Here is a 72,089-nt window from a genome sequence, read left to right as displayed (position 1 = left end):
ATTAGTATCTCTGGTTGCAGGGAGGACTTTCGCGGCTCCGTCCAGTCTTACAAGTACCAGCACAAGGTAAGTCTGACTGAACCTTTTCTCTCTCATATAGTTAACGTTTGATTAATTAGAAACAGAGATCATCGGCATCCCACTCATTTTTGACATTGATCTATATTTTGGCATACCCGCAAGTTTCGTTTTCTACGCCTGTTTTCTGTTCTTACCATTCTGTCCATGAGAAAGTTTCAAAACTTTAGATAAGCTGGGGCACAAGGTCAATTGGTATTAAAGTAAGCAGAAGAACTTCATTAATGTAGAAGAAATGTAAGGATGCTTGAGCAAGATGAAATTGTGCTCCTACTCAGGGGGAGTCTGAAGAGAAAAGGAAAGGACAAATGCCAGAGGAAGCGGAATCCAGTGATCCCAGTGCATCAAATAAAAGCTCTGAGGAAGCAGAATCCAGCGATCGCAGTGCATCTGAACTGTTCAGCATGTTGAAGCAGATCCAAGACACTCAGGCTGTCATGCAGGAAAATCTGGCTGCCATAAAAGATGACATGAAAGCACTAAAGTCAAACCTGGAGAGCCGAATGCTGCATGTGAACAAAGAGGGTGAGATGAACATGGCTGTATTTGAGGATATCTGTAGGCAGTACGAAACTCTCATCAAGTTGAAGCAGAACCAGGACACTCAGGCTGCCAGAAAGGTTGACATGAAATCACTACAGTCATACCTGGAGAGCCAAATGCCGCATCTGAAAAAACAAGGTGAGCTGCACAGGGTTCTCTCCAAGCAGTACGAAAATGTCATCAAGTGGGACAATTATTACTTATCAGGTTGTTGGAGTTCCTTTTGATCCATTTGAGTCCACTCTACCTTCTGAGCCAAACCAACCTTCTGACTCAAACCAACCCTCTTCCTCGAAATGATTTCTAAGTTCATTTTCTTTGCCGGCTTTGGAATGGATCAGTATTTTGTTTGATTTGTAATGGATTCCAGTTATGGATTGCAATTCTTTGAATTGTTTTTTTTTTTGTGACGTTGACAAGAAGGGGGAGAATATGCAGATATTGTTACGTGAAGAAATGCAGATAACGAGTTATTAGGCAAAAAGATGTGATGCAAACACTGCAAATGGAGAGAAGGACACTGGAAATGTCAAATGTTACGTACGGCACTTGCTTTAGTGCCAAAAGTTTTCACCGGATTGCTTAAGTGTCAGTGCCAAATCAGAGGAAACACGATCCGCCTCCAGCTAGAAATTTCGATCAAAATAAGTATGTGGCATTTATAATTAAAAGTTTAAAATGATGGTGCATTATTTTCATTAAAAAAAATATCAGTCCAAGTGGGCAGATTAAACGTTTTCACACAATCCTATGTGGCTCGATGAACTAAAATGACATCGCACTACCTCCAGGGAAAACGACTCCCCGTCATTCACTCACAGTCGCCACGGTCGCTCGGAATTGACTGGGCATTGCCGGCGAGCCACTTCGGTTAAAGAAATTAATAAACTATGGCCATGTCGAATTTCCGGCGACACTAACCGGAGTTGGCACTTAAAAAGATGTCTTTCAAAAATTGGTACTAATGTGAGCACATTACACAACTTTTGACACTTCTAGAGTGCTTGTGCCCTGCAAATGTGGATATTCTGTTACACAGATCATGAATCTTGATACAGGATAATATGTTGCAGAGTACTGGATATAAGCATGAGATGCAAATGCACAAGGTGAGATATTTCTAACTCTTTAATCTTGCAGGTTATACTGAGTATAGTGAGAATGTGACGACACTCTTAACTATCATTTCCTATGATTTTATACTAGTACTTCATTCTTCTAAAGATATATTTCTATTTTTTTTAATATAGAAATTGTCATGCGCTTAACTGATTATATTCAAGTTCTGACTTTACAAACTTGCTTGCTTATACTCTGTCGTAAGCATTAAAAGTTGCAAGCAATCCTTCACAAATCTTTTCAAATCATTTTTTATCTTATCTGCATAGAAATTTTTGTCACAGTTAAAAATGAGGAGATTGTTAAGAAACCTCATAATATATATTTCGAAGTTGATGAAAATATTCATGGTTTTTATCCTGATAAATGCAAAAAAAAAAAAAAAATGTTTAGGTCGGGTAGTAAGGGTCGGAAGAGAAGGGCATCCACTCGTCTTAGGTAATATTCATGTTGATCAAAAGATCTACTGAACAAGTCTAGAGGAATGGGTTGGTCGTATTGACTTGGAAGTATCAAGGTCTTATGTCCCCATCACTGTCGTTGTCAAAGTAACATGGGGAAAACAATTGATTACAAGTTATAGCCAGTAAGTCAGAAACAACGCACTACGTTAATATCTGCAAAGGAACTACGGGAATATCAGTAGAGTCTATAGAGATGCTTAACGGATACCAGCAGAGGCTATTATACTGCGAAGAAATCCCATATGAGGAGGAGATATTAGCGGTGAATGCAAATTTGTTTTACGGATCATGGTTGAGAGCGGAAATGAATAACCATAGCCCTTTTTGGAAGTCTTTCTACGAGGCTGAACCAGAAGGAGTAAGCATGGAGGAGGAATATGTCCCTGAAAGTACACAGAATTTGGGAAGTCACCATCCCAAGAGAGGAGAAGACAGAGAAGGCGGGGACAAAAGAAAGATGAGTGAACTAGAACCAGCTACCTCAACTGAAGAGATTCCTCTCATGAGAGATGGATCAACCGAGAAGAGTCCCCTGTTGTTAGAACTCCCTTCATTCCAGCCTGGCTGTGAGTACCTGCAGCAGAGCCAGAAAAAATTAACCCTCAGAGAAACAAAAAAAGGAAGGAAAACTTTAACCAGAGTTGATAGGAAAGGGACGCTTGTTCTACTAGATGAAGAAAATCTGATGGAAACACCTGTGACCCGAGCTGAGGAGCAATCAATTTGGGCATTGGTGGCTTGCCAAAATAAGCCACCAGGTGACAAATGAATATTCTAGCTTGGAACTGTCAAGGGTTGGGCACACCATCGACAGTTCAAGCACTAAGAGCCATAATGGCTCAAGAAAGGCCCAGCCTTATCTTTTTATGTGAAACAAAAAATCAAGAAAAACAAAGGAGAACATTAAGGAGACTTTTGATTAAACGACCCCACTTAAAGACTCCAATTTGAAATTTTCCTAAACGAACCACATTTGTATAGTTTGTAACATGTTAATTACGTTGAACATTGTCAACTTTATCATGGTAAATTAGCAATCACAATGTAAAATTTGAGCAAAGTTAACAACTTACTAAATTAATGATATCGGTAAATTCCTTATGGGGATGATATTTTACCAGCCACACTTGTAAACTTTCCAAGAAGGCGGTGACTTATAAATCTGTAGGGTCATTCGTAAATTCCTTATAGTGTCCATTGTTTACTAATAATGCTCGTAAACTGTGAAAGAAGTTGTATCTTATTCATTTCTCGAATATTGGCAAAATCATTTAAGGGTTGGGATTTTACTAATTACACTTGTAAACTGACAAAGATCGTGGTAAATTACTAATTCAAGGGAATTTTAGCAAATTCCTACTAAGGTAGGTATATAACTAAAATTTTCAAAGAAGGTGGTAATCCACCAATTTATAGAGATGTTGTTAGTTCCTTAGAGTGCTAGGGTTTTACTTTATGCACTTATATAATCTCAAAGGAGTTGGTAACTTACTAATTTATTAAGATGTTGGCAAATTCTTTATATGGTTGATATTTTACTACCTAAACTAGTAACAAATCAAACAAGTCGTCAAGTTATGCATATATTGTAATGTTAATAAATCTAGTATAGAGTTTGCAATTTACTTAAGACACTTGTAAAATTTAAGAAGAGCTGGTAATTTACTAATTTGTGGGAAAGTGAGTAAATTCCTAATAGTGTTGGTACGTTACTAATAGGTTATTTGACAATCAAAATAACAGTCATACTTTTTATTTTTTTAATCATCGGAGACTTCATAAGTCTAGCAATGAGGCAAAATCTCGATTGGATCCTACACTCGCGCTGAATAACTTCAAATCCGAATTAGGCCTTTTCCTAACTTTCGTACGTCGACCAATAGCATTTGGTTTTATGGTCTTCGTCCTAAAAAAAATTACTATCTTTCCGTTTCAAATATTTAAAGGGTTTTCCTATAGCTATTCCAATTATTTTTTCATGACGTGTTTGATTGTCACGTTTACAAGGCAATATGAATTGACTATTCTTCTTAGCCATTACATGAACAGACAAAAGCAGAAAAGTAAGGACATGCTATCCTTTTCCATGACAGCTGAACCGTGTCCTAAGCTAACCCCCCGAAAGTGTATGTGATTATCATCTTCTAAAGAGAGAATCCTATCGAGATTCATCCAACGCAAGACAGCTCTGCCTGGTCGGCATGGTCGTCCATTATGATTTTTTAAATAGCCATTGTTTATGAAATAGAGTTGACATAGCACAATCGAAAGAGGTTGTCATTTGATCATGGTTTGAGCTGTCTTTACATTATTACTTCACGAAGTAATTTGGAAACTGCCATTTTTTTTCTTCTGTTTTTCTTCTTCTTCAGAGCAACATAGAATGGAGGAATATCTTCCATGGGAAATTACCAAAAAAATCCTAAAACTACTATACTTGTACCAATCAGTCATAGAACTTTCAATTTGATCAATTTAACCTTTAAATTTGGCCAACTTAGTACTAAACCTATTACACATGTGCCAATTCACTCATAAGATTTCAATTGTGACAATTAAGTCCTAAATATTTTGCCAATTTGCTAATTTAGTCGTTCTCACCAATTTTTGTCCGCAATTGCTCATGTAGCAGTCTGGTCAGCGTCGGTTGTCGTAAGTGGCACGACTAGTGCTGGCATGGGTAGTTTTATTATTTCTTTAACTTTGTAAAAAACTGACTTTTCTATTTTTTATATTTTTTTCTATTTTCTTCCTTCTTTTCTATTTTCTTTCTTTGTTTTCTAACCTTGGGCCGGCGAGGGACGCCTTATCCATATCCAAAGCTTGATTCCCATTGGACTTCCATATGTCTATGCTACATAATAAATGTAAAATAACACGATTTCTGCCTCAACCATTTGTTTATGCATTTTGATTGGTTTTCCCGTAACTGCTCCTTTATTTCCTTTTTGTTTTGTTGTTGCTAAAATGTTTCATTATTTCCTCCTGACGTCTTGACGTGGCCATTTCACATTGACATATCAAAGATATGAGCCATTCAGATTGAAGATCCTAATTATTAAACCGCATCACCAACGTCGGACGTAGCACTCCGGACATCCTGATTGTTGTGTGGAAAGCCCAATCGATTCTGTCCGGTGTTCAGGCGACATGAGGTACTCGTGCGGGCGCTCGGATGGTGCAAGGGTCATTTAAACGTCTAACTGGAAAACACTGATGATGAACACGTAAAATAAAAGAAGAGAGGAAGCAACTACCATTGTTTTCTTACCTATCTGTTCATTTTTCGGTCAAGAAAATCAACCTGAGGTTCAGAATTAGATAATTGAAATCAGACTATACCCAAACTTCGATTGCCAATGGAGTTCCATAGTTTTATACCACGGACCATATGTATTGGCCCTCTCCACTCTTAAATTTTGCCATTAACCTTTTGCTTGTCCTAATCATATTCACTTCACAACAGAACTACCTCTTCTTTTTATTATCTTGTAATTATATGTATATTGGGGTATTTCTGTAATTGTGTTTTTTTATACCCTTATTGTAATTAGTCACTCATATAAATACATGTTATACAACCCTAGTTTGGGTTGAGCCACCATAAACACTCTGGCGTTATTTCTCTCTGACTCTAAACATCTTCATGGTATCGGAGCGGGAAAACGCATCACGTTCTTCAACATCTTTGCCCCAAATCAACACTTCTTTTGCTCCAATTTCTGCCTCAACAATGTTAAATACATCTGGAAATTTTTCTTCTTCTCTGCCATCTTTTTTGCCATCATCTTCTCTTTTCGTTAATCCCAATTTCTCTTCACCTCTCAATAATATGCCACCCACTTTCACCTTTTCTTCTCCTTTCTCTACTGCTCTGATCTCTCCCGCAACTCAAGTTACGGCCGTGCAATCAGCCTCACCATCTCTTGTTCTTCCCAACATCACTAATCTCGTCTCCATCAAGCTTGATGCAGACAATTATCTTTTGTGGAAATCTCGGTTTGAACAGATTTTGATTTGCAACGATCTGCTGGGATATGTGGATGGATCCTTTTCGTGTCCGCAGAGGCTTATCAATGATCAGAATGGTACTGTGGTGTCCAATCCCTCTTATTCGATTTGGTTCAAGACGGATCAATGTGTTCGCAGTTTGATTAACTCAACCCTCACAGTTGAGATTTTCCGTGAAGTTCATGATCTTCGAACATCTCGAGAGATTTGGCTCCCTCTAGGGCGACGTTTTACTGATCGATGCGCCGCCAAAGAAATTGGATTAAAGCTTGATTTTCAGAACGCCGTTAAGAAAATTGATCGATCAATATCCGATTATCTTCAGCATCTCAAGTCAATTGCGGATTCTCTCACCGCAATCAATTGCTCCGTCTCCGATAAGGACTTGGTGATTCAAGCCCTCAATGGTCTCCCATCAGAGTATGATCCTTTTGTCACAATGATCACCAATGGCCCCGCTATTCTTTCGTTCGGCGATCTGCGGTCATGCCTTCTCATACAAGAAGAACGATTTCTCCGAAAATCGAATGCTTCATCCTCATCCGATATTCATCATGCTTTGATCGGTCATGCCCCTTCATCAAATCCACCGTTTCGAGGGAATCGTGGTGGACGTAATTTTAGGGGCCGAAGATCCGGTCGAGGACAAGGTGGACGGTTCTCGCGTGATCAACCGGTTTGGAAAGCGTCCAATGATCGATTTGATTTACAGTCATTCTCTGTCCCTTATGTTGATCGGTCCTCCTCTTCCTCTAGTCGGCCTCATGGCAGTTCAAAGCCCTATGTTCCCCCATTCACCTAGGGAGGCATTCTTGGATCTAGGCCTAATCTTTCTTGTCGGATCTGTAATGGAGCAGGGCACACTACTCTACAATGTCGGCAAAGATTTAATCACGCCTTCACTACAACCGATCTATCGGATTCTTTCTCAGCTCTCTCGGTTGGTGAGACCTCCGATCAAATGTGGTATATTGACAATGGAGCGTCGGCACACATGACTAGTGACATTGGTAAAATTCTAAATCCTATACCCTTTTATGATTCGACAAAAGTTTCAGTTGGTGATGGTCGTTTATTGCCTATTACGCAAGTCGGTAAAGCCTTTTTACATACCGATTCTCGATCTTTGCTGTTATCACCTGTCTATCATGTCCCTAATCTTGCTCGTGATCTTATCTCGATCACTCAACTTTGTCGTAAAAATTCTTGTACTATTGATTTTAATGGTTCATCCTTTTCTTTGAAGGACCAACGAACCGGGAAAGTTCTCCTCCAAGCTGATTCTTCTCATGGTCTTTATCCGATTTCCAATTCCTTGGTGTCATCTCACTTGCATCCTATAGTGGCTTCTTCCGCTTCACTCGATCCGCTGGCATGCTCGTCTTGGTCATCCAAATAAACAAGTTTTGAGTCGTATTTGCAATTCTAGTTCTAGGTCGGTATCATGTGAGTCATGTCTTATAGGCAAATCTCATCGATTGCCTTTTGAGTCTGTTAATCATCGTGCTTCTTTTCCTTTAGTTGTCATTCATTCTGATGTATGGACGAGTCCCATTTTATCCAATTTTGGTTTTAAATATTTTGTGTTATTCGTTGATGATTACTCTCGGTTCACTTGGATTTTTCCGATGAAAAATAAATCTGAAGTGCCTACTCACTTTCATCGCTTCTGTTCCTTTGTCGAAAATCTGTGCAATAGCAAGATTAAATTCCTACAAACCGATGGGGGAGGTGAATATACCAGTAATTCATTCAAAAAATATTTACGTGAAAATGGTATTATTCAGCGCTTTTCTTGTCCGGACACCCCATCTCAAAATGGTTTGTCGAAACGCAAAATCAGACATTTAGTCGAAATGTCTCGAACCTTATTAATCCATGCTCATATGCCTCCTTCATATTGGGTCGATGCTCTTCTCACTGCAGTTTACACTATTAATCGGCTTCCTACTCCCATCTTATCCGATATTTCCCCCTTTCATTGTTTATTTGGGTTCCAGTTTGATTATTCATTCTTTCGAATTTTTGGTAGTGCTTGTTATCCTTTTCTTCCGTCCCGTGTCTCCCATTAACTTGCACCTCATTCTATGCCATGTGTATTTCTTGGTTATGCGTTGAATCACAAAGGCTATCATTGCCTTGATCGGTCAAGTGGTCGTGTCTTTATCAGTCGTCATGTTCGGTTTGATGAGGAGAATTTTCCCTTTTCACAAAGTTCTTCAACTCTTAGTTCCGTAAATAATTCTTCCAATTCAATTCCTTCACTTATTTTTTCCTCCAATCAATCTATTCTTCCTTCTACCTCCTTTGAGCATCAAGCTGTTCCTCCGACTCTCTCAACTTCTCTAGCCCAACCTCTAAATACATCTCTCTCCTCCTCTCAACCTACCCAATCTAGTTCAAATTGTTTTTCACCTCCACCAACCCTCCTTTCTAACCCACTCTCTGTGTCCTAGCCTATCTCTACTTCTGACGAGATTCCTCCTATATCAGATTCACAAATCCTTTCTACATCTCTAGCTAGCTCCTCTACTTCAGTATCTTCTCTTCCCACTTATCCTATGCAAACTCGTGCTAAATCTGGAATATCTAAACCCAGAAAATTTTTTAATCTCTCTAATTCTTTTCATGAAGAGACACCGACTTGCTATTCTAAGGCCATTCTTGACTCACGTTGGAAAGCAGCCATGGCAGATGAATTTAATGCCTTGGTCACTAATCACACGTGGGATCTTTTACCACCCGACCCTTCTAAGAACTTAGTCGGTTGTAAATGGGTTTTTAAGATTAAGGAAAAATCCGATGGAACTATCGAACGCTTCAAAGCTCGTCTAGTTGCACAAGGATTTAAGCAACGAGCGTGATTGGATTATGATAAGACTTTTAGCCCCGTCATTAAACCAGCTACAATTCGGGTTGTTCTCTCTATTGCTATTTCATCGGGATGGGCTATACGTCAACTTGATGTTAAGAATGCCTTCTTGCACGGCATTCTTTGCGAGGAAGTTTACATGCGCCAACCTCCTGGTTTTTCTAATACTGAATATCCGAATCATGTGTGCCGTCTCCGGAAAGCCATTTATGGTTTGAAGCAAGCTCCACGTGCATGGTTTCTTCGCTTCAGCAGTTTTTTATTATCATTGGGTTTCATGGCGAGCAAGGCCGATCCCTCGTTATTTGTCTATACTTCTTCTCGGGGTCATCTATAACTTCTGCTGTATGTTGATGATATCATTGTTACTGGTGATACTGCTCATTTATTACAGTCTTTGATTACTCGACTCTCACAAGAATTTGCTATGAAGGATCTTGGACCACTTCACTATTTTCTTGGCATTGAGGCTCATCACCGATCTAACGGTATGCTTCTATCTCAAGCTAAGTATGTTGATAGCCTTTTGCGCAAGTTTGACCTTGTTAAGGTAAAGCCCGTATCTACTCCCTTGGCATCGAAAACTCTGTTGTCTATTGATGATGGTGAGCTTCTCGCTTCTCCAACGTTATATCGACGGATGGTTGGTGCTTTACAGTATGTGTCCATGACTAGACCCGATATTAGTTTTGCTGTGAACTTGGTTAGCCAATTCATGCATCAACCCGGATTACCTCATCTGCAAGCCGTCAAGCGTATATACCGGTATTTAGCTGGCACATCTACACATGGATTACTCATTGAGCGGTGTTCTCCCACTTCATTAACAGCTTATGCGGATGCAGACTGGGCTGGGTGTTACGATACTCGACGTTCCACATCAGGTTTTTGTGTATTTCTAGGCACTAATCTTGTTTCATGGAGTGCCAAGAAGCAACCCACTGTGGCTCGTTCTAGCACGGAGGCTGAGTATCGTGCTATCGCTCATTGTGTTGCGGAGACTATTTGGATTCGGCATTTACTTCGTGAGCTAGAAGTACCACTTTCTACTCCTCTCACTGTTTTTTGTGACAACATCTCTGCCACATATCTTGCCCTCAATCCCGTATTTCACGCTCGCACCAAACACATTGAGTTGGATTTTCACTTTGTTCGAGAACGGGTTGCTTCCGGTGATCTACGTGTTCACTACGTGCCTACTACGGATCAGCTAGCCGACATATTTACAAAAGGGTTACCTAGTTTGCGTCATGCGCTATTGAGATCCAATCTCTCGGTTGTTACACCTACTTCGGATTGAGGGGGAGTATTATCGTGTAATTATATGTATATTGGGGTATTTCTGTAATTGTGTTTTTTTATACCCTTATTGTAATTAGTCACTCATATAAATACATGTTATACAACCCTAGTTTGGGTTGAGCCACCATAAACACTCTGGCGCTATTTCTCTCTGACTCTAAACATCTTCACTTTTCTCGCCATTTGAATTTCATTTCGGAACAATGGAATCAACCGATCTATAGGAAACGTATCAAGATAACATAAAGCAATTCTAGTGCAAATCATAAATAACGTGAGAACTACGATTACGTTGACTGTTCATTTGAAGGAGCCTTAATATTAAACGAAAAGCAAAAACAACCTCCATATTGTTTTGCTCCTCACAGACCAGCATTTAGTTTTATGGTCTTGGTCATAAAATATTGTGATTTCCGTTTCCGCCATTCGTTTTTATGCATTTGATTGGTTTTCCAGTAACTACTCCTTTTTTCCTTCATTTTTTTTTCTGCCGGAACACTCCATTATTTCCTCACGATGTCTTGACTTGGCCACATTCGACCACTTTCAACCATTTCATATTCACATATTAAAGGAATGACCCAGTCAGATTGAAGATCCTAATTACCAAACCGCACCACCAAAGCCCGACCCTTTTTTGTGAGCTATTAATTTTATGTTTATATGAAAGATCCTAGCTAATTAACTACTCCTGGTCAGACATTGCTAGTCGTCTCTCCTCTTTCTACCATCCCATTCGAGTTGATATCAATATTCATTTCATTTCATCATTGCATATAAGAAAGTTAAAGAGGGAAGGTTTTGACGACAACTGTAGGGGTCTCTGTTCGTGCTATGTTTAGAGCAAGGATATTGGTGTCAAACCACGGTTCAATCGAGGAATCCCCGACTCGTTGAAATGAAATCAAAGACTTAGCCAACTGATTTTAGTTAAAACCTGTCAAAGAATATCAAATCTTGAATTTGATATTCAGCAAATCTCTAGTAACCATTCCCGATATTCAACAATCGCTCATGATATTCAGCGGATCTCTTGCAACCACTCTTTGATTTTTTTTATATCCTTAACTTCTTATAAATAGAAGCTGTAAAAAGAGAGACAAACAATGTACAAAAACATTCATCTAAACACAATATAGTTTTAAGTTTTTACGTGGTATCAGAGCTTTTCTAGCGAAAGCTTTTTTTTATTCTCAAATGACATCCTCACCTTCTTCAACATCTGCTTCGATCTCGAGTACCAACCCTGGCTTAACAACCCAGGTATTTGGATCCATAGCCACTGGAATTCCTGCAAATTCCATCTCCTGTCCAGCAAATGGAGTCAAGCTCACAGGAGACAATTTTGTTATTCAGCAGATCTGGAATTTGATATTCAGCAGACCTCTAGCAACCATTCTTGATATTCAGCAATCGCTCTTGATATTCAGCGGATCTCTTGCAATCACTCCTTGATTTTTTCTGATTTGTTTATATCCTTAACTTCTTATAAATAGGAGCTGTAAAAAGAGAGATAAACAATGTACAAAAACATTCATCTAAATACAATACAGTTTTAAGTTTTTACAAAACCATAATTTGCCATTCGAGGATAGAAACGGTCCACTCAAGACGGTTCACCTCGCGTCTATTTATTTAAGATAAATTGAACAAGCCAACCACGCTGTAAAACACATATGTTTTTGGTCCGATCTATTAATTCAATAGAAACGTACTTCTCAAACGATGACCCCGCCAGTTTCACCTTTTACATAAATGTTAATAATCTCTTTCATTGTATAAAGCATTTGTAAGTTTCTAATCAACAAGCAAGCCATTCTATGATATTTGCAATTTTTTTATGGAAGGAAAATCATATTTTGCTCAGAAAGATACTTGAGAAGTACATAGACTTCCATCGCAAAGCAAATTGAAGCAACGTTATGGAACAAAGCCAAATCCAGAAAATAAGGAGGATCAACAGAGCATCAGTTCGGTTAAACAGACACTTGTTTAATTCTTTTTCCTAGCAATTGATTTTATGGTCTTCGTCGCAAAAAATTATGGACTTCCTGATTGGACCAACATTTTTTTGATTGGTTTCCCTACAGCTGCTCCATGATTTCGTCGTGACGTTCGAAGTTGAAAACATTGGGTCAGTCTTAGTCAATGGCAAAGGCCCAACCAAGGATCACGCCTCTTCTTCTGCTCAGCTGAGCAAACTCCTCATACTTTGGTTTTGGACACGAACCAAAGCAGACATAAACACGTAAAAAGATGAGCATTTCTGGCCTTTTGCTCATGGCGTGTTGAAATTACTATTTGGGCACCGTTTATTTTGAGAAAAAATAAATAATTTGATTAACATCTTCTAAAAAATGGCAGCTTATATTGCTTGAAATAATTAGTCAATGAAAAATAATTTCATTATCGAGAATAATCTATGTGTAATCATCTTCATGCACGATTTTTTTGTTTCATCCATTTTTGTTGGAGATATCAATCAAAATCACAAGGGCTGATACTTGAAGATGCTAGAATCAAGTGATTGACAAGTTTTGTAATATGATTATCCTTTTATTATTACTTTCCATTGTTGTATTGTTTCCTTATGTAAGACTTTGTAATATCTTTATATAGTGAAAGTCATCTCAATAATTGTATGTTGAGATCAAGAATCAAACACCTTCGTTCTTTATCGGCGTGTCTTGTCGAGTTGTGTCCCATGTCGTGTCGGTGCTATATAAAGAAGTGATGCGAACACCGCAAATGGGGAGAAGGTCACTAGAAATGCTAATAGTTGTGCACGGCCCTCACTTTTGACACTCTTAGTGTCCTTCCACCTTGCAAATATGGATATTCTGTTACACAGATCTTGAATATCTTGACACAGGATAATATGTTGCAGTGTACTGGATATACTCGTGAGATGCAAATGCACAAATGGTGAAATACTAGTTGATTTAACTGCATCATTTTATTCATGTTCTTCCTTTTTCTGAAACTTGTTCGCAGGATTGATTGTCATTTTATTTTTCAGGAATCATGCTTTGATTGGATTTGTGCTTGTTTTGGAGGCTTTGAAGTTTTTAAGAAAACTGGCGATAAAGATATCGTCGGATTATGCAGATAGCACGCTGGGACAAAACTAGCATATTATTTTAATCAATGCACTAAAGAGTCTAAGATAAGGTATTTTATTTTTATATTGTAAAGCTGTAAAATGCAATGGGGCTATAAATTGATTTGAAGTAGTATATTGAGGCAAAGCTTGACTTTTTTTTTTGGTCAAACAAAAAGGGTTGACTTGAAATTGATGCTTTGATACTGAATTGTGAGTATGACAAAGTTCGTTTTTCTCATGCCCGTGCTCGAGCGCAACTCAATATAGTTTATGTTATCGAGATTAAACTCGATCCAACTCTATTATTATAAACTAAACCATAATGTGAAGCTTGAGCTCCATCTCAAGTTCTCGTAAAAATAAAAAAAAAAGTAAGTGTTATTCGTTTACTTTTCTAACATCCCTTAAACTATTAACAAGGTTTGCAAAAGTACTACAAAAAAGATAATGTACTTGTGTTCGAAAAAAAAGGGAAAATGAAGAGACAGAAATCAAGGGAGCCGGGCGTGTTAAACATTTGTCATGTCATCTCATCTCTCGCTCACACCCTTGATTAGATTTGATCATTGACAATCATCAGATCGCTAAATAATCCACAAAAAAAATTACCAAAAAAGTCAGAAACTTATTATAATTGTACAAATTAAGTCTTAAATATTTTGCATTTATGCTAAATCAACCAATTTGATCAATTTTGAAGTGAAATCTCCGACATTATGCAAGCGACACTAACGTGGCATGGCTGATACCGAGGTAGACAATTTTTAATAATATGTTAATATATTTTCAATTTTTCATTCTTTTATTTTTTTTTTCTCTTTTTTTATTTCCGTTCTTTCTTCCTCTTCCTCCAGCTGATCGACCTTGCCGGCCTCTGGCAATGGTCGCCCCCGCCAATGACTGGCGAGATCGAGCTTCCTAGCTATGGCGAGGCCGACCGAGTCTCTCCAGTAGCTATCAAGGGCGAGTTTCGCTAGAGGTCGGCAAGGTCGACCTTGTTAACCGATTGGAGAAAGAGGAAGAAGGAAGGTAAAGAAAAAAATTTGAAAGAGAAAGAAAAGAAAAAAAACAAAACGTAAGTAAATAATTCTAAAATGTATTAAAATATTATTAAAAGGAAGGATGTAACTATTTCGTCACACATCCTATTTTTATCGCTATTGATGTGAGTAGCTCCATGTTTAACCGGCACGAACTATTCAAACCAACGGTGATGGACGTGAAAAATCTGGGGGAAAAATTATTGCATCAAAGAAATATATTTTCTTGTAATAAAATCCAGTCAAAGTCTGGGGGCAAAAATTATTACATCAAAGAAATATTTTTTCTTGTAATAAAATCCAGTCAAAATCTAACTAGCTTGCATCCTTATTTTCTTCTTTAAATTGACTTGAGGTGCCGAAATATTTCTTGTAATAAAATCCAGTCAAAGTCTAACTAGCTTGCATCCTTATTTTCTTCTTTAAATTGACATGAGCCTTGAGGTGCCACCCGTAGAATCTCCAACTTTAAAATGTATAAAATGCTAATATTCATTAATCTCTATCACTAAACAATAGATGCGGGCTAGAATGTGATATCATGAGAATTACCAAAAAGTTCTTAAACCTATTGTAATTACGCTGGTTCAATCCTAAATTTTTTTTCTTGTTTTTTGGCAATTAAATTATAGACCTTTTGATAATTCTCGTGGTGGACTTGAGAAGAGACTTTTAATGATTTTTTTTTTTGTGGGCTTTGTCATTCTTTCTGTTTCCTCCGTAATTGTGGTATTACATCGTTCTTTCTAAGTAGTGAAAATAGAAAAGCAATAACATATGAAATTAAAAAAATGGAGATAAGGACAATACAAGTGCCATAATCTTCGTACTATGCTTACTTAAGTGCCATATTGTTCTTTCAACCAAGAAAGTGTCATAACTTCTAAAGGAAACGTTTTACTTGAGTGCCATAACTTTCAATGCATCACTTAAGTGTCAATTTTTTTCCAAAAAAATTGTTCATTCAAGTGCTAGAAATCCAACGTGGTGAATGCTTTTTAAAAGTTGTGGTGCTTAAGTGACCGATTGAAAAAATTATATAACGCTTAAGTGATCGGGAAAAAGTTGTGGCACTCAAGTGAGTGTCGTACCAAAATTATGGTATTTGTGGTGTACCCTTCTCAGAAAAATGTATGAATTATGAAAGCATGATTCCATGGCTCCCGCGCATGTCATGCCACAATCACCATTCTTGTATAAGCATTAATTTATCCTTGTCGTGACCTAAAAATAAATTTTTTAGGTTAATGGATTGTCAGGCTAATTCAATGACTAACCTAATACGGACTCTCCCATGCCCTATCAATTCGCAACTTTGGTTAATTAGAATGATTTAGAATTCAGAGTTGCCACTAACCATTTTGGGTAGATTGATTAGAAACCTAAATAAAAATAGCGGGAGGACTATTCTTATTTCTACAAACCAGAGATTGTGGATTCAGGGACTTGATTACATTAACTAATTAAAGCTAATGCCCTTTCGGTACCTTAATTCCATGAGATATCCTAGGTCGGCAACCCAAGCTTGATTGAATTCACTTTAAGTTCAAATGAGGTGTTTTTGTGTTTTCGGTTTTTAGAATGAATGCATGATATGAATGAAGGGATGCATGAGTGAACAAAAAACAAATGCAATAACATGAATAGATGACTAAATAAAGGGATGCAATGCAAGACACACAAAACTAAAGCCATGTTTCCCCATATGCGAAATTAACTAACCAATTTACACACGCGAGATGACAAAGCATAAACTCAAATTATGATATAAAATGCAAAGCAAATTGTGACAACATGATATGATTATCAATCAAAACTAGGTTAGACATGCAATAGCTATGCAAGAATTCATGTTTAATTAAAGGGACATGCGACTTTAATTTAGCAGCTCAAACATTGAATTAACTGGCCCTAAAAAAACACGTGAACCTAAACATGAATTCTAAATGATATAGCATAATCATATAATTACATGGAAAATTATGATATGCAATATGTAAACATGCAACATGACAATTTATGACAATGCAATTTTTTGAAAAAATATGGCAAAAAGATTAGTGGAACTCGAAAATTTGATATTCAAGTGAGGTACGCAATATATGTTATGAGATAAACAAAGAAACATGAGATATGCAATGTGATATTTTTCTAAAATGGAAAGTGAGATAAGTGATACTCGAAAGAATATGTAGTGAAAAGATATGCAAAAAGTGACATATATGCATGAGATAAATGCAAGATGTGAGCAGAATTTTTTTTTGTTGTTGGTATTTTTAGAATTAGAAATACGCATGAGACCAAAGATATGCTTGAAGTACGAAGATATTTTAAAAAAATATGGAATGCAAGATATGATACTCAAGTGAATATGCAAGATATGCCTAAAATTCGAAATATGCACAAGAATGACGTGAGATATTCAAGATATGCTAAATATGCAATGAGATAATGCGAGATATGCATGACAAAATTTTCTGATTTCTGTCCCTTTTCTTTTGAATTTTCGGCTAGATTAAAAATATTCTGATTTGATTCTCTTTACCTAAATTTTCAAGATAAACTTAATGAGATAAAGCTTTTAGGAAACCTTATCTTCCTAAAGATTTAATCAGACATGGTTTATAAGAAATCATATCTCACTAAATTTTTTAGAATTTTATTTAAGTTCATCAAGAAATTTAAATTAGACCAGATATCAATCAAGGACACAGAATATCAACCCAATCAAAAAAATCCAAAATAGTGATCCAAATCAAATCAAACCCTATCCTCTTATAATTTTTTGAAAAAAGGATATTCATAAATCTAAACTCGGCTTTTTGAAGATAGCGAATTAGATCTAAACGGCGATAGATCAGGTCGGCTAAATTTCCATCTTTACTAAGTTGGAGGGTCGTATCCGAACGGCGAAGAATAAGTTTATCCAACTTAACGTAGATGTTGCCTATTAGGAAATAAATTTCCTAATTTAGATTTAGATTTTTTTTAATTCTGAAAATATGTCCAATGAATCCAATTAAACCCGATTTTCGAAATTTATGATAAAAATTAGGGTTTTGATATGCAAAACTTGCTCCTTGAATTTTCCTGTAAAAATTTTCAGTGTTCATGTCGAAGAACGGAAAGCAAACAGTAACTAATTCATGTAAAACAGCGACAACAACAATCCAAAGACTTATCTTTAAGCTCACACAAAAATCTACATGGTTAGTGATCATAAAGCATGCAAAAAGGGCATCGATATGGAGAAAACAGCGCACAAACAAAATAAAAAAAGCATGTGACCAATGGCAAAACAGCTTGTTTTTCAACTTAAAACGTCATGAAATCAAACCTACAAAAGTATAGAAAGATTACCTTGAACTAAGCCCAAAAATCTGCACTTAATCAGCCCCGAATAGTTAAAAATTGCACCTAAACAGCAGCAAATGGTCACTTTTATGAGCCCGAAAATGTGCACCAAAGGAGCTGGGAATTCGCCCCAAAAACAGCACTGTTTTGATCCAATTTGCACCAAAAAGGGACCCCGTACAGCAAGGGATTCGTTCGGCAGTGATGTGCAGCAAAATGGCGCTAACCAGAGGCATGCTGGACTGTTGCCGTAGAAGACCTTCACGGAGCCAAAATAGCAATAGCTTCGTAGGGCTCGACCGAGCTCCTGGGTGATTTGATGGAGAGTAAATCCCCTTTGTGCTCCCCCTCTCTATCACGTGTGTTCTCTCTCAATATTTTGAATTTTCTGAATGTGTGGAACCTCCCTCTGTGACATGAATTGTCACGACCCGAAACCTACGAGCTGTCGACCTCCCACATGGCCACGACTGTGTACAGTTCTCCAAGATCCAAAAAGCCAACAAAATTAAAGAAACATGTGCGGAAGCAGAAGCAATTCCTCGTATAGAAACCAACAACAATACGATAACTTGGGATGGTAAAAATAAATTTATGTACATATATACATAGTTGTTACAACTAATTCAAACCTAGGGCTTCAGAGGCCACTGTACAAGTTTGTGGCCACCTATAACAAAAAGATTACGTGGTCGAAGCCCACTATACTTCCAAAACAAAACGCTCTACAAAAGTTAAGAGGCCAATTACCCTAGGCCTCGTCCTCGCTATCAGGTACTATCTCATCTATGGCTGCCAACTCGTCCTCGTCCAACTCTGGTGGCTGTTCCACATCGGATGGCTCCACAACTTCCCCATCTTCTCCTGGTACCGTAACCTCGGGGTTGGGCGCCAAAACTTCAAGTCCAGCATCGGGATTCACCATCACGCCATCCGGAGGTGCAGCATTCGCAGGATCCCATTCCCCGATACCATCATAGGGAATATCGAAACCACTCAGCGGTCCCACTATCAAATCCCTGTGACGATATGTCCATACCACGTATGTTTGGGGCTTCCAGTAAAACTCTCCCGTGTCCATCCAAACCATAGTAGTATGCCTATAATAGACTTGATCCTCCCCGACCGGATACTCTGTCACCAATGTATCCATATCCCGAGGAATGCCGAACCTCGAGGGCGGAACACTCATGGTTGAGGAGGAGGGTCTAAAAAAAAAAATGAGCCCACGACGGGGTGAGAATAAATCTCGTTAAGAAAGTCCCTAATTCCAGGTTGGGGCACTAGTGCCTCTAGACACGTCCTAGATGAACAATTTCCAACAAATCCTTCTTTAGTCAAAAATTCCACAAATAAATTCCAAGATATTTCAGTCTTTCTCCAAAAATTGCCACACCTTCACAAATATTCCATGTTACTCCCATATCGGCGTTCCACGCCTCAAACTGTTAATAATATATTCCACGTTGCTCCAGAGCTCACGTTTAATGCCTCAAGCTATATTATAAATATTCCACGTGGATCCAAAGCCCGCGTTTAACGCTTCAGGCTATCATATAAAATTCCACATTGGTCCAAAGCCCGCGTTTAACGCATCGAGCTATAATATAATTGGACAGACCCGCATAATAATGCCTCAGGCCATTATATAGTCCGGACCCGCATAATAATACCTCGGGTCACTATCCCGCTTTTAACGCCTCAAGATAATATAATAAGCACAACCCGCGTTTAACGCCTCGGGGTAAAATAATAATAACAAAGCCCGCGTCATAACGTCTCGGGTAAATTATGGTCTTATAGAATACGAACCTCGCATCATAACGCTTTAGGGTAAAATTCCACATTTTCTCTCAAATAGTCCTCATAAAGACCATATAACAACAATAATTCCTCGATCCCTCGTCCGACACCACATGATCACTTGAATCCTTCCGATCGATCGGTCTTCGCCACTTGATCTTGCTAAATTTCCTGATTAGCAGATCGAGACCACCCGATCTCACCAATTTTTCTCCAATTAAAGATCGGGACCACACGATCTTTCTAATTTTTTTCAACTGTCCAATCGAAACCACTCGATTTAATTGTACTATATAAATACTCGATCGGGATCACGTGATTCACTCACATTGAATAAATAATAAATCGGGACCACCCGATTAGATCACACTCAAGCCGTCGGCTAATCGGAGCGCATGATTAATTTTTGTCACCAAAAAAATTAATCTACGCCACATGATCTTAGTAATGCTAACATAGCCATTAGTAATTACCGTCCGATTGAAATTTCACTAACGTATATTTAATACGTACCATAGAAATAAACTATAGTCCCGTGGCAATTAATCTAGGCCGTACGATTAAAATATCTCACGTGCAATTAATCTCCACTACTCAATTAATCTATACTAAGCAGGAATTAACCTCGTCCATTCGATCAATCTTCCTAAGCAAGATTCAATATCAGCCATTGGATTAAAGCATGAAAGGCAAGATCAAATCCTAACCATCCATTTTCAATCATGCATATTCACTATTCATGCAAGAACACAATTTTTTTTCTCTCTCCTCCTCTTCATTTTCGGCCATAGCAAGAACTAGCACAAATCCAACCAATTTTTCACCAAATCTTCTCAACCTAATGTCCATTAGCAATCTAGATACCTAATCTAAGGTTGGGAACCAACTTACCACAAATTTAGCAAATTTTCCGGCAAGAAGTCGGGAGAAGATTTTCATTCCAACCGGCGGCTTCAGCAATTCCTCTCAATCGGCTTCAACCCAAGTTACTTCGGCTGTCCCGGGTGGTTCACGGTGGAGATTGAGCTCTGGCGGTTCAAGGCGACACCGGTGGAAGCTTGGGAATTTTCGGCAATGTAGGTGGGGTAGAGGGAATTTCTGCCAAGAGGGAGAGTGAGCAAGAGAGAAAATTGTCTTGGATTTTTGGAGAAGAATACCAAAATTTATTAGTATAAGGTTAGAATAATAATTGGGCTAGATATTTTGGGGTCTTCAAAGTCAATAAGAGCAAAATGGTAATTCCACCACCCAAGACTAGTCAACATTTTCGGCCAAGAGGAGGTATTGATCGAAATGCCCTTCGGCCAAAGTGAAAAATTGAATATTCTCCAAGGGTAAATGGGTCTTTTCCCATTTACAGTCCAAATTTTATTTTTCCTGAACCTTTGGGCGAACTGCGAAGAAATTGTATCTTGGATGAGCAAACATCCAAAATTTAATTATTGAAACCCCCGAAGGTCCGACATCAAATTCCGAAACTCGATTCACGATTAATCTCGATCAATTGAAATTTCAGCGTATCTCAAACTAATGGGTGACTTTTAGGAGCTACGCGTACCGACCCGTGATTAATATCAAGTTTAAGAATTACTCGAGCCATGGCGACTTTGGTTGTCATTCAATTGCGAGGGTCAATCACTAGTCTCGTTGGACACGAATGTTAGAAAATAATTTAGGGACATTCGAAACCCATACGAGGTCAAACGGAATCACCCGTAATCCAAACGTAGGGTATTATCCAAATTATTCCTTAATCATTCTAGGATCGGCCTATATTGGTCCAAAATATTCCCTTGACAATTTTTATGGCCAAAGAGTCGGTCCAGGATTAAGTTCTTCGGTCCACGTACTTGATTTTCCTAGCTAGTCATTCCCATTTGGTTAATCTGCTCAAAATAGACCATTTCTGAGTGAGATTAAACTGAAATACATCGATGAGACTTTTCATTTTTCAAGCTTCAAAAGCGAGTCGGAATACAAGATGTCCCAATTCTTCCCCCCTTACAAAAATTTCGTTCTTGAAATTTACAACAAACTTATCTATTCAAACAAATGGGGGTGTTGTTGCCTCATCGTTTCTTCATTTTCCCAGGTTGCCCATTCCATTCCATAGTGCTCCCATATCACCTTCACTAGTGGAATCGTCTTATTCCTTATAACTTGTTCCTTTTTGTCTTCTATTCGCACCGGCCTCTCCGCATAGGATACCCTTTCAAGAACTTCCACAACTTCATGATCTAGCACATGAGTTGGGTCCGGCTTGTACTTCCTCAACATGGACACGTGAAAAACGTTATGGACTTAGGACAAGTTCGGCAGCAAGGTAAGTCAATAAGCTAATGTCCCAATCCATTCCAGGATTTCAAATGGACCTACGTACCTCGGACTTAATTTTCCTTTCTTCCCAAATCGAAATAAGCCTCGCACCGGCGACACCTTAAGGAAGACACGATCTCCCACTTGAAACTCCAAAGGTCTCCGTCGTTTATCCGCATAACTCTTTTGACGACTTTGGGCAGTCTTTAGCCTTTCTCCGATTACTTTCATGCCTCAATAGATTGCTGAACTAGCTCTAGACCCGTTATACTTCTCTCGCCAACTTCATCCCAACATACTGGAGTTACGTAAGCTCCGCCATACAATGCTTTAAATGGTGCCATCCCGATACTCTGCTGGAAGCTATTGTTATAGGCAAACTCCACTAGATGTAGTTGTTCTTCCCAACCCCCTTTAAAATCTATCACGCATGCTCGCAACATATTCTCAAGTGTTTGAATTGTTCTCTCTCACTGTTCGTCTGTTTGGGGATGATATGCGGTACTATATTGCACTTGGGTCCCCATAGCATTCCGAAGGTTTTTTTAGAAGGTTGCGGTAAACTTAGGGTTTCTATCCGACGTAATTGTTACTAGCACTCCATGCGGTCGAACTATCTAGCGCATGTACAACTCAACATACTTTTCCATTGCAAAGTCCTTTCGCACTTGCCGAAAATGCGCAGATTTCGTCAATCTATCGACGACTACCCAAATCGAATCATGCCCTCTCTGGCTCCTCGGTAACCCCATGACAAAGTCCATGGTAACGTGTTCTCATTTCCACTCGGGAATCTCTAGCGGTCGACGTAAACCTCCAGGCTTGCAATGATGTGCCTTTACTTGTTGGCACGTCAAACACTTAGCCACGTGCTTAGCCACGTCGACTTTCATTCCATTCCACCAATAGTGCTGATGCGAATTCTGATACAATTTGGTGCTACCTGGGTGTACATCAGAATCGCTACGATGAGCTTCTGACAAAATTTTTTCCTTAAGCTCCTCATCATTGGGGACACACAGACGTCCACGAAATTTTAGGATTCCGTCCTCGGCCACTTGGAATTCAAGTTTCCTCCTGGTTGTGTCCATCTCTAAAATATTTTGGATGTCGGGATCCTCGGTCTGTAATGCCTTAATCCTCGCCCGAATCTCCGGCTCAATCCTCAAAGTTGCTAACAAACTTGAGAGGTGACAAACCTCCAACTTTAACTTTGAATCTCTCAACTCTTCAAGCAAAGTCCACTCTTTCACCATTAAATGTGCGATGCTTGACTTCCGACTAAGAGCATCCGTTACTTTATTCGCTTTCCCAAGGTGATATAAAATATCACAGTCGTAGTCCTTCAATAATTCCATTCAACGATGCTGCCTCATATTTAGCTCTTTACGGGAGAATAAATACTTCATACTTTGGTGATCCGTATAAATCTGGAACCTTTCTCCCCACAGATAATGCCTCCAAATCTTCAGCGCAAAAACGATTGCCGCAAGTTCCAAATCATGCGTTGGGTAGTTCTGTTCATGATGCCTTAACGGTCGCAATGCATATGCGACCACTCTGCCATGTTGCATTAATATGCATCCGAGTCCCTTTAGCAAAGCATCGCTATAAATCTCAAATCCTCCTAGACTCGATGGTATCGTCAGAACCGGTGCTATCATCAACCTATGCTTTAGTTGTTGGAAACTCCTCTCCCACTTATCTGTCCATTCAAAGCGAGTTTCCTTCTTCGTTAGCTGCATCAACGGAATAGCTATCGAAGAGAACTTTTCTATGAATCGGCGATAATATCCCGCCAAGCCTAGAAAATTTCGAACCTCCGTAACATACGTTGGGCTTGGCCAATTCACAACGGTTTCAATTTTTGCCGGATCTACTGAAATTCCATTCCCGGAGACGATGTGTCCAAGAAGTGCTACCTAATTAAGCCAAAACTCACACTTGTTGAATTTGGCATAAAGAGCGTGTTCTCTTAAAGTCCGTAGAATGATGCTCAGATGGTGTTCATGTTCTTCTAGACTCTTTGAATACACCAAGATGTCATCGATGAATACGATGACAAACCGATCCAAGAATTCTCTGAACACCCGATACATCATATCCATGAAAGTAGCTAGGGCATTGGTAAATCCAAAAGGCATGACCATAAACTCATAATGCCTATATCCGGTACGGAAAACAGTTTTCGGTATGTCATCTTTCTTAATTCTCTACTAGTGGTAGCCCGTCCTCAAATCGATCTTAGAAAACACCGTAGCCCCTTGCAGTTGATCGAACAAGTCATCTATCTTTGGCAACAGATACTTATTCTTGACGGTCACTTGATTCAACCGCCAATAGTCAATGCATAATCGCAATGACCCGTCTTTTTTCCTCACAAACAATACTGGCGCTCCCCAAGGCGATGCACTCGGGCGGATAAATCATTTATCCAGCAGCTCTTGTATTTAGACCTTCAATTCCTTCAATTCCGAGAGGGACATTTTGTAGGGCGCCTTGAAGATCGGTTCCGTTCCAAGGACCAATTCAATCACAAACTCCACTTCCCGTTCGGGTAGCAATCCCAGCAATTCTTGAGGAAAGACATCGGGATAATCGCACATCACGGCTATATCCTCTAGCCTCGGTCCTTCAATCGACAAATCCACCACAACAGCCAAATATCCTTGGCATCCTTCGTTTAACAACTTAGTCACTTCCAAGTGCGAGATTAGGGAATAGAGATTCCTCCTCGACTTCCCACAAACTCAAATCTAAGATGACCAATCGGATTAAATTGGATCACCCTGCTACCGCAATAAAAAACAACTCTTTGTTTTTCCAGCCAATCCATTCCAATTAACACATCATAGTCATGCATAGTCAAAACTGCTAGGTCTATCAATTCTTCTCTACCGCCAATGACTATCTTACATCCAGTACACCCTAGTGTAACCAATACTTTATCCTTTAAGGGTATAGTTACGTGCAACATTACTTCTAGCAGCTTTAACTCAATCCCATCTAACTCCACAAATTGAGCAGATACAAAAGAATGCGACACTCCGGAATCAAATAAAGCATATGCAGCATAATCACATAAGGAGACCATACCCGTGATCACGCCTAGCACATTTTCTGCCTCATTGCGCGCCACCGCATACACTCTTTCTTGGGCCGGCAATCTGCTCTGATTATTCTACAAAGCCGCTTCGATCGGAGGTCTTGCTTGGGGTCTCCGGGGTTGAAATCGAGGTCCTGGGGCTTGCTCCGGGCAATTCCGTATCTAATGGTTAAATTTTCCACATCCGAAGCACGCCCCCGTCTTACTCGGGCAAGGCCCATTCCTCGTTCCTCCTTCTACGAGTCGGCAATTCCGGTTGGAATGGTACACCGATTTCCCGTTATTTCTCCCGATCGGATGGATGAAGCGCCTATTTCCCATCATTGGCCTCTTGCTAAACCGGCGGTTGTCCCCGACTAGCATGAACCGTGATCTAGATGCGGCAGCCCTCTCTTTCATGTCCCGCTCCACCATCTAACCCCGCTCATAGAGCTCATCATAATCTCTCGGGTTCGGTAGGATCAGGCGGCTACGAAGTTCGGCCTTAATCCATCTCGAGAATCTTCTTGCTCTGTCTAGAGGATTCTCTACCATCCTCGGTGCATACTTCGACATTCTCGAGAATTCTGCCTTATACTGATCAATTGTTATCCGGTTCCGATGGAGCTACTAAAATTCTAACATCTTTTGTTCCGGAGTAGTTTCTGAAAAATATTTCCCATTGAACACTTCTGTAAAAATAGTCCAATTCAAGGCCGTCTTGTCCGGGAAAACTCTTCCCTTGGTGGCCTTCCACCAATCACCGGCCGTGTCCCGCAACCGATACACCGCCAGAGTCACTTTCTCCTCCTTTGTGCACACCAATACTTCAAATGCTTTTTCCGGATCTTCTATCCAACGAGGTGCGGCTTCCGGGTCACCTTTCCCCGTAAACTTTGTCGGTTTCAACTTCAAGAACTACTCTACTAGCTGATGCATCTATCTATTTCCATTATCATTTCCTCGATTAACATTTCCCCCATGGGTGGCAGCAGCAGAAGTAGCAATAGCAACCTCGGCAGCTTAGGCGATAGTAATAGCATGTTCTCGAGTCTACCTACCCATGAGATTTCCAATCTCCTCTAGAGCCCTAAGGACTCCATCCACTCTCGGATCGTCTCTAACTGTGGTTCTTGAACTAGAGGCTCCCCTAGACCCTCCTCTAGAGCCTCCTCTAGAACTTCCTCTAGAACTTCTACCTTGATTGTCCATTTCCATCAACTTTAACAACACCTGAACCAAAATAATTCCACCAAAGGAATTAGAGACCTAAGCCACCTACTCGAGTCTAGCAGTCTCACATTGCTTAACACGGCAATTAGCTCAAAGCTAATAATCGTTTTTGGTAGAACGATTCAACAAACAGCACCAAAAACTTAGCACGAAAACAGTCAATCATACAAATCACGGGCGTTCGTTCAAATGCTCTGCATAACGCGTTTGACTCGCATAAACACCTAAGGTCTACGTAACAAACCATCTCAAAGTCATCGCTCCTTATCACTCCATATCTCTTCCAAACTTGGATCGAGCTGACCTTGCTCGGATACCACTCCAAACGGGGATGTCACGACTCGAACCCTACGAGCCGTCGACATCCCACCTAGCCACGACCGTGTACAAGCTTGGGATGGTAAAAACAAACTTATATACATATATACATAGTTGTTACAACTAATTCAAACCTAGGGCTTCAGAAGCCACTGTACAAGCTTGTGACCACCTATAACAAAAAGATTATGTGGTCGAAGCCCACTACACTTCCAAAACAGAACGCTCTACAAAAGTCAAGAGGCCAACTACCCTAAGCCACGTCCTCGCTATCGGGTACTATCTCATCTATGGCTGCCAACTCGTCCTCGTCCAACTTTGGTGGTTGCTCCGCATCGGATGGCTCCACAACTTCCCCATTTTCTCCTGGAACCGTAACCTCGGGGTCGGGCACCAAAACTTCAGGTCCAGCATCGGGATTCACCACCACACCATCCGGAGGTGCAGCATTTGCGGGATCCCATTCCTCGACACCATCGTAGGGAATATCGAAATTACTCAGCGGTCCCATTGTCAAATCCCCGTGATGATACGTCCATGCCACGTATGTTTGGGGCATCCAGTAGAGTTCTCCCGTGTCCATCCAAGCCATAGTAGCATGCCTATAATACACTTGATCCTCCCCGACCGAATACTCTGTCACCAACGTATCCATATCTCGGGGAATGCCAAACCTCGGGGGTGGAACACTTATGGTTGAGGCGGAGAGTCTGAAAAAAAAAAAATCGAACCCACGACGGGGTGAGAATAAATCTCAGTAAGAAAGTCCCTAATCCTAAGTTAGGGCACTAGTGCCTCTAGACACATCCTAAGTGAGCAATTTCCAACAAATCCTTCTTCAGTAAAAAATTCCACAAATAAATTTTAAAATATTTTACTCTTTCTCCAAAAATTGCCACACCTTCACAAATATTCCACGTTACGCCCATATCGGCATTCCACGCCTCGGACTATAAATAATATATTCCACCTTGCTTCAAAGCCCGCGTTTAACGCCTCAAGCTGTATTATAAATATTCCATGTGGATCCAAAGCCCGCGTTTAGCGCATCAGGCTATCATATAAAATTTCACATTGGTCCAACGCCCGCGTTTAACACATCAAGCTATAATATAATTGGACCAACCCGCGTAATAATGTCTCGGGTCATTAGATAGTCCGGACTCGCATAATAATGCCTCAAGTCACTATCTCGCGTTTAACGCCTCGGGATAATATAATAAGCACAACCCCACGTTTAATGCCTCGGGGTAAAATAATAATAACAGAGCCCGCGTCATAACGCCTCCGGCAAATTATGGTCTTATAGAATACGAACCCCGCGTCATAATGCTTCGGGGTAAAATTTCACATTTTCTCGCAAATAGTCCTCATAAAGACCATATAACAACAATAATTCCTCGATCGCTCGTCCGATACCACACGATCACTTGAATCCTTCCGATCGATCGGTCTTCGCCACGTGATCTTGCTAAATTTCCTGATTAGCAGATCGAAACCACCCGGTCTCACCAATTTTTCTCCAATTAAAGATCGGGACCACACGATCTTTCCAATTTTTCTCAACTGCCCAATCGAGACTACGTGATTCACTCACATTGAATAAATAATAAATCGGGACCACCCGATTAGATCACGCTCAAACCGTCGGCCAATCGCTGCGCATGATTAATTTTTGTCACCACAAAAATTAATCTACGTCACACAATCTTAGCAATGCTAACATAGCAATTAGTAATTACCGTTCGATTGAAATTTCACTAACATATATTTAATATGTACCATAGAAATAAACTATAGTACCGTGGTAGTTAATCTAGGCTGTACGATTAAAATATCTTTACGTGCAATTAATCTCCACTACTCGATTAATCTATACTAAGCAGGAATTAACCTCGTCCATTCAATCAATCTTCCTAAGCAAGATTCAATATCAGCCGTTGGATTAAAGCATGAAAGGCAAGATCAAATCCTAGCCATCCATTATCAATCATGCATATTCACTATTCATGCAAGAACACAATTTTTTTTCTCTCCTCCTCTTCATTTTCGGCCATAGCAAGAACTAGCACAAATCCAACCAATTTTTCACCAAATCTTCTCAACCTAATGTCCATTAGCAATCTAGATACCTAATCTAAGGTTGGGAACCAACTTACCACAAATTTAGTAAATTTTCCGGCAAGAAGTCGGGAGAAGATTTTGATTCCAACCGGCGGCTTCGACGATTCCTCTCAATCGGCTTCAACCCAAGTTACTTTGGCGGTCCCGGGTGGTTCACGGTGGAGATTAAGCTCCGGCGGTTCAAGATGACACCGGTGGAAGCTTGGGAGTTTTCGGCAATGCAAGTGGGGGAGAGGGAATTTCGGCCAAGAGGGAGAGTGAGCAAGAGAGAGAAAGTTGTCTTGGATTTTTGGAGAAAAAGACCAAAATTTATTAGTATGAGGTTAGAATAATAATTGGGCTAGATATTTTGGGGTCTTCAAAGTCAAGAAGGGCAAAATGGTAATTCCACCACCCAAGACTAGTCAACATTTTCGGCCAAGAGGGGGTATTGACTGAAATGCCCTTCGGTCAAAGTGAAAAATTGAATATTCTCCAAGGGTAAATGGGTCTTTTTCCATGTCCAATCCAAATTTTATTTTTCCTAAACCCTTTGGGCGAATGCGAAGAAATTATACACTGGATGAGGAAACGTCCAAAATTTAATTATTGAAACCCCCGAAGGTTCGGCGTCAAATTACGAAGCTCGATTCGCGATCAATCTCGATCAATTAAAATTTCAGCGTATCTCAATCTAATGAGCGGGTTTTAAGAGTTATGCGTATCGACCCGTGATTAATGTCACGTTTAAGAATTACTCAAGCCATGGCGACTTTGGTTGTCATTCAATTGTGAGGGTCAATCACTAGTCCCGATGGACACGATCGTTAAAAAATAATTTAAGGACATTCGGAACCCATACAAGGTCAAACAAAATCACCCGTGATCCAAGCATAGGGTATTATCTAAATCGTTCCTTAATCATTCTAGAATCGGCCTATATTGGTCTAAAATATTTCCTTGACAATTTTCATGGTCAAAGAGTTAGTCCAGGATCAAGTTTTTGGGTCCACGTACTTGATTTTCCTAGCTAGCCATTCCCATTTGGTTAGTCTACTCAAAATGAACTTTTTCTGAGTGAGATTAAACTGAAATACATCAATGAAACTTTTCATTTATTCAAGCTTCGAAAGCGAGTCGGAATACAAGATGTCACATGAATGTATGTCCCTTTTATAAGCAAAGACCACTAGGGTTTTCTCAAGATCTCCATGTTTTTTTTCAAAAGAATATATTATTATCTTAATATAATTAAAGCTTTAAGGGTTATTAAATAATGCAGATTTTCCAAGCCTAGCATCACATGTATATATGCAAGATTTGATCCATGTTACATTCGTGGCCTTGATCAAATTTCCAACCAACATGGGCTCGGTCTCGCTCAATTTGACGAGGCTCGGGACTCTTATTTTTGCCTATGAATTTTGGACCCCATGTCCTCTTCGCATGCTTGCTAAATTTCTGATGAGTTTTGCTCAGACCCTACGTCAATTTCGGATTCGCTTCCACGTGTCCAATGCAAAATGTAATGCATGAATACTAAAATTGAATGAAAATGATGAGCTATTATTGTTGGTATGAATTAAAATTTAACTCCAGATTTTTATGCAAAATAAATGATTAAGGAGAAATTAAAATTTAGATGTCAACAATTGCCCCTCTTTAATAAAAATTTATCGAGGCCATGAGAGCAAATCGATCCTGGTTCGATAAATTATCACATGAGGTTAATCATGAGTTGAATAAAAATCCAGACCACAAGAGCAAATCGAGATTATGGATTGGAAAACTATTCAAATTATAAGAGCAAATCGAGAATATGATCCGAATAAAAGAAATCAAGAACACGAGAGCAAATCCATCAATGAACTTGATAAAGATTTATTGAAACCATGAGAACAAATCCATCAATGGTTTGATAAATACCTCATGAGAGCAGGTCGATCATGAGTAGGATAGGTATCTTGACTACAAGAGCAAATCGAGATAATGAACTGGATAAAGGTAGCACGAGAGCAGGTCGATCGTGGACCAAAAGCATAAGTATAAGAGGTGTATTACCCGAACCGAATCGGTATTGAAGAAATGTGTCACCCGAGATGAATAAAGTCAATACACAAGAGGTTAAAATGACAACTAAAGTCAATTTTGAAAATGGTTCGGAAAACTTACCTAGATTTTCCGAGCAATGAATAGGAAGGGGCTAGGTTGACTGCGTCATACCTACTTAATGACTTGTGGCGCAATTATGAACAAATGCAACATCATATGTTAACAAAATTTGTGAGCTTCTTGCTTGCATTATAAAGCTTCACTGGGGAGTTCTATCAATGAGGAAATATGTCCGACCCTTTTTGATAATTCCGAACAAATTGAATGAGGAGCCTTCAATCAAAAAGGACTTTCACTCATTCTCATGAAAAGCCTTTTGAAACCCGACCATTGATGCTGGCACAAGAATCACTCAAAAATTTGCCATCATCACACTTGACAAGGGTCCAGGTATTCTCGTAATTAGTATGACTAAACCAATCCGTGAGGTCTTTTCTAGGGACCGTAATCCGGGCTCGGTCAAAGGTTCATTCAAGGGGACTCATGTGAGTCATTTGGCCATGAAATGAAATGAGATCATTGTTAGTTGCATCGGGTTTACAAGTCGGGAACCTTGCAAAATAAGATAAAAATGATCTTGCTCACACTTCTTCGAGTGATATTTATAAGCATTTGAAATTCTATGTTAACCTAAGTGCCCTAATCTAAAGAGACTTCGGTAAGGGTTGTAACGTAGGTTTAGGATAGGCTTATAAATGAAAGGCCTATTTACAACAAAAGGGGTATATAATGGTGAGATTGGTGATCATCTCTCTTTGTCGCTTTAAGCGTAGATGTCGCTCCGAGCGAGCAATTTCTCTTGATCTACTTCAAAAATGATTATCCATGAGGAACATACTGTGAGCCGACCCAGTTGAAACCTCCTTTCATCCAAAGATTTTTTTTTTTTTTTACGGGAGTGGGCCCTTTTCTTTCAGGCTACACTTGTTTTTCCCTCCTTTGGATGCCCCAAATTTTCTGCATAGAATTTTTTGGATGCCCCAAATTTTCTGCATGGTGAGCCTTGCTTTTCTTACCCCCTACTCCCATTTTCTTTTGAACCTTTTTTTCTCTTTAAAGGAAGGAGAGGTCCCATCTGAATCTTCCGCATTTTTTTGCCGTTTGAACATGCCCCAAGGCACTCCGTTCCTTGTTCGTCGGATGCTTTGAGGTAACTTCCATTTTCGTCACAAGGATGATCACCAATCGGATTCCAAGAAATGAATCAGGCGCTCAAATTGGGTTAAGCAATGAATAAGCGTGTATGGTATAGAAAAGAAATGCTATTCGTCATGTCTAAGGCACTCTAACTAACATGTGACTCACATGTAATAAATATACTTGAAGATTGATGCAGGTAAAAGCAAGAAAATTTTAGCCATTCTTTGGACTTTCATGAGAATTGCCCCAATGTGGGGTTGTTCCTGACAGGGTTATGAAATGAAAGCACCATTCAAAGGGGTTAAGCAAAAGGTAACCTATAGTGTATGGATAGAGGAAATGAATGCCTCTCATCATTTTGATCGTCATACTTTTCACGAGATAACCCTTTACCTTGTGAGCATGGAAATTCTCACTCAGCTCACCGAGGATTAGAAATGCGGGACGTGTATGGAAATGGCTTGCCTTTCGTCGTCCCGAGGTTTTCTCATTCAGTATGATCATTTGGACCACAGAGATTGCCCGATTTAAATTATCTCCCAATGAAAATTAGCAATACAGACAAAAATTTGATGAAATGAAATTCATGAAATTCAATTTGATTTAATTATTCATAATTAAAAAAAATGCAAATCAAGCATATTCAGATGTGAAAGAAATCTCAAGGAATGGGAAGATAGTGGATTGCCCCCGTATAAAGAGAAATGTGCATGAGATCGGTTAATTGAGGACTCGACATGCTCCAGCTGTTCGGAGATGACCATATGTTAATCATGCGCTCCCGCAAGGAGGAAAAAGAGTGTCATATTGAGAATAACATAAGATAGATAAAGAGAAACTTGCCTTCCCAAGTCAAAGTTTTGCGGTACGTATTGTTCCTAATCGGGGTTGAAGTACCATAGTGGTTGATACATCAATGTAACAGGGCAATCCTTTCTTAGCTCGGTTTTTGAAATCCTCCATAGTTGAGGATGACTACGCCCATGGGTTTCTCAAACTTTGATGTGATCAAGCTGACATAAATTAGACTCAAGTTGACCAGTTGCTCCATATCCTGGCATGAGAAACTATCAAGGGCGAAACATGGATCACTTCTCATTTTGTTGATGAACTAGGATCGGTCGTGGACTTTTGGCTTGATTGTGAGCTACATAGCTCAAAACTCATGCAAAGATTGTGTGGGGTTGTTTGAGGATCGATCATATATGGTGCACTATTCGAGTCATGAAACTGTTCCCCGCCCATGTATTAATGCTGAGATAAATATGGTTAAACTCTATGCTAGTCCTTTTAGTTTTTGGCCATGTACGGATGGCTGACGGTCGAAGATCCATAATCACCTGCAAAAGATAGGGAGTGAATGAGTATGAGACGTGAAAAAAAAGGTCAGGTCCATGGCACATGCCTAGAGCCTTTTCATTGCAGTGCAACACATGGGCAAAGTGAAAGTGTAAATATGACACCAAGACTTTATTTCAAAAATTCCCAACTTTGTCCATCTTTGGAAAAAAAATTCACGAAAATTCTTAAAATGATGCCAAATTTTACAGGCACATGGATAAGACAATGATGCACAACTTTCTTGTTTTAAGCTCTTGCAAAAAAACGCATGGATTAGTAGAGTTTAATGCATCTTGTCAAAAATTTTGATCAGAAAACTATTTCCTTCGATTTTGGCCTAGGGGATGAATGGATAATAAAAAATGCGAAGTAATAACCAAAAATTTGTAGATTACTAGTTCAAAGGCCATTCTACCACTCTCATGTTTTGACTTCTTGCAAAAAAGCTCATTTACCTATAGGGAATAGTGATATGAAACTTATGTCATAAAATCCTTGAAATCTAATATGTTTTATCCTTGATCATAAATTCGGTAATAAATGAAAAATGTTATGGATTAATCCAAAAATTTTACACATGATAGGTTAAGGTCTTCCAAACATTTTTCATCCAATAGATGAAATGTGGAAATGATCCAAAGAATCTCGAAAAATTCACATAAAGCAATAAGATCTATTAGAAACAGCAGCATCTTAACAACCAAAATACAATGGTAAATAAATACCAACTAAATGGAAACATAAAAGACACAACTGTATCTAGCTCAAGACCCTTGACTCACCTAAATTGCCATGAACTAACCCGAAAAGTAAGTAAGTAAAAAGGAGAGAAAGTTCAATAGGTTACTGCCTTTAAAACATGAAGATAACAAACACATAAACATCCACATGAGATGCTTCATAAGGTTGGACTTCTATCTAATATGGCTTAATAGGGTGGAGCCCAAAGGATGTACGGACTGAATCTCTATGATTTGCGATTGAGTCGAGGTCCCCGTAAACTCCTACTCAGCCAAGTAACGACCCGCATCATATGATAATGATGGAGGTAGTAACTCTTGGCACCGATTTGGGACTTGGGAAGGGGGACTCGGGCCAAGTGATTGCGGTTGAAGTGTCCCCAATCGAGTATCATCCTATGCCTAGCCATTCACGTTCAATGGCGAGTAGTGTGTGCTTGGTGTCATGCTAAAACAATAAAGACATGCATAAGAGTTTATATTAAAACATGGCTTCAATATAAACATCAAACATACATTCCTACTCCACTCTACAAGAAAAGGTTAATAATCAACTCCACTCCTATTACTCCATTTCTGGAAAAACATTTAATACCTATGAAGTTAGATTCAATCAAGGTTGCCAAACAAAGGAATTTTCCATGAGATTTTCATCAGCCTAAGTTCACTAAGGATTTTAATTTCCAAAATATTAATATACCGCAATTAGTGCTTTATTTTTATGAAAAATTAAAGTTTTATCCCCAGTGGAGTCACCAAACTATCGCGACCTAAAATCAGGTTAATGGATTATTAGATTAATTAAATGACTAACGTAATACAGACTCTTTCAAGCACTACTGATTCACAACTTAGGTTTTGTTTAGATGATTTAAAATTTGGAGTGGCCACTAATCATTTTTGGGGAGATTGATTAAGAACCCGATAAAGTATCGAAAGAAATACTTTATTTCTACGAACTAGGGATTTTAAGTTCGGGGACTTGGTTACATTAATTAGTTAAAATTAATGTCCTTTTGGTGCCTTAAATTTCATGAAAAATCCTAAGTGTGGCAACTCAACTTGAATTGTTTCACTTCATGTTTTAAAGGAGTGCTTTTTGGGTTTTGCTTGTTTAAATGTATGCATGAATGATATAAATGCAATGGCAAATAAATTCTACCTTAATGATGGGATGCAATGCAAAAACATGCAAAATTAAGTAGTGTTTTCCTATATGCAAAATTTAACTTACCAATTCAAAGCATGCGAGATGACATGGCATGAGCACAAAAAATGACATAAAACGCAAGACAATCTACTCCAATCATATGCGAAAATCATGTAATTGACTATCTTAAAATGAAGCAAATCTAACATGAATTTTGAATGACGCAATATAACATGACATGGTATAGCAACAAGTGGATATGACATGGCAAGTAATGATATGCAATATATGAACATGCGACATGGCAAAACATGAGATATGAAAACATGTGAACATGCGACATGGCAAAAGGTATGCAAAACATGTGAAAACAAAGATGATGACCTGTTAATGTACGACTTTTTCAGAAATATGGTAAGTGAGATACAGTGATACTCGAAAATATGGTATCCAAACGTAAAGTGTAAAGTAACATGAGATAATGTAAGATAACATGAGACAATGCAAAATATGCAATTATATATACAAAAACATGCAAAGATGACATAAGATATGCGAAATATGCAAAGAAAAGTGAATAATATGCATGCGATACTGCAAGATAACATGAGATGATAATTTTTTTTTTCTTGTATTTTCATTGAATTTTCGGCAATCTAGAGATATGCATGAGTGATTCAATTATCTTGATTTCATTCCAAGCAATTCAATAAGATAAGGCTTCTAGCAAACCATATCTTCCTAAAATTTTAATTAGATAAGGCTTTTAGGAAACTGTATATTATTAAAAATTTTAGGAATCTTAAACATATAAGGAATTCAAGCAAGATACAAATATGAACAAGAATATCCACGAATTCCAAACCAGAAGCAATCAATCAAAATACATGGATATAGCTTTTTATTTTTTCAAAAATTGCAACCTCCCAATCCAATCTCTGCTTACTGCAAAAAGTTGATCGAATCTAAATGATCATAGATTGGATCAACTAAATTCCTGTTTTTCGCTAAACTGGAGGTTCATACCCAAATAATCACGGATAGGACTTGTCCAATTTAAGAAAATTGTTGCCTTTTAGGAAAGAAACTTTCCTAATTTAGATTAGGGTTTATATCCAAAAAATATGCTCAAAAACGTCAATCAATTCAATTCAAAGCAACCCTTTTTTTCGAATTTTTTGATAAAAATTAGAACTTTAGATATATCTTGCAAAAATCGCTTCTTTCATAATCAAAACTTGAGAATCAATGCTCGTTCGTCAAAAGGTTCGTATCTTCAAACTTTGATGGCAAAAGATGTATTGATTCAAGAAGGATTATGAACATATACAAGCCTCAGTCAATCGACTACATATTTGCAAATCAAAGTGGTAGAAGATTACCTATTAATGCCGAGCAAAAATTGCACCGTAATGTCGATGGAAATCACTGAAAATAGTGCTAGTTTTGATGTAAAGAGCAGCGAAACAGCCCCTATAACAGCACCAAATCCGTCCCTAAGCAGCGGAAATTTCCAACACCAAGTAGCAATGAACTCCAACATGGAATAGTGGCCGAAACGGGCAGAAACGGAGGACTTTCAACCCAAACAGCAAGCAGAACAAAGCTGAACCGCAGTGATAGGTAAAAAACCGAAGGAAAAAGGGCAAAAACTGCAGCTGTAGGGAAAAAACAGCAACCACAAGGCAAAAACCGCAGTAACAGAGGCATAAACCGTAGCCAGAAACCTTAAACCGCAGCAATAGAGCCTTGAACTGCAGCAAACAGAGGAAGTGGTGAGGTTGAGCAACGGGAGGAAAATGGAGACGCGTGGGATGAAGTGATGAACTTGGCCAAGGGAGGAGAGTCTCGACTAGTGGGGTAGACTTTCAAACGCCTCTCTTAAAACTGTTCTAAAAAATTCTGAGCATTAATATTGTCCATCCTCCTCAAACCCTAGGTATAAAGTTATATCTATAAATATTAGGGTTTACTAATCCTAATAGGTATAGGATTTAATACGGACTGTAGGATTAGACATCCTAGTCAAAGTAGGATTAGATAGAGACCATAGGATTTCAAGAGTCCTAATCCCACCGAACTCCTTCAAGATGTCGACCATAAGAGTGAACCTATAGGGCCGGCCAAATTTCATGTTCTTGTGGGCTTAACTGTACAATTCTGGGCTCTAATCGAGCTTTAGTTAATTAAATAGATAATTAATCAATAATCCTAAACATTTAAATGGGAAAAAATGGGCTGGATCGAATTTGAAAATAGGTCCAAGCCTTCTAAAATTTTCGGCACACAGTCCTATATGCTTAGCCGAATTTTCCTTTCAATTTTGGGCTCACCGCACATTTTTTGGGCGTAAATTAGGCTTTATTCAAATAAATGACATTTTAATTAAAGCTTTTTCTAAATTATAAGCTCCACATTTTTGGCACAATTGTTTCCAAATGCCTAAAATTTTATGCCAATTTAAGTCCAATCGCCTGTTCAATTAAAGTTCAAATCCTCTGCCATGAATCCAAATTAATGCTAATGTAATGCATGCACGCTAAAAATAAACATGAAAAATTGATTTCATTTTTTTTGTTTAGAACTAAAATTAGTTTTAATTTTCTACTAATAAAAGTTACTCAAAATTTAGATGTCAACATAAAGTTGGCATTCTTGTTAGAAAGCATCATGAAGTAAAGGGATTTTGCAACTGTCAGGGCCACTATTTTACCTAACTTGGTTGCCTACTTCTATTCAACACTTTCTTTTGCTAGCTTTGAATCTTTTTCGTATTGCATTGGAGATGCACAATACACTTTGCACATTACTGAACTAGCAAAGATTATGGAAGTAAAGGTAGGTGAGTTCAAGCCTATTGATATCCAGCCAGAAGCAGCCTATAACTATCTCACGGGAAAGGGGAACAACACAAGAGAATCGAAGGCACATGTGGCCTATAATGATTTTTCCGTGAAGCATATAGTGATGCATAAGGTTGTTATCGAGTGTCTGTGATCCAAGGCTTCCTCAAAGACAGATATTTCCAAGTTTGAAGCCAAGTTGATGTGGGCTCTGGTGACTAGGTATGATTACTCTACGACCTACACTATCTTCCTACACACACACACACACACACACACACACACATATATATATATATATATATATATATATATATAACTGTGCACAAATCAAAGGGATAACTGCTATATGTTGGGCTGTTCTATCTGATTTTGAAGTATCACAATGTTCATCTTCCCGCTGAATTGACGCAAACTCAAATTCCTGTCATGGTTGCTGAAGAATCCATGATTCAGAAGATGGGCTTTAGGTTAACAGACAAAGGTTAGGTCAATAAGAACAAGGAACTTGTGAAAGTTGAATTGGAAGTACAGTCTGAAGGGGCAGAAAAATTTGCTAAGCGGAGAAAGACTACTGCAGAAAAAGGGAAGAAATCCTCTGTTCAACTTCAGGATGAGTCTTCTGAAGAAGAAGAGGCTCAGTTGACAAGTTCAGATGATGAGAGAACTCACACAGATTCATCCGAGGAGATCCCTAGTGCTAATTCACATGATGATGATCAAGGAGAGGACAAGGATGAAGTTGGAGAGGACATTGACGAAGATGTTCGTAGAATAAATGAGCAGGAGAATCTTGCTGACAAAGAAGATCATCTCCATCAGACTCATATGCATGAAGGTAGGAAGAAAATGGAAACTGATGGGACATCTACTGAAAATGCAGAGAGAGAAGCAAAATATGATTGTGAGATGTACATTGAGATGTGGGAGGAACATATGGATGAAAGAAAAGAAGCAACAAGGATTGGTGAACTTGTCTCTGGCTTGAAAGATAAGGAGTCCTCGGAGTCTCTGGAAATGGAAGTTGACAAAATGGTTAACGATGAATCACTTGCTGTTGCTACCGAGGAATTGACTGCAGAAATTGCAGACAAGACAGTAGAGATTCAGGGGGAGGAAAAAGAAGAAGATGAAGCCTCTACTCAAGCTTAGAGGCAGAATGAATCTACTGCTCAGAAGGAGCAATCTGCTGTTCAGCGGGAGCAACCCAAGGAAAAAGAGTCTGATGTTCAGGAGGAACAACCCAAGGAAATGGAGTCTACTATTGTGACTCAGAAGAAGTTATCCAAGGAGACAGAATCTGTTGCTGGAGAGAAAGAAAAGAGAACTTCAAATGACATTCTTGCTCAGACTCAGAGGGAGATCAATTTGCAGCGCGTTCTAGATTCTACCTCTAAGAGAGTTTCTTCAGACAAGGGAAAGGCACCAATGGCTGAAGGAAGGGCTAGAACACCTGATAGAAAATTAACTCCAGAGAAGACCCTAAATGCCTTCATTAAAGAGCTGGAGGACACAAGATCTTCACAAGGTTATGTTTATAAGAATATGAACAACTTCATAACGAAGTGTTGCAGAGGCTGGACGCGATTGCAAAAGAAGTTATGAAGAAGTTGAGCACTTTTCAGGAGATGCTCGACAAATATCTTCACCTCTTCTTCTCTGAGATGGCCAGCTTGGATACTTATTCTCTAATTTGGGAAGAAAACATTACTCAAGAAGTTCATGAACTGCTGTCTTTGAGAAATCTCACTTCTGCAATTGTTGGTACAAGTGGAGCAAATCAAGACCAGAATGAAGAAGTTCCAAAGGAGGATGGCAATGGGCCAAATGGAGTTTCCTCCTCTTCTGCAAATCCAAATCCACCACCTTCTACTTAAATTTGTCTTTAAAGTATCTCGTGTTTGTCTTGTCTTTTCTTGAATCGGACTTTGTGTGCATTGCTATGAACTTACTATCTCGACCTTATTAAGGTCTGATAGCCTGGTTGTTTAAATAAAGCTTATATGGTGTACAATTATATGTATTTTTCCTCATCGCTGATGAAAAAAGGGGAAGAAGATACCTTATCAATAGCGTAGGTCATAACAATTGCAGGTTTACACACAAGCCATTATGAAGAAATCTACTACGCGAAAAATGCCAAATATAGTATTATGTAAAAAACGACATGGTGATATTTTTCCAAACTTTATGTCGTTTAAATAAAGCGCATATGTTGAACGGATATATCTTTTAGATGCGCATTCATATTTTTTCGAAAGATTCACATGGCTTATTTGTTTAAGCATTTGTTAAATCTTTCTTGTGCTAAATCATCGTTCACACTTTTCAAAATTCATTTTTTGGTTGAGGAAGTTTTGTCATCATAAAAAAGGGGAGAGTTTGTTAAGAAAACATTGCTCTGAATATTTTGATTCTGACAAAAATATCATTCTTTAGAAAGAATCTGATTAATGTTTTTAACTTTATTATTGCAGGTATGAACACATGAATAAAAAGCTTATATTGTTCCAAACCCGATCTTCAAACTCAAGACGAAGTCATCACATATTTGCTTCTTACATAATTAAATCTTATTATTCAGATGGAGGGAGGTGGTGCCTCTGAAGACTCAACGTAGAGAAGACTTATATGACACATCAGCAAGGACTTTATTAAAGCTCAAAGTCACTATTCTAGACTGTTCATTTTCAAAGAGTTTCTTCTACTTCTGGAGACCGCTTCTAAATTATGTTCAAATTTTGCAATATCTTCCGATCAGATTCCGAATATTGGCATTTGGCAGGTTTTTGGTTTATGTTGTGTTGTTTATGGAAGTCTGTAATCTTTGATTAGCAGGATTTTTTTCCGATCAGATAGGGAGAATATTTTCAATTGGATATTACCGTCCATGGAACAAGATATTTTGGATATTTGAATCACCTCTACTTATGGAAACTAAGGATTTGGCTATATGAGCGACTGAATCTAAAGGGTTCAGCGCTACTCCAATGGCTAATAAATCTACCTAAATACAGTCTCGATCAATCAAGATTGATGACGTTCAATCATCAATTAAAGAGCAATCCTTTGAAGACCTGTCCAACAGCTAGCTTAGGGATAAAGGAGTATAAAAGGGAGATCCATTGTGACTTATAAGAGATAGATCAGAATATATAATTTCAAAGTACTTGAGTTGTTAATATTCATATACTTGTTCTTGAGAGCTGCATATTTTATATTTGAAAGGTTTTGTAAGAGTGAAAAAGTATGAGTTTTCTTGTAATCTTTCAACATTTCATCTAGTGGAATCCAGCCAATTGGCTGTTAGCGTGAAAGAGTGGACGTAGACTTATTTGAGCTGAATCACTATAAAATTTGCATGCAATTCTCTTTTCTCTCAAACTCTCTTTACTGTGTTTAGACTTCTGCACGTCTTGTTCTGAATGTGCTACTGAACTTATTTGTTATTATGTATTAACTTGTTTAAATTCCACATTTCGTTTCAAAAATTTTCAGAATTACCTATTCAACCCCCTCTAGGTAATATTGCTAGACACAACAGCAAGCTGAGAGAGAGATATCTACTAAGCTGAGCAAACTACTGCTATAGCGATCTCACAACACAACATTCATGCTTTTTTCTGCCAGCAGTGGTAAGAATTTACCAATAACTTCATACATTTACCAACTAAATGAATTTTTTCAAAATTTTCTTACCTGGACCTGCTCTCGTGCTGAAAGATGGGCCATCGTCGAAGGTGACGAAGGCGTACTTTATTTTTTTTCTCACTCGGGTATCCATAATGCTTGTATCGCGGAGAGAATAAATTTGATTTTCTTTCAGTTGTCGAGATGGCTCCGGAGAAAGTGCAGCAACGGAAGACACACCAGCGGGCAACGGAACACTGCACATTTCTTTCAGTCTTTTCTTCTTCTTGGTTTTTTTTTTCCCTGTTTTAAATTTGAACAAAGGATGCTAGTACATTTAAACGAGCGAGCTATGTTCAACACCTAATGACGCCATGGCATGTCAATTAAATTATTATAGTAACTCTGTAAACGGTCCCGGTATCTTTAGCATTATTCGACATAGATTAACTGGTTAACTCTATCTTTCCAGACCGACCAAAAATAAAATAAAAAACTATATCTTGCCAGCAAAGGGAAGTCATGTTATGCCACGGATACCTAAGATTCTTTGTTGACTCGATAAGGGTTGAAAGTTGGCTTTGATTAGTGGGCCAAGTTCCTGAACACCTCAAGGGTTCAACTTTTTTAGGGGTTTTTGTTTTTATCGGAGACATCCGATAAAAAAGGGTCCAACTTTTTTAGGGGTTTTTGTTTTTCTTGTCGACCAATAGCATTTGAATTTTATGGTCTTCGTCGCCAATTACGACTTCCTTTGTCACAACTTTGGTTGTTTTATTTTTTCCCTCGTCGGGGTCTGTCTCAGTCGAAAAAAGGCTGCCAAAGGATCACGCGTCTTGGCACCAAAGAAAAAAAAAAGGATCACGCCTATTCTTCAGGCGCACCCGAGACACGCACTGGCACAGAGAGAGATCTGCTAAGCTTAGCAAACTACTGTTATGGCGAGCTCAGATGCAGGAATGCCGTCCAATAGTGAGTATCAAGTGTTTCTGAGCTTTAGAGGACCCGACACTCGCGCTGGATTCACTGATGTCCTCTTCCATAGCTTGACCGATGCTGGCATTTGCGTCTTCCGAGATGACGAAGAGCTCCGTGTCGGTGAAAGGATCGATGGATCGCTTCAGCAAGCAATCCAAAACTCCAAAATCTACATACCCATCTTCTCTCGTACCTACGCTTCGAGCCAATGGTGCCTCCGTGAGCTCACACAGATCGTGGCAAGCACCTTCAATTCGGGAGGTAATAAAGAGATTCTACCCATTTGCTTCGACGTGGAACCTGATGATATTAAGCTAAAAACCCCGCTATATCGCAATGCCATACTCAATTTGGAGCGCGAGAAGAAGTTCTGCAATGAGCAAGTAGATGCTTGGAGAGAGGCTCTCATGGAGATTGATGCCATAAAGTTTTGGGAAGTGAAGAAATACAAAGGGTAAGCTAGTTGCTTTCAAATGCTTATTTATCCAATTTTGCTTTAACAGTTGATGATAGATGTACAAATTCCACCATGAACAAGCTGCGACTTTATTATAGTAATACTAAATGATGAACCTATGCTACCATTGTCAAAAAAAAAAAAAAAAAAAAAAGCGAAGCTCTTGACAAGGTCATCTTATATAGTGAGCGAATAATGATTTTACAGTTTGGTTAGGTAAACTACTATTTGATTGTGGACAGGGGGAAAGAAAAGAATGGGATTATGAAATGCCAGGCAAATTCCTACTTAATCATATAGTCCTTTAGTATGTTAAAAGTTTGTCCTCTTGAATACATCATGCTCAACTTCTATTGTCGTCACTGAAATGTAAATAAAATGTCAATTTAAAAAATGCACGAAATTTATACATTTATTTTGCGTGAGCATTATTAGTTCTCTCAAGCTTAGTAATGTCATGTTGAAATCAAGTCAAATTGCGGGTCATGACAGAGCACGTGGTGCCAAGTTTATAGGGAGTATATATTGGGGTGATATTAATGTCCAATATGGACTTTTAGATGATCTAGATTGTTAAGTTCCCAATATTCATCCATATATTGCATAGTTTATCCGGTATATGAATAGCATCACCTCTAGCTAGGTAATCGTGATTTCGCATTTTTCTCCCACTAAAATGGTTTTTAGTTGCAGACACGGTGAACTGATCAAATTGGTAGTTGAGGAGGTCCTGAAAAAGTTGAAGACAAAACACAGATTAGTGACTGGACATTTAGTTGGAATTGATGATCGAGTAGCAGCAGTAGGCAAATTATTAGATCTCAACTCTGGTGGTGTGCGATTAATCAACATTTACGGCATGGGGGGCATCGGTAAAACAACTCTTGCCAAGGTCGTCTTCAACAAAATCTCTTCTCATTTTGGAAAGTGTTGTTGTTTCCTCGAAGATGTTCGAGCGAAGTCATCAAGAACCGACGGCCTAGTTGAGTTGCAAAAGAAGTTATTATCCGAAATCAGTCATCCTGCTGGAATAAGGAGCATTGATGAAATTGATTATGGAATGAAGCGGATTGGAGAAGCACTTTCCAATAAGAAAGTTCTCATTGTACTTGATGATGTCGATAATAACAAACAAGTGGAGTATTTGGTTGGAAATGGTACTTTGTATTCGGGATCTAGAATATTGATTACAACTAGAAATAAAGATGTTTTGGAAAGCCATACACTAAATCATCAAATTGTGGATTATGAAATGGAGGTGATGAGTGTTGGTCGTGCTCTTGAGCTTTTTAGTCAACATGCATTTAATAGAGACTGTCCTTCGGATGATTATAATGATTTTGCAAAGGAAATCGTATTCGCATCTGGAAGACTTCCGTTGGCTCTTGAAGTGATAGGTTCGTTTCTCTACCACAAGACACGGGAACTATGGAAAGAAACATTGGACAAACTAAGAAAAGCACCTCATGAGGATGTTTTTGGAAAGTTGAAGATCAGCTATGATGCCCTAAGTTTTGAACAACAACAAATATTCCTCGACATTGCATGCTTTTTCATTGGTGAGGATAAGACAAATGCAATTTATATGTGGAGAGATTGTGGACTTTTCCCAGATAACGAGGTTAGGATCCTCAGTAGCATGTGTTTGATAAAAATTGTAGAAAATAATAAGTTTTGGATGCATAGTCAACTCGGAGATCTTGGAAAAGAAATTGTTCGTCAAGAAGATCCCATGAATCCTGGAAAGCGTAGTAGGTTATGCACTCACGAGGAGATCCTTGATACAATAACCACAAAGAAGGTAAAGTGCCTTAGGAGGAAACTAATTGTTTCTCTACTAGAAAATCCTCTACGCTACATGAGGATGCTCTTTTTGCTTTCTTCAAATTCCAATTTTATCCCTTTTCCTCTGAAATAAAATACTGAATACCATTCATTTCTTGCTCTCATTTGTAGGTGAAGAAGAAAGTTCAAGCACTGGATCTTGATCTCCACAAAAGTTATGCTAAGGTGGTTATTAAAAGTGAAGATATTGGAAGGTTTAAACATCTAAGATACCTCAAATTAAGTGGGGGAACCTTGGTTGGTAACTTAGCAGATCGTCTAACCGAATTAAGATGGCTTATTTGGAGCCATCCTTCTCCAATGTCTAGGCCAACCAATATGCACTTAAACAATGTGGTTGTTCTTCAATTTTCAGACAATGACTTCATAGATGATTCCAAACTACAGAGCTTAATCAAGGTATGTGATATGCTTATTTGTATTATATTTTTTAAAAATTAATATTTGAATGTTCATCCATTGAATATTGCCTTTATTTTTTTTTACAGATAGCAAGGAAATTGAAAGTTCTTTCTCTTGAAAGTTGCCACAACATAACCAAAACACCAGACTTCTCTGAATGCTTGAATTTGGAAAGGCTTGCTTTTGAAAATTGCTCTAGCTTGAGGAAAATCAATGGTTCTGTTGGAAAGTTGAAGTGTCTAATTGAGTTGAAGTTTGATGCTTGCTTGTGTCTTGAAGATTTGCCTGAAGAAATTGGGGACCTAGTGAATCTAAAGCACTTCTTTGTACAGTGGTGTAATGTGAAGAAACTCCCAGATTCCATATGGAAGCTGAAATCATTATGTGAGTTGCACTTTTTCAGGGGCTTTGATGGTTTTGATTCAGCAAATTCATGGGAATTACCTAGTGGTATTGGAATGCTTCAGAATCTAGAAGTGCTTGTAGTCAATAGTAGCAATTTGAAAGGTCAACTTCCTTTTGGAATTGGAAGTCTGCCCTATCTAAGAATCCTAAATTTATCATTTACTCGTATTAGCGATGTTCCAGAGAGCATTAGCATGCTTCCTTGCCTACAAAGATTGGAGTTGATGGAATGTCCAGGGATTCAAGAGTTGCCAGTGCTCCCAACAAGTTTAACTCATCTACGAGTGTCATCAGCATCATTGCGGATAGTTCCAGATCTCTCAAACTTGACTAATCTGGTTGAGTTGGATCTAAATGTTAGTAGAGGAGTAGGAGAGAAACCTTGTGCAGGTATGTTATGGTGGATTGGGAGGTTATCCAAATTGACTAAATTGAGCTTGGGACTTCACAATATTCCTGCTCCTACTGAGCTTGCTTCCCTTTCTCATCTAAACCAACTTGATTTGTTTGGATTGGATCCGCAGACCTTTCCGCAGCTTCCCTTGTCTCTGCAAAAGCTAGGCCTAGATAATTTCAATTCAATTGTGTCACTCTTTCCAAACCTGAGGAACTTGTCATCTTTAGAGCTCCGTCGGTCTCCAATGCAAGAATTTCAACTCGATGGGCTTCAACTTCCACATCTGAGGGAGTTGCTCGTGCAAAGCTGTGCACCGCTCCAAAGATTCAGTCTATCAAGCATGAGGAAGCTGAAAGATGTCCAGGTGAGAGATTGTCCAGAGCTAGTTGAGATCCAGTTTTCTTGGGTGTTCGAATCACTGAGTTCATTGTCTATTGAGTGGTGCAAGTCCTTCGGAAGGCTCGTTTATGTTGGAGAAGAAGGGCATGATAATAATGAATCTGCTAATGAGATGATTAATTGTGAAGGGAGACTTATCCTTCAATTGAAAGCCTTAAACAAGTTGCAGACTTTCAACCTGGCGGGTTGCCATAAGATACTTAAGATTCAAGTTGTCGGTACATCGGGATCGTGGGAACGCTTCGATGTTTGGAGTTGTTCGTCGCTGCAAAGTCTTTATGGTTTACAAAACTTAAAGAATTTGAAGTCTCTATCCATCCACTACTGCAATGGGCTACAAGTTGTCGAGGGCCTCGACGAGCTGGAGTTTTTGGACCAGTTGATACTTAAGAATTGCCGGTCGCTGGAGAGTTTGATAGATATATCAAGTACCAAATTGCCAAATCATTGCCACATTCACATTTCCTGTTGCTGGAAATTACATGGGGTTAAGAAAGGATTCGATGGATCCGTCCAGTTTTTCAAGCATCATAAGGTGCGTTTGAACTCTGAACTATTCTCTCTCTCTCTCTCTTCAATTTCTTGTTGGAGCCATCCACAGGTATGAATTCAACTTTCAGGCAGATTCTTAACAATTGTGTGAAGTCGAAAAACGGTCAGACAAACATGAATTAAATCTGGTGGCACTTGTTTTAAAACGCACTCGACACAGATTTGATATATATTCTGGTTGTGTTTTTTCATTTTCTTTTCTTTTCTTTTCTTTTTTCCGTGTTTCTTTCCTTTTTGGTATATGAGGAAGTTCTATATCTGCAGCAAATCCACGGGACGAGGTTGCTCTTTATGAAAAATGACTGGAAAAACTTTAATATGTAGAAGAAATAGCTCAGAGCCTCTTATTAAACTTTTTGTTTTATATGAAGCGGATTGTTTAGTTTAGCGTATACACACTCCATCTTATTTGTCCATTTCTTGCTTGATGCAATTCATTATGGAGATGAGTTTGGTGATTTGTGAATTCTTGAGTAAAGATAGAAATTAAGAAGATTAGATACTCATTGCACAACCCAAAAAACAATTTTCATGAGGGAGGTGTATCAAGAACACAACTTACAACATCCACTTATCAACCAATCAAGTGACTTATATCCTCGATGAAATTGCATGTTGCTTATTAAGATTTGTCGTTCTGAAAAAGAAAACAATGAAAACAAAACAATAGAAAAGAAGAGTTGATGTATTTCTTCATTCTCCCCTGTCCGTTTAAAAGCAGAGGAGAAGGCTGGGGAGGGCGTCGTTTCAATGCCTGAGCTTCAACAGAATGTGACGCCGATTGCGGACAAAGATGGCCAGAGCCGTAGAGGCCCCGTCTCTGAAAGAAGTCAGAGCGAGCGTTCGGCAACGAGATGGGCCTAGACGAGGAGGAGCTGGCGCAACTGGCGACCTGGCGCTGGAGGAGTCCACCAGGGCCTTCATCGGGTCCATGTCGTTTAGGGACTTCGCATGGAGAGCAGGGTGGGGGACAGGGGCCTGATCATAAGAGGGTGGGCGGCCACCGCAACTCCTGATCCTCAGCCACCAAAGTGATAGATATGGTAAGGACCGTTAGATATATTGTATATATTAGAACTAGGATTTTTCCTTGAGTGTATGTATTTACGTTTATACTCTTCTTTGAATGTATACTTATATCGGCTTTGTGCCTAATTGTAAATCAAGCATTCCATTATTGGTTTCTCTAAATCTATCATGGTATCAGAGCTAGGGTTTGCTTTCTTGTGAATACTGTACATTAATCCATGACTACGGTGGTCTCGCTTGTTGGTGAGCAAGCTGGGGGTTCGGGGGCAGCGCCCCCAAGAAAATTTTTTTCGCTCATCTTCTTCATTGCGCCTTCGTTTTCACGCCGGCCGCCCGACGTTGTCTTCATCAATATGACTTCGTGATTGTCGCAACCTAAAATTTAGGCTAACGGATTATTAGATTAATTAAATCAACTAACCTAATTCGGACCTTCCCAAGTCCTACCGAATCACAACTTAGAAAATATTTAATCGGAGCCGCCACTAATCATTTACGGTAGGTTGATTAGAAACCTATATAAAATAGCGGGAGAACTATTTTATCTCTACGAACCGTAGAGAATGAGTCCGGGGACTTAGTTACGCTAATTGAAAAATTAACGTCCTTTCGGTACCAATTTCATGAAAAAGCCTTTCCGATTGATCGATGTGAATTTGATGATTAATTAAAAAAAAATATGACATGAAGACTATATATTAAGCGCTCAGAGGATGATTTTTTGGTATTTTCGGCAACAAAAGAAAACATTCGAAAGCATTCAAAAATCTGAACAAAAATAAACAAAAATGCCCATAATATACCTTTAATTTCCAATTTTTTTCCGAAAATCCTCTCATTCCCAAAGATCCGGGCTAGAGCGAGATTTTATCCACTACATCCTCGAGGATTCGAACCAGTATGCGGATACGCGTATAGAGAAACAACATCCCTTTTGCCAAAGGGCAGAACACGAATTTCTATACTAAATCACCATCCCATTCCACAAGATCGTGGCTAAGGCGTGTGATTTATTTTTTCCGACGGGTCTAGGCACATAGGGGAGCATATATTATGGGCATGTTTGTTTAAAGATGTGCAAATTTTAAAACAAATCAAAAACAACCAGCACGACAAAAAATAAAACGGAAATCAATTGAGCTTGAAATTTCGAAAATTCAAAGAGGGGTGGCCGAAAATATGGCGTTGGGGTCCACCTTTCCTCATCTAAACGTTTGATCCAATTTTAATTTGAAAGAATTATCTTTAAGATAGGAAAAATTATTTCAGATATTTCTCAAAAGATATGGATCGAACCTCATCTCTAATTAGATAACACTCAGGAAAAATGCCAAAGATAGGATAAGATAGCATTCAAATAACATCCAAATCGTCTTGCACGTGCTAGAGATAACGATCAAGGTCAAAAGCTTATTTGTAACAAATGTAAATATTATCCAATGACCTCAAATATTATTACTAACAATCCAATGTCATCATAAAATCACAAAATAAATCCAATCATCCATTGATACGTTTCCTCCCCCAACACGTTCGTCCTTGAGATCGAAGAGCTCATCCATATTACATCAAAACCCTATCTATCACATAAGATAATGATGTTTCAAACCCAGAACAGGTTCAGCCATGACGTGAATGTATGTCAAGAAACTCCAGCATGCTTATCTCATCTTAGAAAATTCATCGGACAACAATTTTTCGAGGAAAGATATTTTCATTTAATCTCATCTATTCTCTAAAAAATTAGATTCATCCAATCTCATGATCAAGTTGAGTTCACTAAAAAAAATCTGACATCATGACAAATCAATTTGCGGTTCTAGCATAGAAGAACTTGAATTCCTTTAATCGCAAAATCGTGAATGTTCGAAGGAGCCTAAAGACAACATGCACATTATCACGTAAACTAGCATGGATGAGCACTCAAAGTTTAAGATTAGTTACCTTTTCCAGACAGATTTTCCAGCAAGCACTTGAGCTGTGATTTTCACCCAAAACAGCCTCCTCTACACCAGATTTGTGCTCTGAATAGCCAAATAAGCTGGCACAGGAATGCAGCTTCGTTAGACAATGAATACGGATCAAAGTAAAGTCAAATTATTGCCTGGACAGAGCTGATTTTTGTGTTGAACAGAATTGGACAGCAGCTGGAGGCAATCCGATTCTCAGCGTCTTGAACTACGACGAACGTCGGGACCGTGGAGGGGCGAAGCACCGAACTGTGATGGCTGAGCGGTGGCGGATCAGTGAACCAAAGCGGCCGCGGGGATGTTGGTGAACAACGGCAAAACAAGGGCAGCTCGTGCGCAGGGGGAAAGCTTCGGCTAGGGGATTGCCTCGACCACGAGGGAGACAATCGAACCCTCGATCTCTCCGAACAACTCTCTACTTTTTCTGCAAATCAATAATGGCTCTTAGAAGTGCTGGAAATTTCAGAACGTGAGCCTCCCTCTTCAACGTGAGCGAAGCCTTATATTTATAAAGCTTGTCTCGGCAATCCTAGTAGGAGTAGGAGTCAATTTGGATCGTTGGATAGAGAGTTCTAGTTAGAACGGGATCGAATGTAAGCCTTAGATTTTAAGAGTCCGCATCCACTAAAACTTTCTGTTATTTGCAGCCAAATAGAGATAAAATTTTAGTTAAGATAAGACTCTAATAAATTTGAATTTTGACCTTAAAAGAGTCCTAATCTAACTAAACACCTATCAATTTCGGCCAAAGTGATGTTGAATGGATTCAGCCGAACAAACATGTCCGTGGGCTTTGAGATGCAATTAGGCATGATTAGATTTCAACTAATTCAATAAAGGCCCTACAAAATAAGCTAAATCAATATCTAAACCCACATGCAACTTTCGGCTCTTTCATGGACTAGCCCCATCAGATTTTCTAATTAAACTATAGGCTTGTCTTGCATTCTTAAACTCAACTAAGGCTTTTCTAAGTAATGGACATTTAACTGAAAGCCTTAATTAAATAATTAAGCCTACATAGACTAAAATTAAAAATAGATCCATTTAGCTTATTAAAATTCGACACACTCCCCATGCCTTGGTCGCAATTTTTCAAACCAAGTTCGATTCAACCGCTGTCAAAATTAAGCTCGGTTGACTCACCTCTGACCTTAAATGCAATGACCGACAGAAAAAATATATATGCAATGCATGAGAAATTATTATTATTTTTTGTGAGAATTATGACTAACTCTCATTTTATGAAGTAAATAAATAAATTCCTACAAAATCAAAATTTAGGTGTCAACAGTGATTGTCCGACTTTGTCTTGCCCGATCTTCTTCATCTTTCGCCTTGTTCTCACGATCGACCTCGGGTTCTATCTTCTTCACTCATATATATTTGCTTCGACTTTGATTTATTGATCTCAAAATCAATGGCTGATATTGATCGGATTGATCGCATTGATGTTAAGTTGGATGGCTCTAATTATGTTATTTGGAAACCCTCGGTGATGGCTGCTCTTGTTTATCGTGATTTATATGAGCATGTTGATGGTATTAGTTCTTGTCCTACATCTTTGTTCGATACTGCTGATCCTAAACCTAGTACTAATCAGATTACATGAAGTGAATCTGAAATTAGGGCTTGGCATGTTGTTGATCGGAAAGCGTTGGAAAATTATTTGGTTCTATTAGCCCCGATCTTCACCCCCAATTTACTCAAATTATTGGTGTAAAACAGTTATTGGATCAAATTGTTGAGATGTTTATGCAAACAGATTCTGTTCGTGTTTATCAGCTTATGCAAGAACTTTGTCGTGCCACTCAAGATACACGATCACTTCTTGAATTTTATAATTATATGACATCTCTTTGGTCCCAACTTGATGTACTAGCTCGTCTAGCATGACCCACGTGTATTGGTTGCATTACTTGTGCTGCATTTAAACTTGAAGATCAAAACAAGAATCGTTTGTACTAATTCTTGATGCAACTCTCACCAGATTTTCAGGGCGAAGTTAGATTCTCTATCGTTATCCTAAACCATCCCTTTCTGATGCAGTCAAAGAACTTCAGGCTGAGGAAACCAGACGAGGAATTCTTGGTGCTCCTCCATCTCTAGATCCCTCCGTAGTACTGGCCACCCCACAGCCTGATTTCCAATCTGGCTCCTCTCACCGTGGTTTCCAGTCTACCTCCTCTCAACGTGGTTTTCAATCTGGCTATTCTCAACGTAGTTCTAAGTGTGGTTTTGTGCGTGGCTCCCAGCATGCCTCTTCTCAGCGAGGTTTACGTTTTTATTGTAACTTCTACAAGTAAAATGGACATACTGAGGGTCGATATTTTCAGAAGATGCATGATCTTCCTGATATACCCTCTTCTTAGGAAATTTGTTAGACGTTGACTCTAATCGTGTGCAACTCATCAAAATTCTTGGCATGGGGGGTATGGGTAAAACGACTCTCGCCAAGATTGTCTTCAACAAGCTCTCTTCTTATTTTGGAAAATCTTGTTGCTTCCTTGAAGATGTTCAAGCGAAGTCATCAAGAACTGGTGGCCAACTTGAGTTGCAAAAAAGGTTGATATCCGAAATTGGGGGTCCTGATGGAATTGTGACGTGGTTGGGGTTGGCCAAGTAGGAGGTGTGTTCCTATTTCCAAAAGCACCTCCAATACTTATTTAAGATTATTACAGTTTGATTAAAAGGCCACATCGAACAGGAGGAACAGGAATTGGAGCAGAGGAGAAGGCTGGGGAGAGTGTGGTTCCAATGGCTGAGCTTCAACAGTTTGCTGCACTGCGTCCTCCCCTGTTTCTTCCCCTCTGATTAAGAAGCCATTTCAAATGGGAATTAAAGCAGAGGAGAAGGCAGGGGAGAGTGTCTTTTCAATGCCGGAGCTTCAGCAGATTGTGATGTTGATTGCCGGTTAAGATGGCCGATTATTTGGCAGTGGAACCGGAGAGGCCCCTCTCTCAAAGACGTCAGAGGAGGCTCGCCATCAATTCAGCACCAAGTTGGCTGAAAGCAAAGCGAGAGAATACAGAAACACTCGAAAATGCAAAGGAGGGCATACTTACTTGCCCATTTGAGTGATCAATACCAATGCAAAAACCAACTCCTCCCTTTCTTAAATCGCCAGCCCTTCATTCCATTAAGTGACGATATCCCCCATTCCCTTTCCTTGTGTCGTGTGTTTCGGGTAGAGTCGCACATAATTTTTAAGTTTATGCGCGATACAGCATATGCCACTTTTAAACAAGAACGTCCCTAATTTCTAAATGTAGATGAATGCAGTAAAGGATGAGATTGCAAGACCATGGCATCCTTGATATTTTTCTAAAGGAGTTAAATTGTGGCGTTATTGCCAGATTCAATCCTTAATGTTCATGACATGCCAAAAGATCTTCTTTGTTGTCGAAATTTTGGTGTAAATAGCAGAAACTCCAATAATAAGTTCAACATATTACAAGGGATAATTGTCCAAAAAGCCATAAACGTATTGTATGATGGCTAATTCAGTCTTAAACTTTTTAATTGTGCCAATTCAGTCTCAAATCTTTTGACAATTTGCCAATTTGGTCCTGAACTTTTCATTGTGTTAATTTAGCCCCAAACCTTTTGAAATTTTGCCAATTTACTCCTTGTCATCACAAGGCGAGGTCAACCTCGCCCGAGGCTTGTGAGGCCACTAGTGAGGCGAATTCACTAGCCCGGTGAGGTTGAGCCTTGCCAATGGCCGGTTGCCAGCCATCGCCGAGGCCCGACGATCGGCTAGAGGTAGAAGGAAAGAAAAAGAGAAAGAACAGAAAAGAAAAAAGAAATGAAAAATAGTAAAATTAAAAATATGTATAAAAATAATTCACGTCAATATATGCCGTGCCACATTGGATGGCAAACCCTAACTAGACCGTCACATTAGCTAATTGCCAGAATGACTAAATTCGTTAAAATATTCGGTACTAACTGGAAAAATCATCAAAATGTTTAGGACTATAAAACTGAATTAGCAAATTGTCAAAAATATTTATGACTTAACTGAAACATTTGAAAAGTTTAAGACTGAATTGGTCGCGTAGGATAGGTTTAAGATTTTTTTAACAAATTTTCCAAAAAGAAAATATGATTAAGAAAGTTCAATCCCCGCTTAGGCGCATGGCATGGCAAAATTACCGGTCGATTGCACATGGGGCCAGCAACTGGATGCATGACAGTCGATATAACTATAATTATATAAGATGGATAAATCGGAATGGTGAAGAGGGTAGAGAGAAAGTAACCATTTAATTCCTTGGCTTCTGCACATGAAGCCAGTCGACTACATGCAAGTGAGGAAGGCCATTCTGGCAAGAAAAAGGCAAGAAACAAGCCTTATTCTTGTAGTAACTCTGAATTTACTTCTTTTATTCACGTTTATTTAATTTTTCTTTGCAATTTAGGGATTAGATAGTGTTTTGGCCAATTTCCGTGCATCTTGACTAGTTCACCACTCCAAGCGATCTTAAGGCTGCACTCCTCTACATCAATGTAGCGTAAAGTACAAAATCGATAAACAACTATTTACACATTGAAAATAGTTCACCTGTCATGTCTAGCAATATCACCTAGGGCTGAATAGGTAATTTTAAGCGAATTTGACTAGAAATTGCAGAATTAAAAGAATCAAGTCAAATGTCACACAAAATCTGAATATGAATGCATGCAGTTTATGATTCTGAACACTTGTATTTAATATTCCATCAAACGCAGCAAGAAGAGTTTGGGGATAGAGAAAATTACACATGATGATTATAGTGGTTCAACTTAGATCAAGTTTACGTCCACTTTCCCATGCTGACAGTCGATAGACTAAATTTCACTAGATGAATGAATGAGAGTTCACAAGAAGTGATGATGCTCTTCTAGATAGATCACACTATCTAATCTCAACTACCCTTACAAAGCCTGTCAATGATTGTTGTGACATCTTGAATTCCGACCCACTTTTGAAGTTATGAATGAATGAAATATCTCATTGAGTCTAATCTCACTCGGAGTTGATCCCTCTCGAGCAGACTAATCAAATGGGAATGGCTAGCTAAGAAAATCAAGTACGTAGACTTAAGAACTTGATCCTGGATTGACTCTTTGGCCATGAAAATTGTCGAGGGAATATTCCGGACCAATATAGGCCGATCTTAGAATGATTAAGGAACGATTTGGATAATACCCTACGCTTGGATCACGGGTGATTCCGTTTGACCTCGTATGGGTTCCGAACGTCCCTAAATTATTTTCTAATGATCGTGTCCATCGAAACTAGTGATTGACCCTCGCAATTGAATGACGACCAAAGTCGCCATGGCTCAAGAAATTCTCAAACGTGATATTAATCACGAGTCGATACGCGTAACTCTTAAAAGCCGCCTGTTAGTTTGAGATACGCTGAAATTTCAATTGATCGAGATTAATCGCGAATCGAGCTTCAGAATTTGACGTCGGACCTTCGGGGGTTCCAATAATTAAATTTTGGACGTTTCCTCATCCAGTGTATAATTTCTTCACGGTTCGCCCCAAAGGGTTCGGGAAAAATAAAATTTGGACCGGAGATAGGAAAAGACCCATTTACTCTTGAAAAATATCCAAGTTTTCACTTTGGCTCAAGGGCATTTTGGTCAAATAATCCCTTTGACCGAAAATGTTGACTATTCCTTGGTGAGAAATGACCATTTTGCCCCTCTTGCATTCAAGACACCAAAATATCTCTCCCAAAATATTATCCTACCCTTTATTATTAAATGTTGGTCTTCTTCTCCAAATTTTCAAGACAACATTCTCTCTCTACCTCACTTCTCTGTCTCTTGGCCGAAACCTCCATTGTTGCCCTCCCTCACCGAAAATTCTATAAGCTTCCATCGGTTTAGCCTTGAATCGCCGGAGCTCGACTACCACCCGAACCACCTTAAACCGCCGGAGTTTTGTGAAATTTTAGCCGAGCAAGGGAGTCGCCGGAGCCGCCGGTTGGAACCAAGATTTCTTCGCCCGTTTCTCGTCGGAAAACTTGCAAAAATTGTTGTAAGTTGGTCCCTAACCTTATATTAGGTACTTAGGGTGCTAATGGACTTGAGATTTGGTAGATTTTGGTGAAAAATTGGTTGTTTTTGGCTATTTTTATGCCTTGGCCGAGAATGAAGTTTTGAGGAGAGAGAAATCATGTTCTTGAAGTGAATAGTGAATTCAAGAGGATATTTGCATAGTTAAAGTTGGACCATGGTTACTTTTGCTAACTCTAGTTACTTTATGCAATTACTTTAACCATGGTTAGGTTAGTTATTAACTCCAGTTAATTTTTAAACCATGGTTAGATTATATTTTAACTATAATTACTTTTATGTGACAATATGTTGTTATGCCATGGAATTAATTGAGTATGGTATTATTATAGTTTAGTACTATAGTAGTATTAATTGTACGTTAGAATATTTAAATTGTTCGGCCTCAATAAATTCCCACGTTGGTATAATTAAATTGTATGGTGCATATTAATTGCACGTTAGTATAATTTTAATCGTACGTTATTTATTTATTGCTACGTTAGCATAAATATGATCGTATGGCGTAAATTGAATTCTGCGGTAACATAAATTGATCGGATGGTCTAGATTAATCTATGGATTAGCATGAATTAATCGGGTGGTCCCGATTTATTAATTTTCTAACGTGAGTGAATCACGTGGTTCCGATCGAGTATCCGCCGATTACGATTTAATAGAGTTGTCTCGATTGGGCAATTGAGGACAATTAGAAAGATCGTGTGGTCCCGATCTTTTGTTGGAGAAAAATTGAGAAGATCGTGTGGTTTCGATCTATCGTCCGAGGGAATTGGTGAGACCGGATGGTCTCGATCCGCTAATCAGGGAATTTAGCAAGATCACTGTCGCGACCTAAAAAATAAACAAGTTAAATGCCAGGCTAATGGATTATCAGGTTAATTAATTAACTAACCTAACTCGGACTCTCCCAAGTCCATACCAAATCGCAACTTAAGGTTCGAATAATTAACATGCAATGTAATTTGAATTTGGAGTCGCCACTAATCATTTTCGGTGGGTCGATTAGAAACCTAAATAAAATAGCAGGAGAAAACTATCTTATTTCTACGAACTAGAGATTTTGAATCCGAGGATTTGGTTACGCTAGATTACTCTAACGCCCTTTTGGTACAATTTTCATGAAAAATGTCCGATTCGGCAATTTTGATGGATTTTACTTGAAACTCAAAAGTACAGCTTTTTTGGTTTTTTTTCCCTTTTTTTTTTAGGATGTAAGACATTGAACTTTATGCGATATATACCATGGATGATTTAGAAAGAAAGAAAATGCAGCCAGTCATGATTATTCACAAAAATAAATTAATATGTGATAATGCTAAACTTTGGAACACGTGGCATATCTAAAATAAACAAACAAATGTTCAAACCAAACGATTACATCTTTGTAGATCGAGATGGAGAAGATTACCTTCTATTACACAAAATCTTACTCACGTACACGTTATAGTTTCCTTCAAGATCTCGGAGCTGGAAGAACGTGGCTGTCGTCGAAAATGGCAAGTAGTGGCGTTGTTGGGTGGCAAGAGGCGAAGTATGTGTCGGGACTCGTCGAAGATGATGCTCAACTAAAGCTCTTTTCTTCACTCTCAAATTTTTTCTTCTGGTTTTTCTCAAGGATTCTCTCAATTCTTTTCTCCTCCAAAAACTCTCTCAATTCTCTTCCACAAAAAACCTCCCCTCTCTTCAAGAACTCTTCTTCTTTTATAGGCAAAGTTCTTCATCCTTCATTCTTCATCTTCATTTCCTTACCTTCCATTTTCATCTTCTCTTCTTCATCTTCATTTCCTCACCTTCCATTTTCATCTTCTCTTCTTCATATTATCTTCTCTTCACCATCTTCCTTTCTCCATTTTCTTTTGGTATTTGCAATACAATCCCTGAAGTTCCAAGTATTTGCAATACGGTCCCTGAAATTTCAAGTATTTGCAATACAGTCCCTGAAGCCCAAATCCTCTCGGTGCATTTTTCCACCCCGTGCCTAGTCTAGACGCATGCTAAATTAAGTGTTCTGCTTGCCCACTTATATGCCAATGCAATGTAAGCTAAAAATAAATATGTGAGATGATTTTTCTTTAAAACTAAAATTAGTTCTAATTTTTATGCAAAAAATAGATTAGTCAAAATTTAGGTGTCAATAATCACATGGCGAAGATTGAACGATCGGAAGTATTTAAGTGATCGAGTAGTATCGGACGAGCGATCCGTCGTCCGAGGGAATTGGTGAGACAGAATGGTCTCGATCCGCTAATCAGGGAATTTAGCAAGATCACATGGCGAAGATTGAACGATCGGAAGTATTTAAGTGATCGAGTGGTATCGGACGAGCGATCGAGGAATCATTGTGGTGTATGGTCTTATGTGGAATAAATTGAGAGGAAATGTGGAATTTTACCCCGAGGCGTTATGACCCGGGGTTCGTATTTTATAAGACCATATTTTGCTTGAGGCGTTATGACGCGGGCTCGGTTATTATTATTTTACCCCGATGCGTTAAACGCGGGGTTGTGCTGATTATATTATCTTGATGCGTTAAACGAGAGATATTTTAACCTGATGCGTTATTACGCAGGTTACAGTGACTCGATGCGTTATTACGCGGGTCCGTCCATTCTCAGAAATTATGAGGGTCGTATTCAATCAAGTCGTCTGAGGCCAAAGTGAGCCGTATTCGTCTGATTGTCCGAGACCGAGAAGGTACGAAAGTCATGTTCAATTAAGTCGTCCGAGACCAAAGTAAGTCGTGTTCGACTAATTGTCCGAGACTTAATCCGGTCGTGTTCCTATGTGTCCAAGACCGAGATTTATGGGTCATATTCCTTTGTGTCTGAGACATTGGCATATATATAGAGCCGTGTTCTATAAAGGTCCGATGCTCAATGTTATGAACTGGTATGATGTCGGTGGAGTAACGTGGATATTTATATTATGGCCTGATGCATTAAACGCGGGCCTCGGAGCAGGTGGAACATTTTATTGTCAGAATGAGGCGTGGAACACCGAAACGGGAGTAACATAGAATATTTGAGAAGGTGTGGTCTAATGCATTAAACGCGGGCCCCGAAGCACGTGGGATATTGTATTGTCAGACCGAGGCATGGAATGCCGAAACGGAAGTAATATAGAATATTTGAGAAGGTGTGGGAATTTTTGGAGAAAGAATGGAATATTCGGGAAATTATTTGTGGAATTTTTTATTGTCGGATGATTTGTTGGAAATTGCTCGTCTAAGACGTGTCTGGAGGCACTAGAGCCCTAACCTAGGGTTAGGGGCTTTCTTACTAAGATGTTATCTCACCCCGTCGTGGGCTCTCATTTTTCAGACACTCTGCCTCAACAATGGATGATCCGCCCAGGAGATTCGGTATTCCTCGAGGTCATGGTACCAGGAGAAGATGGGGAGGTTGTAGAGCCATCGGATGCGGAACAGCCACTTGAGCTTGACGAGGATGAGTTGGAGGCAAGAGATGATATAGTACCGGATAGCGAGGACGAGGCCTAGGGTAGTTGGCCTCTTGAGCTTTTGTAGAGTATTTTCTTTTGGAAGCATAGCGGGCTTCGACCACGTAATCTTTTGTTATAGTTGGTCGGCTTCTGAAGCCCTAGGTTTGAAGGTTGTAACATTTGTGTATATATGTACATAAGTTTGTTTTACCGTCCCAACTCATCGTGATGTTAATTGGTTTCTATATGGGGAATTGTTTCTGCTTCCACAAGTGTTGTATTTGTTGGCCTTTGAATCCTGGAGAACTGTACACGGTCGTGGCCGGGTGGGATGTCGACGGCTCGCAGGATTCGGTTCGTGACAATTGTTGTATAAAACTCATGAAGACAAGTATGTAGTATGTGAAGCAATCTTGCACTTTGGAATTATTGATTCTAATTGTGCACTCGTAGCAGCACCGTTTATTTCCTTTTATACTCTCTCACCTCCAAACTAGCCATTGGATAAGTCTTCGACGGATCACCCTTTGGTTGGACTTCTTCAGTCTTGTTAAATGAGACTGTATCAAGAAGATTTGGTGACCGTTGAGTGCTGAATCTGAACGCCTCCAATCCAATTGCCCATACAACTAAATCTTTGATTTCATAAGTAAAGTTCTTCATTTATGGAAGTCTACTTGTCTCTAGAAAGACAATCTCCAACAAAGATATTCTACTACCTATTGGAGAATTATCTTGTAAATCGAAGACTATAAAGTCCCTCCAAAAGTATTCTCCAGCCGCATATGGCATGCATCATATGATGGGTCTTCAAATAAAAGCAATTTTTGAGACTTAACATGTTGCAGTTACTGAAAAGCTTTCAGAAAAAAGATCAGCCTCCAAAAACTAAATAGAAAGAACACTGAATTTGAGCTAAATAAAGTCCCTGTTGATGCTCACACATATGCCTTTATTCAAAGGTGTAGTTGGATCTACTAAAGTGACACTTTACTTATTCTGGATAACATCATTCTACTTCTTCAAAAACAAATACATGATACTTTGGAACACCAACTAAAATCAGTATAAGCTTCTTCATTCACATGTATCGCCCGAAATGAAATACATTAAAATATTTACCAATTTCATTTTGACCAAGGACAGTTTTTTCAATATCAAAATATATTAGAGGAGGTTTTCTCATCATCATTAACAATCGTCTAAGCATTAGTAAATTCAGTAAAGTGTATGTGAATTAAGAACCACACTGCTACACTTTCAAAGAAATGGGGCGACCTCAGTTGGTACATTCAAGACACTTGGAAGAAGTTCATGGAATGCAGGCATCAGCAAATAAAAGAAACGGTTCCTGAATATTGAATAACCAATTGAACATTAGTGAAATCATGATTATTTTTTTTAGGTTACCAAGCTTATAGAGTTTGCAACATACTAATTATTTTTTAACCATTTTCTCATTGACCCACGGCATTTCAGGTTTTCCGATTCTCTGCTTGATTATTTCCTCATGACGTGTAGACGCGGCCTCTTTCTCTGTTAAAAAACATTGGGGTGAGAGATAGAGAGAGGAATAAATAAATTTGATTCCCTGGCTTCCACGCATTTCATGCTATAATCTCCGTTCTTTCGGTCCTCTGTACATGGCGCCTGCAACTGGGAATGGTGAAGAAGAGGGTAGACAGAGAGAGAGCGAGAGAGAATTCACATGGGGCCTGCAACTATGTCATAAATAAGTCTTTTGTAAACTTTCTTAGATCTAGATCTCTCACAGAGAAAGAGAGAGAGATGTTTGACGTTCTGTTTCAACCACTTCTCATATGACCCATATCATTTGGTTGGTTTTCCTATATCTTCTCCATTGTTTCCTCGCAACGTGCCTCTTTCTCTGTTAAGAACATTGGCACAGAGAGAGAGAGAGAGAGAGAGAGCGATCTGTTAAGCTTACCAAACTAATGCTATGACGAGCTCAGATGCAGGTACATCAACGGGAAGCGAGTACCAAGTGTTCTTGAGTTTTAGAGGACCCGACACTCGCACTGGGTTCACCGATGTCCTCTACCATAGTTTGACCGATGCTGGAATCCATGTCTTCCAAGACGACGAAGAGCTCCGTGTTGGGGAAAGGATCGATGGATCTCTTCTGCAGGCGATCGACGACTCGAGGATCTACATACCCATCTTCTCTCAGACCTACGCTTCGAGTCAATGGTGCCTCCGCGAGCTCGCGCACATCATGGCAAACACCTCTAAATCAGAAGGTAATAAAAAGGTCTTGCCTATTTTTTTCGACGTGGATCCTGACGATGTTAAGCTGAAAACCCCATTGTATCGTGATGCCATACTCAATTTGGAGCTTGAGAAGAAGGTGAGCACTAGACACGTAGATGCGTGGAGAAAAGCTCTCATAGAGGTTGATGCGATCAAGGGATGGGAAGTGAAGAAGTACAACGGGTAAGCTTACCTTCCCTAATTTTCCTTAACACTCAATCATAGATGTAAATATTCCAGTATGATTGAGGTGAACTTCTAGTATAATAATACTACATAAATATCAGATTGTGGGCAGTGGGACGAAAAAGAATGGGATAATGAAATGCCATTCACATTTGCTATCAATGTGAAATGCATAGTGAAGTTACAGTCCTGATCTCTGCGTTAGTTGTCTGCTAGTTGATAGCTAGTTTTGGAGCTTTCGACATCAAAAAGCCTATTTGGTCTCATTACATGGCGCACGAGTTTCCAAGTGCATAAAGAATATGTTATATTGTTATGCATTGATGTAAATGTCCAATATGGACTCTTAGAAGATCCTTTTAGATTATTGTTGTTCCATTATCTATACGATTATTGTGCCGTATTTCCAGTGCTTGAATAAACAGCAGCTCTAGCTAAAGAAAATTGTGACATCGCATTGTTCCTCCGCTGATTTGGTCTTGCATTGTGGCAGCCATGGCGAATTGATCAATCTGGTGGTTGTGGAAGTCGTGGAAAAGCTAAAGACAAAACATAGATATGTGACGGAATATTTAGTTGGAATTGATGACCAAGCATTAGCAGTAAGCAAATTAGTAGACATCAACTGCGGTGGGGTGCGATTCATTCAAATTCATGGGATGGGAGGTATCGGTAAAACGACTCTCGCCAAGGTCGTCTTCAATGAACTCTCTTCTGATTTTGGAAAGTGTTGTTGTTTTCTTGAAGATGTTCGATCAAAGTCATCAACAGATGTTGACTTAATTGAGTTGCAAAAAAAGTTATTATCCGAAATCAGCCACTTTGCAGGAACAAAGAGCATTAACGAAATTGATTATGGAATGAAGAGGATTGAAGAAGTACTTCGCAATAAGAAAGTTCTCCTCGTACTTGATGATGTTGATAATAGTGAACAAGTGGAGAAATTAATTGGAAAGAGTACTTTATATTCAGGATCCAGAATATTGATTACAACTAGAAATAAAAATGTCTTGCAAATACGCAGAGCGAAGGAGGATCAAATGTTAAAGTACGAAATGGAATTGATGAGTTGTGATCATGCTCTTGAGCTTTTTAGTAAGCATGCATTCGATAGAGACTCTCCTTTGGATGAGTATTGTGATCTCTCCAGGGAAATTGTATCTCATCTTGGGAGGCTTCCATTAGCTCTTGAAGTAATTGGTTCGCTCCTCTACCACAAGAAGAAACAAGAACAATGGAAAAAGACATTGGAGGATTTAAGAAAGGCACCACATGATGAGGTTTCTGCAAAGTTGAGGATCAGCTATGATGCCTTAAGTTTTGAGCAACAACAAATTTTCCTCGATATTGCGTGTTTTTTCATTGGTGAGGATAAAATGAATGCAATTTACATGTGGGAAGATTGTGGATTTCTCCGAGATGATGGAGTTGTTGTCCTCAACAATATGTGTTTGATAAAACTGTTAGAAGACAATAGATTTTGGATGCACGATCAACTTAGAGATTTTGGGAGAGAAATTGTTCGTCAAGAGAATCCACTAATTCCTGGAAAGCGTAGTAGGTTATGGACTCGTGAGCAAATCCTCGATACAATAACCACAAAGGAGGTGAACTTCCTCAAGGGGAAATTAATAGTTTTTCTATTGGAAAATCCTCTACGCAACACTAGGACGCTATTTTTTTTATTTTATTTTTTCTTTTCTCATCTTTAATCTTTTTCCTCTAAAATAGAATACTGAGTACCACTTATATCTTGCTCTGTTTTGCAGACGAAGAGGGACGTTCAAGCATTGGATCTTAATCTATCCAAGGATCATCTTACGGCCATTATTAGAAATGAGGAGAATGAAAGACTTCAACGAAAGAGGTCCCTCAAATTAAATGAGGGAACCTTCATTGATAACCTAATGAATAGTCCAACCGAGCAAATCCCTGGTACAATGACCACAAAAGAGGTGAAGCTCCTCAAGAGGAAACTAACAGTTTTTTTATTGGTAAATCCTCTACGCAACACTAGGACGCTATTTTTTTTATGTTCTTTTTTCTTTTCTCATCTATAATCTTTTTCCTCTAAAATAGAATACTGAGTACCACTCATATCTTGCTTTGTTTTGCAGATGACGAGGGACGTTCAAGCAATGGATCATCTTACGGCCATTATTAGAAATGAGGAGATTGAAAGATTCCAACGATTAAGGTACCTCAAATGAAATGTGGGTACCTTCATTGGTAACCTAGAGAATTGTCTAACCGAAGTAAGATGGTTTTCTTGGAGTCATCCTCCTCCAACGTCTAAGCCAACCAATATGCACTTAAAGAATGCGGTCATCTTTGAATTTTCGCACAACGGCTTGATAGATGAATCAAAATTACAGAGCTTAATCAAGGTGTGTAATATGCCTTTTCCTATACCATTTTCTCCTATAGTAATATTTGAACGTTCATGCATTGAGTATTGTATTCATTTTGACAGATGGCCAGAAAATTGAAAGTTGTTTCTCTTACAAGTTGTGACAGACTAATCGAAACACCAAACTTCTCTGGATGCCCGAATTTGGAGAGGCTTACTTTCAAAGATTGTTCCAGTTTGAGGAAAATTGACAGTTCTATTGGGAAGTTGAAGTGTCTAATTTACATAAGTATTAGTGCTAGCATTCATCTTAAAGATTTGCCGGAAGAAATTGGGGACTTGGTGAGTCTGCAGCACCTCTCTGTAAAAGATTGTTATTTTGTGAAACTCCCAGATTCCATATGGAAGTTGAAATCATTACGTGAGGTGCACTTTGAAAGTAAGTATTATGGATTAGATTCAGCAAATTCATGGGAGTTACCTAGTGCTGTTGGAATGCTCCGGAAGTTAGAAGTGCTTGTAGTCTTTAGCCGCTCTCTAAAAGGTAAGCTTCCTTATGAAATCGGAAGTTTGTCCTTTCTAAGAATCCTAAAACTATGTTGGACTCGTGTTAGTGAAGTTCCAACGACCTTTAGCATGCTTCCACGCCTCCAAATGTTGGACTTATGGGGATGTGACAAGATTCAAGAGTTGCCGGCGCTCCCAGCAAGTTTGACCTATCTACGAGTGCGGTCTGTATCGCTTCGGGTAGTCCCAGATCTCGTGAACTTGACTAACTTGGTTGAGTTGGATCTAGATAATAGTGGAGGAGGAGGACATAGACTCGGTACTGGTGAATTAAGGTGGATTGGGAAGTTATCCAAACTGAATAAATTGAGATTGAGACTTAGAAATGTGCGTGCTCCTGCTGAGCTGGCTTCCCTTCCTCTGCTCAACCAACTTCATATGATTGGATTGGACCTGCAAACCTTTCCAGAGCTTCCCTTGTCTCTACAAGAGCTATACCTTGATGATTACAGTTCTATTGTGTCGCTCACTCAAAATCTGAGAAATTTGTCAAGTTTAGGGCTCTTTGATTCCCCAATGCAAGAATTTGTACTCGATGGGCTTCAACTTCCAAATATAACGGAGTTGCGCGTAGTGAATTGTGGGTCCCTCGAGAGAATTACGCTGTCAAGCATGAGGACGCTGCAAATTGTCGATGTGAGAGGTTGTTCAAGGCTAGTTGAGATCCGATTTTCTCGGTTGGAATCACTTCGTACATTGTACATTCAACGATGCCAGTCCTTCGAAAAGCTAGTTGATGTGGAGGAAGCTGGGTATGATAATATTGAATTGATTATTCGTTACAGGACTCTAATCCTTCCACTGAGAGCATTAACTATGCTGCAAAGCTTTATGCTGGGGTTTTGCCCTAAGATACTCAAGATACATATTGATGGTACGTCGGAATCATTGGAATACTTCATCCTTTCGGCTTGTGATTATGTGCAAAGTCTCGGTGATTTGTCAAACTTGAGAAACCTCAAGTCTTTATCCATCCACCACTGCGATCGGCTGCGGGTTGTCAAGGGCCTTGACGAACTAGAGTTATTGGATGAGTTGGCAATTAGTGAATGCAAGTCGTTGGGAAGATTGATTAATGTATCAAGCACCAAATTGCCAAATCATTGCGACATAAGCATCTCCGGTTGTAGGGAGGACTTTCGGGGAATACTCGAGTCGTACAAGCACCACCAGGTGAGTATTAGTGAACTTTCTCTCCATCGCATATTCAGCATTCAATTGAGTAAAGAGATTTGTTAATTCAGCTTACTTAGTGTGATCAGACCAATCAAGCTGTCGTCGACAGATACAGATGCATTTAATCCATCTCATTTCTCGTTTTCTACTCCTTTTTCCCCTTTCCTTTCCTTTCTGTCCACAAGAAAGTTCCAAAATTTTAGATAAATTAGGGGACAGGGTCAATTAGTATCAAAGTAAGTGTAAGAACTCCATTAATCTATAAGAAATGACATCGTTGACTTCTTTGTTAGTAAAAAAAGTGCCTTTTATGTGTCATAGGTCTTTTCATTTAAGGAGTGATGTTCATATCGATCTATCATGCACCTCTGCATCCAGCAATTTTTTACATAAGATTTGTTCTTGCTTAAAATAATGTCTATCTTTTTCTTGTTCTATTTATTTTAGAGATAAAGATTGGTACTTGGCAATTTGCTCATTGTAATTTGTATGTGGAGGACGCTCTCTTGGAGCAATTTTCTTCTACCCTATATAGGAGAATCACTTATTGATAGTTTTGATTGAAGCAGAGGAGAAAGCCGTGGAGAAAGTCGTTACTGCTAAAATTGGGAATTCTAGCTGCAATGTATCTCTGGGCCCTTTTCGCAAGCCTCTGCTATGTTCAAAAAGAAAATTGGAGCTTCTGGGCGGTAATTCCTCATTGCGGGATTTTCTTTTATTCCTTTCTGAAGATTGCCCTGCTTTGGTGTTTCTTTTCTGGATTGAGAAAGTGGGTGATTTGGTTGTCGAGTATAAACACTGAAGTGGAACGAATACGGCGAGGTTTTCGATTTAAGTCTGCATTAGAAATTGGGTTGTGAATGTGATGATTCAAGTCTACGACCTGGAGCTATTTGTTGCTGTTTTGCTAGATTTCTTGATCAAATTAACTAATTTGTACAGTCGCATCAATGAACGAAATTTCAATTTTTCACTAGCTTTGTTGTTGATTCTTCGTTTCTTTTGCAGAATAATTAATTACTTGAGAGGAAAAGCTCTCCCCCTCTGTCTTTGTCTCTCTCTCTCTCTCTCAAGTTGTTCCCTCAGTTAGTGAGATTCTGTCCTTCGAAACTCATTTTCATGAAGCAAGATATTTTTTGAGACTTATCTTATAGTTTGATTAAGGGCCACTTCAAACAGGATTATGAATTGAGGCGTAGCCTGCACCACTGTTTTCAATAATATCTCCTTACCTGCTTTAGATATTAGGGATTCTTTCCAACCTTCCAGTTTCTTGTTAACTCTTCCAAGTATCCATGCAAACATACTTTTCTTAGTCTCTCCCCATTCTGAAGGGATACCAAGGTATTTCCCTGTTTTTTCAAGTTCAGGGACTTGCAGTTCAGAGGCCATGTTGGATCTTAAGGACTGTGGACATCCTGAACTGAAATAAACTCCTGATTTGTCTAGGTTTATCTCCTGTCCAGATGCAAAGCAATACCGATGTAGTACTTCAGACAAAGATTGGCATTCTTGGATTCTCCCATCTAAAAAGAAGATGGAATCATCCGCGAATAGGAGATGTGAAAGGGTTGGACAGAAGGAGTTAATCTTTATACCCTGGATACTTCCATCTTCCCCTGCTTTCTTCATCATTAGGGATAACACATTTGCAACCAAGTTAAATAGATAAGGGGACAAAGGATCACCTTGTCGAAGCCCTCTGGATGGTTTGAAATAAGGAAAGAGGATTCCCATTAAAATTAACACTGAAAGAGACTGACGTTACGCATTGCATAACCCAAGTTATCCATATTTCACTAAAACCCATTTTTCTCAAACATTCCTCCAAGAAATCCCATTCTATTCTGTCATAAGCCTTTTTCATATCAATTTTCAAAACCGCCTGAAGTTTTCTCCTCGTTTTCTTTACTCTAAGTTGATGAAACACTTCCTGCACTATCATTATATTGCCCTGGATAAGCCTCCCACTCACAAAGGCACTTTGCTCCTGGGCAATCAGGTGCGTCAGCCAAGGCTTAAGTCTATTTGCCATAACCTTGGAGATGATTTTGTAAGCAAAATTGCATAAGCTAATGGGGCGGAATTGATCCAGGGATTCTGGGTAGGGAACTTTCGGCACAAGGGTTATTTGGGTTTTGTTTAAGTCTGGGTTCATGATACCAGTAGTAAAAAAGTTCTTCACAACTGGATATACTTCCGATTGAGTAGTCTCCCAGTGGTATTGAAAAAAATTTCCCATTAAAACCATTTGGACCAGGGGCACTAAGGGGGCTTAGTTGGAAAACAGCTTGTTTGACTTCTTCCAAAGACACCCCTGCTATTAAACAAGCATTCATGTCATCATGTAACATGCTAGGAATGATATCTAACACCTGAAGAAAATTTCTGTGTCCAACTGAATGATATAGGCTCTTGAAGAAGTCTGTTGTCCTTTGGTGTAAGAGACTGTCATTACGTATCCATGATCCATCTTCTTCTTTGAGCATTGAAATTCTGTTACGTTGTCTCCTCTGAATTGTGGTAGCATGGAAGAAATGTGTATTTTTGTCTCCCCACTTCATCCACTTAATTCTTGAATGCATGCCCCAATATATTTCTTCTTGTCTCCATAAAGATTCTATCTCCTCTTGCAGTCGATTTTCTCTGGCTCTATCTGCAGGAATTCCAGATTCATTGGTAATCTCTAGCAGTTCCTTTTTTATATCTTCCATTCTCTAAGAGCAATTTGAGGATCTTTTTCTACTCCACCTTTTTAGTTTAACCGATACTTCTCGAAGTTTTCCTGAAATATCATCTTCTTGATTAGTGGAAGAAAACCAGGTATCATTTACTTCCTGAACAAAATCATCAGCTTCAAACCAAAAATCTTCCACTCTGAATGCCCTGTTCTTTTTTACTTGTTCTGGTGTAATAGATAAGAGAAGTGGACTGTGGTCAGACCCGATCGCAGGGAAGGCATAGGCTACTGCCTCTGGATAAGATACTCTTCATTCCACATTGCTCAGCACCCTGTCTAATTTCTTCTTAACAAAGTCTTCTCCTTCTCTTTTATTTGACCAAGTGAAAGCACATCCCTTGCATTCAATACCCATTAACGCGCAAGAAGCTCCGAAAGCCCTCAGACGATAATGTTCTGCTTTGACGGAGGAATCCAAGAGTTTGTCCTTACCCCAATAGAATATGGTTCCTCGCTTAATTCAACTCTTTTCTCATTCCTAAAGATATTAGAATATTCCACGCAATCTTGTATGACCAGCTGAGCCGCCTGGGAAGGAATTGGAATAGTTTGACAATGTAACATTGCATTCCTATATCGCCACATTCTCGTGCAAACAATTGCTGCATAAAGGGTGAATAGCTTGCAATCCAATCCCATTCTCTGTGCTATTTTTCCTAGATTAAGAAAGTGGTTCACCATCTCTTCTTGAGACCTGAAGGTCCAAGCAGACAAGATAATACCCCATGGGCCCTGTCTCCACAGAATTTGCCCCAGAGGGCATGTTGTGAACAAATGTACCGAATTTTCCTTCGAGGCTCCACACAACGGGCAGGAAGGGTTTGGGATATGGAACAATTGAAATAAGTTACCTTGACATGGCAAGACATTAGCTGATGTCCTCCATGACATCAATTTGTGCCCCTCATGAACTGTAGCCTTCCATATTTTGTTCCAAATCTCAAAGTTGTTGCTATTTTCTGTTCGCGACTTGATGAGTTTGTAAGCAGATTTGACAGAAAATGTTCCATCAGTAGTTGGATGCCAAATCGGTTTGTCCACCCAAATGGAATTTAGCACATGGATCTGAAGAATGGCTTGGACTGAATTTGGGCAAAAGGTCTGATTTAGACTAAAAAGATCACAGGTTTCTGTCCCCGGGGTAAAGAAGCTTTCTATCTTTCTTTGCTTCGAAATAGGATCTGGATCAATAAAAGAAGGCAGATGAGATAAGATGTTAAGAATCCAAGGGTCATTTCCAACCTCAATCGACTTCCCATCCCCTATCTGATACAAAGTTCATAATTTTAGTATTCTCTAGTATGCATGATTGCCTTCCACAAAGGAGAAGCTGATGCCTTGACCTCGTGATCCATAACTTGCCTCCATCTTGGATCATTCCCCAACCAAGTTTTAGTAGCAAAGCATTGTTGAAATCCCTATTCTGCCGAAAACACTTTCCTCCACACTTTTTGTTTCTACACAGATAATCCCAACATCTAGGTGTAAAGTACATGTTTTTCTCTTTTCGCACACTCCACCAGAATTTTCTTGTAGAGGCATCGAGTCGGTCACAAGTGCTTTGTGGCAGCCGACTAGATTGCATATCATATATCGGTGTGCTCTAAACAACCAATCGAATATATGTTGCTCTACCCGCCCAAGATATTGTCTTCCTTTTCCAAGTGCTAAGTATGTTAACAACCTTCTATTCAAGGAATTTATATTTTGTCCTAACTTTTCCTAGTTGGAATAGGGGATTTCCAAGGTACAGTGCTTCAGGATTGGTCTTTCGCCTGTGGAGCTCATCCATACAAAAAATTTTCATCCCCACAGACGAATTTTTAGAGAAAAAGACAGATGACTTCTGACGATTCAAACTCTGATCTGACCACGAGCAATGAATCTCAATGCATTCCTTCAATGCTCTAACTTGATGCTTAGTGGCTTGGACAAATAACAAGTCATCGGCATACATATTACATGAGGTGAGTTAACGATGGACTTTCTCGCCCTACTCTTAAACCTGCAATAATCTTCAAATCCTATGCTCTATGTAGAATTCTAAAAAGAAGTTCAGCATAAATCACAAATAGATACGGCGAGATAGGGTCACCTTGTCGAAGTCCCTTCTGAAGTTTAAAACTTCCCGTGGGTCTACCATTGATGAGAAGAGTATAATGAACTGATGAAATGCATTTTTGAATGAGCTTGCAAAAATGGACCGAGAACCCCAGGCTACAGAGCATTGCATCAAGTATATTCCAATCAACTTGATCATAAGCTTTTGACATATCAACCTTGACTCCCATGAAAGTCCTCCCCTTTCTTTTCTTCCTCATGGAGCGTAAGATTTCCTATGCAATAGCAGAATTCTCTTGTATGCTTCTACCCGGAACAAAAGCCGATTGCTGAGTTGAGATAATACGACTGAGGAACTCTTTCAGTCTATTTGCCAACAACTTGGAAATAAGTTTATAGCTCACATTGCATAGACTTACCGGGCGGAATTGGTTAAAGGTGTATCCATTATGATTGAAAAGTTGGGGCAGCTCACCTGTTTTAAAGAAGTGTTGTGCAAACTGGGCAACTTGGGCCTTCATCACTTCCCAGCATTTCGTGTAGAAAATGGCATGGAATTCATCTGGGCCTGGTGATTTAAGAGAGGCCATCTCCTTCAAGACGCTATATATTTCATCCCCCGTTTGTTCGCCAAAAGATCTAAGTTTTCTTCTTCAGAAACGACCTTAGGGAATAGTTCCCTAATGAGAGGATGTGGATCAACTGATGGTCCCGAGAAAAGCTCCGTATACTTGGATAAAAAGAAGTTTTTAACCTCTTCCATACTCGTAATCCATCGGCCTCCGTCATCCTGAATTGCCAGGACATAAGTTTTTAGCCTTCTAATATTGGTAGAGAGATGGAAGAATTTAGTATTCCGATCACCCTCCTGCAGACACGATTGTCTCGATTTTTGCTTCCAAATCAGCTATAATCTCTCCCATTGCTCATTAATAGACGGCTTGATTTCTTTTTCCTTCTTCCTATTCTATTCTGAAGGTTTATCCCATTGAATGGCATCAAGTGATAACGTCAATTCCTTAAGGCGTTGTTGGCAGATACCAAAATGTTTCTTATTCCACCTTTTGAGAGCTAATTCTGTCGATT

The 72,089-nt window shown here is 39.1% G+C and overlaps 4 protein-coding genes across 5 annotated transcripts in view; all 4 read left to right on the top strand.

Moving 5' to 3' along the window:
- The window catches only part of LOC115742903 (disease resistance protein L6-like), a 7,420-nt gene extending 4,447 nt beyond the window's left edge, over positions 1-2,973 (top strand). The window contains exons 4-6 of the mRNA XM_048284843.1: positions 1-66; positions 357-828; positions 2,366-2,973. The exon at positions 1-66 is cut by the window's left edge and continues 1,560 nt beyond it. Of these exons, the coding sequence (XP_048140800.1) occupies positions 1-66; positions 357-828; positions 2,366-2,973 (1,146 nt within the window). The remainder of the gene's footprint in view (positions 67-356; positions 829-2,365) is intronic.
- Positions 2,974-38,053: 35,080 nt separating this feature from the next.
- Positions 38,054-39,947, top strand: LOC125316490 (protein starmaker-like). The gene is made up of 4 exons (XM_048284841.1): positions 38,054-38,203; positions 38,605-39,168; positions 39,268-39,603; positions 39,645-39,947. Exons 1-4 carry the CDS (start codon positions 38,054-38,056, stop codon positions 39,945-39,947), a joined length of 1,353 nt encoding a protein of 450 aa, XP_048140798.1.
- Positions 39,948-42,604: 2,657 nt separating this feature from the next.
- Positions 42,605-47,970, top strand: LOC115742875 (disease resistance protein L6-like). 2 transcript variants are annotated; one of them, XM_030677397.2, is made up of 5 exons: positions 42,605-43,132; positions 43,829-44,936; positions 45,092-45,379; positions 45,469-47,118; positions 47,857-47,970. In XM_030677397.2, the coding sequence occupies exons 1-5, from the start codon at positions 42,639-42,641 to the stop codon at positions 47,908-47,910; spliced, it is 3,594 nt and encodes a 1,197-aa protein (XP_030533257.2). In that variant the 5' UTR covers positions 42,605-42,638; the 3' UTR covers positions 47,911-47,970. The 2 variants fall into 2 exon arrangements, with proteins under 2 accessions (XP_030533257.2, XP_030533256.2); XM_030677396.2 differs by having other exon boundaries at positions 47,854-47,965.
- Positions 47,971-61,536: 13,566 nt separating this feature from the next.
- Positions 61,537-67,004, top strand: LOC115742902 (disease resistance protein L6-like). Its single transcript, XM_048284840.1, has 5 exons — positions 61,537-62,106; positions 62,603-63,716; positions 63,879-64,103; positions 64,583-66,199; positions 66,738-67,004. The coding sequence occupies exons 1-5, from the start codon at positions 61,613-61,615 to the stop codon at positions 67,002-67,004; spliced, it is 3,717 nt and encodes a 1,238-aa protein (XP_048140797.1). The 5' UTR covers positions 61,537-61,612.
- Positions 67,005-72,089: the final 5,085 nt, after the last annotated feature.

Source organism: Rhodamnia argentea, chromosome 9 (genome assembly GCF_020921035.1).
Source record: "Rhodamnia argentea isolate NSW1041297 chromosome 9, ASM2092103v1, whole genome shotgun sequence".
NCBI classification, from domain to species: Eukaryota; Viridiplantae; Streptophyta; class Magnoliopsida; order Myrtales; family Myrtaceae; genus Rhodamnia; species Rhodamnia argentea.
The sequence above is the reverse complement of the archived record's forward strand: the minus strand, read 5'-3'. Positions and strand labels throughout refer to the sequence as shown.

What these genes read in the sequence shown, in the direction of transcription:
- LOC115742875 (XM_030677396.2), top strand. Translation starts at nt 42,639, where the DNA reads ATGGCGAGCTCAGATGCAGGAATGCCGTCCAATAGTGAGTATCAAGTG. An exon ending in ATACAATAACCACAAAGAAG is followed by an intron (nt 44,937 to 45,091) that starts GTAAAGTGCCTT and finishes TCTCATTTGTAG; the next exon opens with GTGAAGAAGAAAGTTCAAGC. An exon ending in AGTTTTTCAAGCATCATAAG is followed by an intron (nt 47,119 to 47,853) that starts GTGCGTTTGAAC and finishes TCCGTTTAAAAG; the next exon opens with CAGAGGAGAAGGCTGGGGAG.
- LOC115742902 (XM_048284840.1), top strand. Translation starts at nt 61,613, where the DNA reads ATGACGAGCTCAGATGCAGGTACATCAACGGGAAGCGAGTACCAAGTG. An exon ending in ATACAATAACCACAAAGGAG is followed by an intron (nt 63,717 to 63,878) that starts GTGAACTTCCTC and finishes TCTGTTTTGCAG; the next exon opens with ACGAAGAGGGACGTTCAAGC. An exon ending in AGTCGTACAAGCACCACCAG is followed by an intron (nt 66,200 to 66,737) that starts GTGAGTATTAGT and finishes TACCCTATATAG; the next exon opens with GAGAATCACTTATTGATAGT.
- LOC125316490 (XM_048284841.1), top strand. Translation starts at nt 38,054, where the DNA reads ATGGAAGTAAAGGTAGGTGAGTTCAAGCCTATTGATATCCAGCCAGAA. An exon ending in CAGAAATTGCAGACAAGACA is followed by an intron (nt 39,169 to 39,267) that starts GTAGAGATTCAG and finishes TCTGCTGTTCAG; the next exon opens with CGGGAGCAACCCAAGGAAAA. An exon ending in CAAGATCTTCACAAGGTTAT is followed by an intron (nt 39,604 to 39,644) that starts GTTTATAAGAAT and finishes GAAGTGTTGCAG; the next exon opens with AGGCTGGACGCGATTGCAAA.